Below are 71,317 nucleotides of genomic sequence, written 5' to 3'. Positions count from 1 at the left end.
AACCGGCTGCTGGAGGACGTGCGGTTCCAGGACTCGTTCCGTCGATTCTGGTCCGACTGGAGAAGGAAGCAGGGGGGCTTCCCCTCCTTGAGGCTATGGTGGGACGTGGGCAAGGCTCACGTCCGCGTCTTCTGTCAAGAGTACGCGAGGGGGTCGACCAAGAGGCGGGCGGCCAGAGTCGGGCGCCTAGAAAAAGAGGTGCTCGACCTGGAAGCCCGTCTCGGTCAAGTCGTCCAGGACCCGGCCCTGCGGACGGTGTACGAAGTGAAGAAGGCCGCGCTGAAGGACCTGCAGCTCGTCGGGTCCCGAGGCGCGTTCGTGAGGTCGCGGATCCGGTTCCTGCGGGATCTGGACCGCGGCTCCCCCTTCTTCTACTCGCTGGAAAAAAGGCAGAGTGTCCGTAAGCAGCTCTTGACGCTGCTGGCCGACGACGGCTCTCTCGTCTCGGATCCGGAGGGCGTCAACAACAGGGCCCGTGAATATTACGGGGCTCTGTTCTCTCCGGATCCGTCCAGCGAGGAAGCGCGTAGAGTTTTGTGGGAGGACCTGCCGAAGGTCAACCCGGAGGGCGCCGAAAATCTGGAAGCTCCGCTAAGCCTGGCGGAGCTGACCGGTGCCCTCGCCCGGCTATCGAGGGGAAAATCCCCGGGGCTGGACGGGCTGACCGTGGAGTTCCACAGGGCGTTCTGGGACGTCCTGGGGGGCGACTACGCGCGGGTCCTGGGGGAAAGTCTGGTGACCGGGGAGATGCCCCTCTCTTGGCGCAGGGCAGTCATCGTCCTGCTGCCTAAGAAGGGCGATCTCCGCCTCCTTAAGAACTGGCGCCCGGTCTCCCTCCTCAGCACGGACTACAAAATCTTCGCCAGGGCGATGTCTGCTCGCCTTGGTGCCGTGCTGGACCACATGATCCACCCCGACCAGTCCTACACGGTCCCGGGCCGGACAATCCACGATAACATCCATCTGGTCCGGGACCTCATCCATTGTTCCCAGGAGGCTGGTCTGTCGGTCGCCTTCCTATCCCTCGACCAAGAGAAGGCGTTCGACAGGGTGGATCACGACTATCTGCTCGGAACTCTGCGCGCTTTCGGGTTCGGGACGCATTTCGTCGCCCGGATCCGACTTTTGTACGCCGCCGCGGAGTGTCTGATTAAGGTTAACGGGTCCTTGACGGCGCCCCTTCGCTTTAGGAGAGGGGTGCGCCAGGGATGCCCCATGTCCGGCCAGTTATACGCCGTTTGCGTGGAGCCTTTCCTGCGCCTCTTGCGGACGAGGTTGACGGGACTGGCTCTGCAAGGGCCGGGCGTGGAGGTCGTCCTCTCGGCTTACGCCGATGACGTGCTCCTCGCGGTAGAGGATCCCGCTGACCTGCGGAGGATGCGTGAGTGCCAGGAGATTTACTCGGCCGCGTCCTCCGCCAGGATCAACTGGGAGAAATGTTCCGGACTCCTGGTGGGTCAGTGGCGGGTGGACTCCCTGCCGTAGGAGCTCAGGCCTTTTGCCTGGAGCACGACCCATCTCCTCTATCAGGGAGTCTACCTTAGCCCCGACGAGGGAGCCTGGCCGGCGAACTGGCAGGAGCTGGAGGCCAAGGTCGCCGCTCGTCTAGGGCGCTGGACAGGACTGCACCGAGTGCTGTCTACAGGGGTCGAGCGCTAGTCATAAACCAGCTGGTGGCCGCAATGTTGTGGTACCGACTAGTCACTTTGACCCCTCCCCCTGCGTTTGTCGCCAAGATACAGAAGAAGCTGGTGGACTTCTTCTGGAACAACAGGAAGCACTGGGTCTCTGCCACGGTCTTGAGTCTCCCGCTTGAGGAGGGCGGTCAGTCGTTGGTGTGCGTCAGCGCCCAGCTCGCGACTTTCCATCTTCAGACCCTGCAGAGATACCTTTACGTCGAGCCCCCTCCTAGGTGGTGTGCTCTGGCGAGGTATTTCTTCCGCCAGCAGCGCGACCTCAATTATGACACGCAGCTCCTGTTTGTGAACTTGGCGGGTGCCAGGACCGCCCACCGGGAGCTGCCTGTCTTTTACAGGGAACTCATCAGGGTCTGGAACAAAGTTTTTAGTGTCCCCCTTCCCTTTTATAGGGGACACTGGAGAAAATTGTGATTTTAGTGCCCAAAAAAAAAACCAAAAAAAGAAAAACACAAAAAAAAAGGGGGGAAAAAAAAAAAAAGGGCCTTGTAAATGTTTGGAGTGTCACCCAGGTCGGGTGGCACGGTTTAATGTTTTATGTTTTGCAGGTGAACTCCAAAAAGAGTTTCATGCACAAGGACCAATTGTGGAGCAGTGGAGGCGTGTCCTGCTCAGTAGGAGCTGTGAGCAGTGAGAGGAGCAGCTATCAACTTGAGCTCCTGCCTGGAGAGCCCTGAGAACAGCCCAGGAAGAGAAGGAAGGAAGGGGCTTCACCACCAACTTTCACCCAGAGGGAGAGGAGGAGAAAAGAAAACTTTTTTAACAACTTTTTTACCATTCTGCAAAGAGTTGGAGAGAGGGGGAAAAACCAACAAACATCCAGTGTGGAAGGAGGGAGACTCTACATTTCTACAGGTGGGTGTGGGTGCATTTCCCAAACAGACTTTGTTGTATTGGTGGGGGGAGGAAAGAAGACCACTGAGGGCCGGAACATCGCGGGGGGTGTGTGTGTGTGTGGTAGTGTGTGTGGGGGCCTTGCTTACAACTAGGCCCCACACACAATTGGAACCCCCCCCACCCCCCACATTTGCCTAGCCTGGGATAGCTGGAGCTACCAGGCTGAAGATTTTTTAATCACCCAATTAACATCGTTAGGAGTATGTGCCTGGTGGTTCTAGCAGACCCAGGTGAAGACGTCTTCGCCCCCCACCTGAAGACCAATCCAAAGACTGTGTTTTTTTGTGTTTTGCCATCTGGGGAGTGCACCCACCCACAGCTGCGAGGGGAGACCTGCCCTCGCAGTTCCCCCCCCCCTTCCCACCCCCCTCTCTCTTTCCCTGTTACTCCGTTTCTCCCCTCTCGCTCTGAGGCCCCTTTCTCCTAATTTTTTTTAAAAAAGGGAACAATTAAGACAACTGAGCAGATGGAGCAAGGCCCTTCCCCAATTGCCAACTAGGGGAGAGGTGTGCCTCATTAAGGGCTCCTCTGCTCAGTTAATATACGAGGCCAATTAAGATCATTAAGGCCGGTGACTTTGGGGTGGGTGTGGCCCTTAAAGGGACCCCGTGATGGCGACCCCATCCATGCCGGTGGCGGGGCCAGCAAGGACATATGCGCAGGCGGCATCCACATCCACGGTGCCTCCTGCGCCACCTGCTGCCCTGCCACCATTCAAACTAATAACCAAAAATCACGGGGTCAAGAACTACACTCACCCCACAATGAGCATTGAGGAGTGCGTGCGGGCGATGGCTGGGGTAGTCGGCCCCTCGGCCATTGTTGCAGCCTCCAAGATGTCTGGGAAGGCTGTGTTCTTCCTGGGGTCGGAGCGGGCGGTGTCCGTGGCCCTCGAAAAGGGGCTCACGGTGGGTGGGACGTTCCTGCCGGTGGATCCTCTCGAGGCCACCGCGCAGAGGGTCATCATATCAAACGTCCCGCCCTTTGTTCCCGCTGAGCTCCTCCTCCCTCACCTACACCAACTGGGGGAGGTAAGGTCGGGGATCAACCCCATACCGCTCGGCCTAAGGGAGAACAGCCTGCGCCACGTGTTCTCCTTCCGCCGCCAGCTCTTTGTCCGGCTGGCGCGGGAGGAGACGACAGAGGGGTATTTTAATGTGGTGCACGAGGGGACTGCCTACCACGTCTTCTGGACGTCGGACGGCGTGCGGTACCATGCCTGCAGGGAGGTGGGGCATGTTCGTAAGAACTGCCCCGCCTCCAAGGCCGCCAAACCACCGAAGGCGGCCAAGGCTGGCGCCGCCGCCACCCCTCCCCCTAGTTGCGTCCGCGTGCCGGGAGCCGTAGGTGCGCGGGCATCGTCGGAGGCCTTTGTTTTCAGGGCCTCCGGCGGGGGGGAGGGAGAGCGTCCGACCGGAAAGAAGGCGCGGAAGAAGGCAAAACATCAGGAGGCGGGTCCCCTCAGTGCGCCAGAAAATTTGACCACCGCGCTCAGCCCAACCCCGTCACCGGCGAGCGCGGGGTGCCCTGAGCCCGTGCCTGAGCCCTTGACCAATACCGCAGAGGGGCCCGGGCGCGGGCAAGAAAAGGAAAAGGGGGGAGCGGAGCGGGAGGCCTCGGCAGACATGGAGGTCTCCCTGCCTTCGCGCACCCCCAGGAACAAAAAGAGGCTCCGCCCCAATGAGGCGGAGGGGGAACAACATCCCTCCACGGAGGAGGCGGTGCCCGCCGCGTGTCCCGCGTCCCCCACCAGCGCCCCCAAATTGCGCTGCAGGCGCGAGGAGTCTTTCCCCGGGGAGGGTGAGGCAGTCGAGGCTGCCCAGCCGCTGCCTCCTGGGGAGGGCGTGGAAGATCTGCCTGTCGTGGGGGGCGTGGGGCCAGTGGAAGAATGCGTAGCCGCCGGGTCGAGCGTCCCGGGGACCGAGGCGGGCGGGGCCGAAAAGGCCGAACCTGAGCCCGCCCAGCCAATACCAAACTTCCCCCGGGATTTGCTCGACTCGGTAGAAACTGAAAATATGAACAAGTTTAATGAATCCGTACACGCTGGGCTGGGGGGAGGCGGCGGGGAGGGGGAAGAACAACAACCCTCGCCCCCTACTTTGGAGCTGAGGGACTTGGTGGACCTGGAGAATTTTCTAAACCAGGTCTCTCCGTGTTCCCCGGCTCCTGGGGCGGAGGAGGAACCCCTTCCGCTGTCGCTTCCTGACCCAGCACCAATTTTAAAAGAGCCCAGTGGGGACTCCTCTGCCGACGATCCTGGGGGTGGGATCGGGGCAGAGCCAGGGCCAGATGGAGCGGCCGGGCCGTTTGCCGTACCTCGTGCGGTCGACGGGCCGGCTGCTAGCGGCGACCTCCCGGGGGGGGACGGGGACTCGGTGGAGGACGCGGGTGAAGATCTCGAGTCCATCGCCAGTGAGGCGGTGGATCTGCTCGCGGCCGCCACTGAGACCCTCCTCATTCCCGCAGAGGAACTCCGGGACTTTTTGGTCCAGTGCCGGGGTCGCCGCGACCAAGCCCGTCTGGCCCTGGAAAGATGGTCCGAGCCGGGGCTGCTCGTCGCGTCCGTCCGCGCCGCCGCTAAAACCATGGCCGCGGGCGGGGCCTTATCAAAGGCTCAAGGCCTTGAGCTGCGCCGGCTCAAAAAGTTCCTCGCTGGGCTGCTGAAGGAGTGGAGGTCAACAAATGACTCCACTCCCCCCCCTCAATAGGTTAGGTAGAGGTTGCACTATGCTCTAGTCATGAAGATAACCATAGCCAGCCTCAACATCAACGGCGGCAGAGGGGCACGCCGTAGATTTGACAATTTTTCGCTCCTGCGGGAGGGGAAATATGCGGTGTGCTTCCTGCAAGAAACCCACACCGTTCCGGGAGACGAAGCCATGTGGCTCCTGGAATGGCAAGGAGAGGTCCGCATGAGCCACCTCACCGCCATTTCTAGTGGGGTGGCCATCTTGCTGGGCCCGCATTTTCAGCCGGAGATCTTGGGGGTCGAGGAGCCCGTGCCAGGCCGCTTGCTGCACGTAACGGTTCGCCTGGGGGACGTGCCGCTCCATCTCGTGAACGTGTACGCCCCTCAGCCCGGCCCGCAGCAGACGCGCTTCTTTGAAGAGGTGTCCGCTCTTCTTGGCTCCGTCGACGTCGGCGACTGCATTGTCCTCGGGGGGGATTTTAACTGCACCCTCGAGGCGAGGGATCGCTCCGGTGCCCTGCAGTGCATTACAGCGATGGAGAAGTTGAGGGACCTGGTCGGGTCCTTCGACTTGGTGGACGTCTGGCGAAATCTCCACCCCGACTCCAGCGCCTTTACTTGGGTGAGGCCTGGAGTAGGATGGTCCAGAGTCGACCGCCTTTACGTGTCTCGGGCGTACGTTTCCTGCGTCCCGGCGGCCTCCATGCGGCCGGTGCCGTGTTCGGACCACCACCTGGTGTGGGCGGAGCTCGCTTCGCTCCGCGCGAGGACGGGGTCCGCGTACTGGCACTTTAACAACCAGCTGCTGGAGGACGTGCGGTTCCAGGACTCGTTCCGTCGATTCTTGGCCGACTGGAGAAGGAAGCAGGGGGGCTTCCCCTCCTTGAGGCTATGGTGGGACGTGGGCAAGGCTCACGTCCGCGTCTTCTGTCAAGAGTACGCGAGGGGGTCGACCAAGAGGCGGGCGGCCAGGGTCGGGCGCCTAGAAAAAGAGGTGCTCGACCTGGAATCCCGTCTCGGTCAAGTCGTCCAGGACCCGGCCCTGCGGACGGTGTACGAAGCGAAGAAGGACGCGCTGAAGGTCCTGCAGCTCGTCGTGTCCCGAGGCGCGTTCGTGAGGTCGCGGATCCGGTTCCTGCGGGATCTGGACCGCGGCTCCCCCTTCTTCTACTCGCTGGAAAAAAGGCAGAGTGTCCGTAAGCAGCTCTTGACGCTGCTGGCCGACGACGGCTCTCTCGTCTCGGATCCGGAGGGCGCCAACAACAGGGCCCGTGAATATTACGGGGCCCTGTTCTCTCCGGATCCGTCCAGCGAGGAAGCGCGTAGAGTTTTGTGGGAGGACCTGCCGAAGGTCAGCCCGGAGGGCGCCGAAAATCTGGAAGCTCCGCTAAGCCTGGCGGAGCTGACCGGTGCCCTCGCCCGGCTCTCGAGGGGAAAATCCCCGGGGCTGGACGGGCTGACCGTGGAGTTCCACAGGGCGTTCTGGGACGTTCTGGGGAGCGACTACGCGCGGGTCCTGGGGGAAAGTCTGGCGACCGGGGAGATGCCCCTCTCTTGGCGCAGGGCAGTCATCGTCCTGCTGCCTAAGAAAGGCGATCTCCGCCTCCTTAAGAACTGGCGCCCGGTCTCCCTCCTCAGCACGGACTACAAAATTTTCGCCAGGGCGATGTCTGCTCGCCTTGGTGCCGTGCTGGACCACATGATCCACCCCGACCAGTCCTACACGGTCCCGGGCCGGACAATCCACGATAACATCCATCTGGTCCGGGACCTCATCCATTGTTCCCAGGAGGCTGGTCTGTCGGTCGCCTTCCTATCCCTCGACCAAGAGAAGGCGTTCGACAGGGTGGATCACGACTATCTGCTCGGAACTCTGCGCGCTTTCGGGTTCGGGACGCATTTCGTCGCCCGGATCCGACTTTTGTACGCCGCCGCGGAGTGTCTGATTAAGGTTAACGGGTCCTTGACGGCGCCCCTTCGCTTTAGGAGAGGGGTGCGCCAGGGATGCCCCATGTCCGGCCAGTTATACGCCGTTTGCGTGGAGCCTTTCCTGCGCCTCTTGCGGACGAGGTTGACGGGACTGGCTCTGCAAGGGCCGGGCGTGCAGGTCGTCCTCTCGGCTTACGCCGATGACGTGCTCCTCGCGGTAGAGGATCCCGCTGACCTGCGGAGGATGCGTGAGTGCCAGGAGATTTACTCGGCCGCGTCCTCCGCCAGGATCAACTGGGAGAAATGTTCCGGACTCCTGGTGGGTCAGTGGCGGGTGGACTCCCTGCCGGAGGAGCTCAGGCCTTTTGCCTGGAGCACGACCCATCTCCTCTATCTGGGAGTCTACCTTAGCCCCGACGAGGGAGCCTGGCCGGCGAACTGGCAGGAGGTGGAGGCCAAGGTCGCCGCTCGCCTAGAGCGCTGGACAGGACTGCTCCGAGTGCTGTCCTACAGGGGTCGAGCGCTAGTCATAAACCAGCTGGTGGCCGCAATGTTGTGGTACCGACTAGTCACTTTGACCCCTCCCCCTGCGTTTGTCGCCAAGATACAGAAGAAGCTGGTGGACTTCTTCTGGAACAACAGGAAGCACTGGGTCTCTGTCGCGGTCTTGAGTCTCCCGCTTGAGGAGGGCGGTCAGTCGTTGGTGTGCGTCAGCGCCCAGCTTGCGACTTTCCGTCTTCACACCTAGGTGGTGTGCTCTGGCGAGGTATTTCTTCCTCAATTATGACACGCAGCTCCTGTTTGTGAACTTGGGGGGTGCTAGGACCGCCCTCCGGGAGCTGCCTGTCTTTTACAGGGAACTCATCAGGGTCTGGAACAAAGTCTCCACCAAGCGCAGCTCTCCGCCGGCTGGAGTGGCGGCCGTCCTGCAGGAACCGCTGCTCGGGAATCCGTACCTCCACGACCGATGTTTTATGTGGCGGTCGGAAGAGAGGGCTGTGGCTGGTGAGGTGACCAGGGTCAGGGACCTGCTCGATGGCGGAGGAGCGGGCTGGATGGCGCCAGAAACGCTGGCGCGGCGCCTAAATTCTGCCAATGTCCGCCACGCGGCCGATGCCATCGAGTCGCTAAAAACAGCTCTGGGCCCTGACTCCGTTAGGTGCATCGAGGAGGCTCAAGCACGTGGGGAGATCCCGTCCGAACTGACCCCCGTCCGGACGGAATTCCTCATCGGCGCCAAACCCCGGAACCTCCCTCGGGGGCCGGCGCCTCACAACTTGAGCCGCCTCGGGGAAATCCCCTCCGTGCCTTTCAGTTCCGCGCGGAGGGGTTTCATGTACGGGCTGCTCCTGCACACTCTCAACTTTGCCATCCTCGCCTGCCGTCCGGACACGCCATGGCGTACCATCTTGCCGTCCGGAGGAGGCGGGGGTCCCCGATGGAGGGCACTCTACGCAGGGGTCCTCCCACTATTCGTCGGGGACTTGGCCTGGAGGGTGGTGCATGGAGCAGTGCCGTGCAACAAATTTTTAAGCCGGTTCACGGACTCCCAGGCCGCCTGCAATTTCTGCGGTCTGGAGGAGTCCGTGTTCCATGTTTTTATTGAGTGCACGAGGTTGCAGCCCCTGTTCCATTATTTGAAGGGGCTGCTCCTGAAATTCTGGCTGCACTTCAGTCCCACTCTCCTGATCTTTGGGCACCCTGTGCGGAGGGGAGCGGGTAGGTCCGAAGGCCTCCTCGTAGGACTGCTCCTGGGCACGGCCAAGGGTGCCATCAGCCGGTCCAGGCAGCGGGCGGTCGAGGGGGTCGTTCAACCTGACTGCCTGCCTCTCTTCCGCTCTTACATCCGGTCCAGGGTGTCCTTGGAGATGGAGCACGCGGTGTCCACCGGTACGCTCGCGGCCTTCCGCGAGAGGTGCGCACCGGAGAGACTGGAGTGCATCATCACGCCCGGCAACCAAATTTTAATTTGATTTTACGTTTTAAAGTTTAATTTGTTTTAATTGCTGGTGTTTTTAGTGTCCCCTTCCCTTTTCTAGGGGGCAATGGGGAAAAATTGTGATTTTAGTGCCCAAAAAAAAACAAAAAAAAAACAAAAAAAAAGAAAAAAAGGGCCTTGTAAATGTCTGGTGTGTCACCCAGGTCGGGTGGCACAGTTTAATGTGTTTTGTTTTGCAGATAAACTCCAAAAAGAGTTTCATGCACAAGGACCAATTGTGGAGCAGTGGAGGCGTGTCCTGCTCAGTAGGAGCTGTGAGCAGTGAGAGGAGCAGCTATCAACTTGAGCTCCTGCCTGGAGAGCCCTGAGAACAGCCCAGGAAGAGAAGGAAGGAAGGGGCTTCACCACCAACTTTCACCCAGAGGGAGAGGAGGAGAAAAGAAAACTTTTTTAACAACTTTTTTACCATTCTGCAAAGAGTTGGAGAGAGGGGGAAAAACCAACAACAAACATCCAGTGTGGAAGGAGGGAGACTCTACATTTCTACAGGTGGGTGTGGGTGCATTTCCCAAAAAGACTTTGTTATATCGGTGGGGGGAGGAAAGAAGACCACTGAGGGCCGGAACATCGCGGGGGGTGTGTGTGTGTGGAAAGTGTGTGTGGGGGCCTTGCTTAAAACTAGGCCCCCCCCACAATTGGAACCCCCCCCCCCCGCCAATTGCCTAGCCTGGGATAGCTGGAGCTACCAGGCTGAAGATTTCTTTTCCTTAAATACCCTATTAAACATCATTAGGAGTGTGTGCCTGGTGGCTCGAGCTGCCCCAGGTGAAGACATCTTCTCCCCTCACCTGAAGACCACCCCAAAGACTTTGTGTTTTGCCATCTGGGGATTGCACCCACCCACAGCTGCGAGGGGAGACCTGCCCTCGCAGTTCCCCCCCCCTTCCCACCCCCCTCTCTCTTTCTCTGTTACTCTGTTTCTCCCCTCTCTCTCTGAGGCCCCTTTCTCCTAATTTAAAAAAAACAATTAAGACACAGAGCAGAGGGAACAAGGCCCCTCCCCAATCATTAACTAGGGGAGAGGTGTGCCTCTTTCAGAGCTCCCTCTGTTCAAACACCAACGAGGCTAATAAAGACCATTAAGGCCTGTGACTTTGGGGTGGGTGTGGCCCTTAAAGGGACCCCGTGATGGCGACCCCATCCACGCCGGTGGCAGGGCCAGCGAAGACATATGCGCAGGTGGCAACCGCTTCCACGGCACCTCCTGCGCCACCTGCTGCCCTGCCACCATTCAGACTAATTACAAAAAAACACGGGGTCAAGAGCTACACTCACCCCACAATGAGCATTGAGGAGTGCGTGCGGGCGATGGCTGGGGTAGTCGGCCCCTCGGCCATTGTCGCAGCCTCCAAGATGTCTGGGAAGGCAGTGTTCTTCCTGGGGTCGGAGCGGGCGGTGTCCCTGGCCATCGAAAAGGGGCTCACGGTGGGAGGGACGTTCCTGCCGGTGGATCCTCTCGAGGCCACCGCGCAGAGGTTCATCGTATCGAGCGTCCCGCCCTTTGTTCCCGCTGAGCTCCTCCTCCCTCACCTACACCAACTGGGGGAGGTAAGGTCGGGGATCAACCCCATACCGCTTGGCCTCCGGGAGAACAGCCTGCGCCACATGTTCTCCTTCCGCCGCCAGCTCTTTGTCCGGCTGGCGCGGGAGGAGACGACCGAGGGGAACTTTAATGTGGTGCACGAGGGGACTGCCTACCGCGTCTTCTGGACGTCGGACGGCGTGCGGTGCCATGCCTGTAGGGAGGTGGGGCACGTTCGCAAGAACTGCCCCGCCTCCAAGGCCGCCAAACCACCGAAGGCGGCCAAGGCTGGCGCCGCCGCCACCCCTCCCCCTAGTTGCGTCCGCGTGCCGGGAGCCATGGGTGCGCGGGCATCGTCGGGGGCCTTTGTTTTCACGGCCTCTGGCGGGGGGGAGGGAGAGCGTCCGACCGGTAAGAAGGCGCGGAAGAAGGCAAAACACCCAGAGGCGGATCCCCTCAGTGCGCCAGAAAATTTGACCACCGCGCTCAGCCCAACCCCGTCACCGGCGAGCGCGGGGTGCCCTGAGCCCGTGCCTGAGCCCTTGACCAATACCGCAGAGGGGCCCGGGCGCGGGCAAGAAAAGGAAAAGGGGGGGGCGGAGCGGGAGGCTTCGGCAGACATGGAGGTCTCCCTGCCTTCGTGCGCCCCCAGGAACAAAAAGAGGCACCGCCCCTATGAGGCGGAGGGGGAACAACATCCCTCCGCGGAGGAGGCGGTGCCCGCCGCGTGTCCCGCGTCCCCCACCAGCGCTCCCAAATTGCGCTGCAGGCGCGAGGAGTCTGTCCCCGGGGAGGGTGAGGCAGTCGAGGCTGCCCAGCCGCTGCCTCCTGGGGATGGAGTGGAAGATCTGCCTGTCGTGGGGGGCGTGGGGCCAGCGGAAGAATGCATTGCCGCCGGGCCGGGCGTCCCGGGGACTGAGGCGGGCGGGGCCGAAAAGGCCGAACCTGAGCCCGCCCAGCTATTAATCAACTTCCCCCGGGAGTCGCTCGACCCGGCAGAAACACAAATGAGTGATTTTAATGAAACTGTAGATGCTGGGCCGGGGGGTGGCAGCGGGGAGGGGGAGGAACATCCACCCTCGCCTCTTGCTGTGGAGCTGGAGCACTTGGAGAGCCTGGGGATTTCCTATGGCCGGGTCTCTCCTTGTTCCCCGGTTCCTGGGACGGAGGGGGAACCCCTTCCGCTGTCATTTCCCGACCCAGCACCATTTTTAAAAGAGCCCAGTGGGGACTCCTCTGCCGACGATCCTGGGGGTGGGATCGGGGCAGAGCCAGGGCCGGTTGGAGCGGCCGGGTCATTTGCCGTACCTTGTGCGGTCGATGGGCCGGCTGCTGGCGGCCACCTCCCGGAGGAGGACGGGGACTCGGTGGGGGACGCGGGTGAAGACCTAGAGACCACCGCCAGCGAGGAGGTGGATCTGCTCACGGCCGCCGCCGAGACCATCCTCATTCCTGCAAAGGAACTCCGGGACTTTTTGGCCCAGAGCCGGGGTCGCTGCAACCAAGCCCGACTGGCCCTGGAAAAATGGTCCGAGCCAGAGCTGATCAAGGGGTCCTTCCGCGCCGCCGTTAAAACCTTGGCCGCGGGCGGGCCCTTGACAAAGGCGCAACACCTTGAGCTGCGCGAGCTCGAGGGACTCCTCGCTGGGCTGCGGAGGGAGCGGAGTTCAACAAAAGACTCCGCTCCCTCCCCCACAATAGGTTAAGGTAGAGGTCGCACTATGCTTTTGCCATGAAGATAACCATAGCCAGCCTCAACATCAACGGCGGCAGAGGGGCACGCCGTAGATTTGACAATTTTTCGCTCCTGCGGGAGGGGAAATATGCGGTGTGCTTCCTGCAAGAAACCCACACCGTTCCGGGAGACGAAGCCACGTGGCTCCTGGAATGGCAAGGAGAGGTCCGCATGAGCCACCTCACCGCCATTTCTAGTGGGGTGGCCATCTTGCTGGGCCCGCATTTTCAGCCGGAGATCTTGGGGGTCGAGGAGCCCGTGCCAGGCCACTTGCTGCACGTAACGGTTCGCCTGGGGGACGTGCCGCTCCATCTCGTGAACGTGTACGCCCCTCAGCCCGGCCCACAGCAAACGTGCTTCTTTGAAGAGGTGTCCGCTCTTCTTGGCTCCGTCGACGTCGGCGACTGCATTGTCCTCGGCGGGGATTTTAACTGCACCCTCGAGGCGAGGGACCGCTCCGGTGCCCCGCAGTGCATGACGGCGATGGAGAAGTTGAGGGACCTGGTCGGGTCCTTCGACTTGGTGGACGTCTGGCGAAATCTCCACCCCGACTCCAGCGCCTTTACTTGGGTGAGGCCTGGAGTAGGATGGTCTAGAGTCGACCGCCTTTACGTGTCTCGGGCGTACGTTTCCTGCGTCCCGGCGGCCTCCATGCGGCCGGTGCCATGTTCGGACCACCACCTGGTGTGGGCGGAGCTCGCTTCGCTCCGCGCGAGGACGGGGTCCGCGTACTGGCACTTTAACAACCGGCTGCTGGAGGACGTGCGGTTCCAGGACTCGTTCCGTCGATTCTGGTCCGACTGGAGAAGGAAGCAGGGGGGCTTCCCCTCCTTGAGGCTATGGTGGGACGTGGGCAAGGCTCACGTCCGCGTCTTCTGTCAAGAGTACGCGAGGGGGTCGACCAAGAGGCGGGCGGCCAGAGTCGGGCGCCTAGAAAAAGAGGTGCTCGACCTGGAATCCCGTCTCGGTCAAATCGTCCAGGACCCGGCCCTGCGGACGGTGTACGAAGCGAAGAAGGCCGCGCTGAAGGACCTGCAGCTCGTCGGGTCCCGAGGCGCGTTCGTGAGGTCGCGGATCCGGTTCCTGCGGGATCTGGATCGCGGCTCCCCCTTCTTCTACTCGCTGGAAAAAAGGCAGAGTGTCCGTAAGCAGCTCTTGACGCTGCTGGCCGACGACGGCTCTCTCGTCTCGGATCCGGAGGGCGTCAACAACAGGGCCCGTGAATATTACGGGGCTCTGTTCTCTCCGGATCCATCCAGCGAGGAAGCGCGTAGAGTTTTGTGGGAGGACCTGTCGAAGGTCAGCCCGGAGGGCGCCGAAAATCTGGAATCTCCGCTAAGCCTGGCGGAGCTGACCGGTGCCCTCGACCGCCTCTCGAGGGGAAAATCCCCGGGGCTGGACGGGCTGACCGTGGAGTTCCACAGGGCGTTCTGGGATGTCCTGGGGAGCGACTACGCGCGGGTCCTGGGGGAAAGTCTGGCGACCGGAGAGATGCCCCTCTCTTGGCGCAGGGCAGTCATCGTCCTGCTGCCTAAGAAGGGCGATCTCCGCCTCCTTAAGAACTGGCGCCCGGTCTCCCTCCTCAGCACGGACTACAAAATCTTCGCCAGGGCGATGTCTGCTCGCCTTGGTGCCGTGCTGGACCACATGATCCACCCCGACCAGTCCTACACGGTCCCGGGCCGGACAATCCACGATAACATCCACCTGGTCCGGGACCTCATCCATTGTTCCCAGGAGGCTGGTCTGTCGGTCGCCTTCCTATCCCTCGACCAAGAGAAGGCGTTCGACAGGGTGGATCACGACTATCTGCTCGGAACTCTGCGCGCTTTCGGGTTCGGGACGCATTTCGTCGCCCGGATCCGACTTTTGTACGCCGCCGCGGAGTGTCTGATTAAGGTTAACGGGTCCTTGACGGCGCCCCTTCGCTTTAGGAGAGGGGTGCGCCAGGGATGCCCCATGTCCGGCCAGTTATACGCCGTTTGCGTGGAGCCTTTCCTGCGCCTCTTGCGGACGAGGTTGACAGGACTGTCTCTGCAAGGGCCGGGCGTGGAGGTCGTCCTCTCGGCTTACGCCGATGACGTGCTCCTCGCGGTAGAGGATCCCGCTGACCTGCGGAGGATGCGTGAGTGCCAGGAGATTTACTCGGCCGCGTCCTCCGCCAGGATCAACTGGGAGAAATGTTCCGGACTCCTGGTGGGTCAGTGGCGGGTGGACTCCCTGCCGGAGGAGCTCAGGCCTTTTGCCTGGAGCACGACCCATCTCCTCTATCTGGGAGTCTACCTTAGCCCCGACGAGGGAGCCTGGCCGGCGAACTGGCAGGAGCTGGAGGCCAAGGTCGCCGCTCGCCTAGGGCGCTGGACAGGACTGCTCCGAGTGCTGTCCTACAGGGGTCGAGCGCTAGTCATAAACCAGCTGGTGGCCGCAATGCTGTGGTACCGGCTGGTCACTTTGACCCCTCCCCCTGCGTTTGTCGCCAAGATACAGAAGAAGCTGGTGGACTTCTTCTGGAACAACAGGAAGCACTGGGTCTCTGCCGCGGTCTTGAGTCTCCCGCTTGAGGAGGGCGGTCAGTCGTTGGTGTGCGTCAGCGCCCAGCTCGCGACTTTCCATCTTCAGACCCTGCAGAGATACCTTTACGTCGAGCCCCCTCCTAGGTGGTGCGCTCTGGCAAGGTATTTCTTCCGCCAGCAGCGCGACCTCAATTATGACACGCAGCTCCTGTTTGTGAACATGGGGGGTGCCAGGACCGCCCTCCGGGAGCTGCCTGTCTTTTACAGGGAACTCATCAGGGTCTGGAACAAAGTCTCCACCAAGCGCAGCTCTCCGCCGGCTGGAGTGGCGGCCGTCCTGCAGGAACCGCTGCTCGGGAATCCGTACCTCCACGACCGAGGTTTTATGTGGCAGTCGGAAGAGAGGGCTGTGGCTGGTGAGGTGACCAGGGTCAGGGACCTGCTCGATGGCGGAGGAGCGGGCTGGATGGCGCCAGACACGCTGGCGCGGCGCCTAAATTCTGCCAACGTCCGCCACGCGGCCGATGCCATCGAGTCGCTAAAAACAGCTCTGGGCCCTGACTCCGTTAGGTGCATCGAGGAGGCTCAAGCACGTGGGGAGATCCCGTTCGAACTGACCCCCGTCCGGACGGAATTCCTCATCGGCGCCAAACCCCGGAACCTCCCTCGGGGGCCGGCGCCTCACAACTTGAGCCGCCTCGGGGAAATCCCCTCCGTGCCTTTCAGTTCCGCGCGGAGGGGTTTCCTGTACGGGCTGCTCCTGCACTCCCTCAACTTTGCCATCCTCGCCAGCCGTCCGGACACGCCATGGCGTACCATCTTGCCGTCTGGAGGAGGCGGGGGTCCCCGATGGAGGGCACTCTACGCAGGGGTCCTCCCACTATTCATCGTGGACTTGGCCTGGAGGGTGGTGCACGGAGCAGTGCCGTGCAACAAATTTTTAAGCCGGTTCACGGACTCCCAGGCCGCCTGCAATTTCTGCGGTCTGGAGGAGTCCGTGTTCCATGTTTTTATGGAATGCACAAGGTTGCAGCCCCTGTTTTATTATTTGAAGGGGCTGCTCCTGAAATTCTGGCTGCACTTCAGTCCCACTCTCCTGATCTTTGGGCACCCTGTGCGGAGGGGAGCGGGTAGGTCCGAGGGCCTCCTCGTAGGACTGCTCCTGGGCACGGCCAAGGGTGCCATCAGCCGGTCCAGGCAGCGGGCGGTCGAGGGAGTCGTTCAACCTGACTGCCTGCCTCTCTTCCGCTCTTACATCCAGTCCAGGGTGTCCTTGGAGATGGAGCATGCGGTGTCCACCGGTACGCTCGCGGCCTTCCGCGAGAGGTGGGCACCGGAGGGACTGGAGTGCATCATCACGCCCGGCAACCAAATTTTAATTTGATTTTACGTTTTAAAGTTTAATTTGTTTTAATTGCCGGTGCTTTTAGTGTCCCCCTTTCCTTTTATAGGGGGCACTGGAAAATTGTGATTTTAGTGCCCAAAAAAAAAAACCAAAAAATAGAAAAACACAAAAAAAAAAGGGGGAAAAAAAAAAAGGCCTTGTAAATGTCTGGAGTGTCACCCAGGTCGGGTGGCACCGTTTAATGTTTAATGTTTTTGCAGGTGAACTCCAAAAAGAGTTTCATGCACAAGGACCAATTGTGGAGCAGTGGAGGCGTGTCCTGCTCAGTAGGAGCTGTGAGCAGTGAGAGGAGCAGCTATCAACTTGAGCTCCTGCCTGGAGAGCCCTGAGAACAGCCCAGGAAGAGAAGGAAGGAAGGGGCTTCACCACCAACTTTCACCTAGAGGGAGAGGAGGAGAAAAGAAAACTTTTTTAACAACTTTTTTACCATTCTGCAAAGAGTTGGAGAGAGGGGGAAAAACCAACAACAAACATCCAGTGTGGAAGGAGGGAGACTCTACATTTCTACAGGTGGGTGTGGGTGCATTTCCCAAAAAGACTTTGTTATATCGGTGGGGGGAGGAAAGAAGACCACTGAGGGCCGGAACATCGCGGGGGGTGTGTGTGTGTGGAAAGTGTGTGTGGGGGCCTTGCTTAAAACTAGGCCCCCCCCCACAATTGGAACCCCCCCCCCCCCAATTGCCTAGCCTGGGATAGCTGGAGCTACCAGGCTGAAGATTTCTTTTCCTTAAATACCCTATTAAACATCATTAGGAGTGTGTGCCTGGTGGCTCGAGCTGCCCCAGGTGAAGACATCTTCTCCCCTCACCTGAAGACCACCCCAAAGACTTTGTGTTTTGCCATCTGGGGATTGCACCCACCCACAGCTGCGAGGGGAGACCTGCCCTCGCAGTTCCCCCCCTCCCCTTCCCACCCCTCTCTCTCTTTCTTTGTTACTCTGTTTCTCCCCTCTCTCTCTGAGGCCCCTTTCTCCTAATTTAAAAAAAAACAATTAAGACACTGAGCAGAGGGAACAAGGCCCCTCCCCAATCATTAACTAGGGGAGAGGTGTGCCTCTTTCAGAGCTCCCTCTGTTCAAACACCAACGAGGCTAATAAAGACCATTAAGGCCTGTGACTTTGGGGTGGGTGTGGCCCTTAAAGGGACCCCGTGATGGCGACCCCATCCACGCCGGTGGCAGGGCCAGCGAAGACATATGCGCAGGTGGCAACCGCTTCCACGGCACCTCCTGCGCCACCCGCTGCCCTGCCACCATTCAGACTAATTACAAAAAAACACGGGGTCAAGAGCTACACTCACCCCACAATGAGCATTGAGGAGTGCGTGCGGGCGATGGCTGGGGTAGTCGGCCCCTCGGCCATTGTCGCAGCCTCCAAGATGTCTGGGAAGGCCGTGTTCTTCCTGGGGTCGGAGCGGGCGGTGTCCCTGGCCCTAGAAAAGGGGCTCACGGTGGGCGGGACGTTCCTGCCGGTGGACCCTCTCGAGGCCACCGCGCAGAGGGTCATCGTATCGAGCGTCCCGCCCTTTGTTCCCGCTGAGCTCCTCCTCCCTCACCTACACCAACTGGGGGAGGTAAGGTCGGGGATCAACCCCATACCGCTCGGCCTCAGGGAGAACAGCCTGCGCCACGTGTTCTCCTTCCGCCGCCAGCTCTTTGTCCGGCTGGCGCGGGAGGAGACGACCGAGGGGAACTTTAATGTGGTGCACGAGGGGACTGCCTACCGCGTCTTCTGGACGTCGGACGGCGTGCGGTGCCATGCCTGCAGGGAGGTGGGGCACGTTCGCAAGAACTGCCCCGCCTCCAAGGCCGCCAAACCACCGAAGGCGGCCAAGGCTGGCGCCGCCGCCACCCCTCCCCCTAGTTGCGTCCGCGTGCCGGGAGCCATTGGTGCGCGGGCATCGTCGGGGGCCTTTGTTTTCACGGCCTCTGGCAGGGGGGAGGGAGAGCGTCCGACCGGTAAGAAGGCGCGGAAGAAGGCAAAACACCCAGAGGCGGATCCCCTCAGTGCGCCAGAAAATTTGACCACCGCGCTCAGCCCAAGCCCGTCACCGGCGAGCGCGGGGTGCCCTGAGCCCGTGCCTGAGCCCTTGACCAATACCGCAGAGGGGCCCGGGCGCGGGCAAGAAAAGGAAAAGGGGGGGGGCGGAGCGGGAGGCTTCGACAGACATGGAGGTCTCCCTGCCTTCGCGCGCCCCCAGGAACAAAAAGAGGCACCGCCCCAATGAGGCGGAGGGGGAACAACATCCCTCCGCGGAGGAGGCGGTGCCCGCCGTGTGTCCCGCGTCCCCCACCAGCGCTCCCAAATTGCGCTGCAGGCGCGAGGAGTCTGTCCCCGGGGAGGGTGAGGCAGTCGAGGCTGCCCAGCCGCTGCCTCCTGGGGATGGAGTGGAAGATCTGCCTGTCGTGGGGGGCGTGGGGCCAGCGGAAGAATGCATTGCCGCCGGGCCGGGCGTCCCGGGGACTGAGGCGGGCGGGGCCGAAAAGGCCGAACCTGAGCCCGCCCAGCTATTAATCAACTGCCACCGGGAGTCGCTCGACCCGGCAGAAACACAAATGAGTGATTTTAATGAAACTGTAGATGCTGGGCCGGGGGGTGGCAGCGGGGAGGGGGAGGAACACCCACCCTCGCCTCTTGCTGTGGAGCTGGAGCACTTGGAGAGCCTGGGGATTTCCTATGGCCGGGTCTCTCCTTGTTCCCCAGTTCCTGGGGCGGAGGGGGAACCCCTTCCGCTGTCATTTCCCGACCCAGCACCATTTTTAAAAGAGCCCAGTGGGGACTCCTCTGCCGACGATCCTGGGGGTGGGATCGGGGCAGAGCCAGGGCCGGTTGGAGCGGCCGGGTCATTTGCCGTACCTTGTGCGGTCGATAGGCCGGCTGCTGGCGGCCACCTCCCGGAGGAGGACGGGGACTCGGTGGGGGACGCGGGTGAAGACCTAGAGACCACCGCCAGCGAGGAGGTGGATCTGCTCGCGGCCGCCGCCGAGACCATCCTCATTCCTGCAAAGGAACTCCGGGACTTTTTGGCCCAGAGCCGGGGTCGCTGCAACCAAGCCCGACTGGCCCTGGAAAAATGGTCCGAGCCAGAGCTGATCAAGGGGTCCGTCCGCGCCACCGTCAAAACCTTGGCCGCGGGCGGGCCCTTGACAAAGGTGCAACACCTTGAGCTGCGCGAGCTCGAGGGACTCCTCGCTGGGCTGCGGAGGGAGCGGAGTTCAACAAAAGACTCCGCTCCCCCCCCCACAATAGGTTAAGGTAGAGGTTGCACTATGCTTTTGCCATGAAGATAACCATAGCCAGCCTCAACATCAACGGCGGCAGAGGGGCACGCCGTAGATTTGACAATTTTTCGCTCCTGCGGGAGGGGAAATATGCGGTGTGCTTCCTGCAAGAAACCCACACCGTTCCGGGAGACGAAGCCACGTGGCTCCTGGAATGGCAAGGAGAGGTCCGCATGAGCCACCTCACCGCCATTTCTAATGGGGTGGCCATCTTGCTGGGCCCGCATTTTCAGCCGGAGATCTTGGGGGTCGAGGAGCCCGTGCCAGGCCGCTTGCTGCACGTAACGGTTCGCCTGGGGGACGTGCCGCTCCATCTCGTGAACGTGTACGCCCCTCAGCCCGGCCCGCAGCAAACGCGCTTCTTTGAAGAGGTGTCCGCTCTTCTTGGCTCCGTCGACGTCGGCGACTGCATTGTCCTCGGGGGGGATTTTAACTGCACCCTCGAGGCGAGGGACCGCTCCGGTGCCCCGCAGTGCATGACGGCGATGGAGAAGTTGAGGGACCTGGTCGGGTCCTTCGACTTGGTGGACGTCTGGCGAAATCTCCACCCCGACTCCAGCGCCTTTACTTGGGTGAGGCCTGGAGTAGGATGGTCTAGAGTCGACCGCCTTTACGTGTCTCGGGCGTACGTTTCCTGCGTCCCGGCGGCCTCCATGCGGCCGGTGCCGTGTTCGGACCACCACCTGGTGTGGGCGGAGCTCGCTTCGCTCCGCGCGAGGACGGGGTCCGCGTACTGGCACTTTAACAACCGGCTGCTGGAGGACGTGCGGTTCCAGGACTCGTTCCGTCGATTCTGGTCCGAATGGAGAAGGAAGCAGGGGGGCTTCCCCTCCTTGAGGCTATGGTGGGACGTGGGCAAGGCTCACGTCCGCGTCTTCTGTCAAGAGTACGCGAGGGGGTCGACCAAGAGGCGGGCGGCCAGAGTCGGGCGCCTAGAAAAAGAGGTGCTCGACCTGGAAGCCCGTCTCGGTCAAGTCGTCCAGGACCCGGCCCTGCGGATGGTGTACGAAGCGAAGAAGGCCGCGCTGAAGGACCTGCAGCTCGTCGGGTCCCGAGGCGCGTTCGTGAGGTCGCGGATCCGGTTCCTGCGGGATCTGGACCGCGGCTCCCCCTTCTTCTACTCGCTGGAAAAAAGGCAGAGTGTCCGTAAGCAGCTCTTGACGCTGCTGGCCGATGACGGCTCTCTCGTCTCGGATCTGGAGGGCGTCAACAACAGGGCCCGTGAATATTACGGGGCTCTGTTCTCTCCGGATCCGTCCAGCGAGGAAGCGCGTAGAGTTTTGTGGGAGGACCTGCCGAAGGTCAGCCCGAAGGGCGCCGAAAATCTGGAAGCTCCGCTAAGCCTGGCGGAGCTGACCGGTGCCCTCGACCGGCTCTTGAGGGGAAAATCCCCGGGGCTGGACGGGCTGACCGTGGAGTTCCACAGGGCGTTCTGGGACGTCCTGGGGGGCGACTACGCGCGGTCCTGGGGGAAAGTCTGGCGACCGGGGAGATGCCCCTCTCTTGGCGCAGGGCAGTCATCGTCCTGCTGCCTAAGAAGGGCGATCTCCGCCTCCTTAAGAACTGGCGCCCGGTCTCCCTCCTCAGCACGGACTACAAAATCTTCGCCAGGGCGATGTCTGCTCGCCTTGGTGCCGTGCTGGACCACATGATCCACCCCGACCAGTCCTACACGGTCCCGGGCCGGACAATCCACGATAACATCCATCTGGTCCGGGACCTCATCCATTGTTCCCAGGAGGCTGGTCTGTCGGTCGCCTTCCTATCCCTCGACCAAGAGAAGGCGTTCGACAGGGTGGATCACGACTATCTGCTCGGAACTCTGCGCGCTTTCGGGTTCGGGACGCATTTCGTCGCCCGGATCCGACTTTTGTACGCCGCCGCAGAGTGTCTGATTAAGGTTAACGGGTCCTTGACGGCGCCCCTTCGCTTTAGGAGGGGGGTGCGCCAGGGATGCCCCATGTCCGGCCAGTTATACGCCGTTTGCGTGGAGCCTTTCCTGCGCCTCTTGCGGACGAGGTTGACGGGACTGTCTCTGCAAGGGCCGGGCGTGGAGGTCGTCCTCTCGGCTTACGCCGATGACGTGCTCCTCGCGGTAGAGGATCCCGCTGATCTGCGGAGGATGCGTGAGTGCCAGGAGATTTACTCGGCCGCGTCCTCCGCCAGGATCAACTGGGAGAAATGTTCCGGACTCCTGGTGGGTCAGTGGCAGGTGGACTCCCTGCCGAAGGAGCTCAGGCCTTTTGCCTGGAGCACGACCCATCTCCTCTATCTGGGAGTCTACCTTAGCCCCGACGAGGGAGCCTGGCCGGCGAACTGGCAGGAGCTGGAGGCCAAGGTCACCGCTCGCCTAGGGCGCTGGACAGGACTGCTCCGAGTGCTGTCCTACAGGGGTCGAGCGCTAGTCATAAACCAGCTGGTGGCCGCAATGTTGTGGTACCGGCTGGTCACTTTGACCCCTCCCCCTGCGTTTGTCGCCAAGATACAGAAGAAGCTGGTGGACTTCTTCTGGAACAACAGGAAGCACTGGGTCTCTGCCGCGGTCTTGAGTCTCCCGCTTGAGGAGGGCGGTCAGTCGTTGGTGTGCGTCAGCGCCCAGCTCGCGACTTTCCGTCTTCAGACCCTGCAGAGATACCTTTACGTCGAGCCCCCTCCTAGGTGGTGCGCTCTGGCGAGGTATTTCTTCCGCCAGCAGCGCGACCTCAATTATGACACGCAGCTCCTGTTTGTGAACTTGGGGGGTGCCAGGACCGCCCTCCGGGAGTTGCCTGTCTTTTACAGGGAACTCATCAGGGTCTGGAACAAAGTCTCCACCAAGCGCAGCTCTCCGCCGGCTGGAGTGGCGGCCGTCCTGCAGGAACCGCTGCTCGGGAATCCGTACCTCCACGGCCGAGGTTTTATGTGGCGGTCGGAAGAGAGGGCTGTGGCTGGTGAGGTGACCAGGGTCAGGGACCTGCTCGATGGCGGAGGAGCGGGCTGGATGGCGCCAGACACGCTGGCGCGGCGTCTAAATTCTGCCAACGTCCGCCACGCGGCCGATGCCATCGAGTCGCTAAAAACAGCTCTGGGCCCTGACTCCGTTAGGTGCATCGAGGAGGCTCAAGCACGTGGGGAGATCCCGTTCGAACTGACCCCCGTCCGGACGGAATTCCTCATCGGCGCCAAACCCCGGAACCTCCCTCGGGGGCCGGCGCCTCACAACTTGAGCCGCCTCGGGGAAATCCCCTCCGTGCCTTTCAGTTCCGCGCGGAGGGGTTTCCTGTACGGGCTGCTCCTGCACACTCTCAACTTTGCCATCCTCGCCGGATGTCCGGACACGCCATGGCGTACCATCTTGCCGTCCGGAGGAGGCGGGGGTCCCCGATGGAGGGCACTCTACGCAGGGGTCCTCTCACTATTCATCGGGGACTTGGCCTGGAGGGTGGTGCATGGAGCAGTGCCATGCAATAAATTTTTAAGCCGGTTCACGGACTCCCAGGCCGCCTGCAATTTCTGCGGTCTGGAAGAGTCCGTGTTCCATGTTTTTATGGAATGCACAAGGTTGCAGCCCCTGTTTTATTATTTGAAGGGGCTGCTCCTGAAATTCTGGCTGCACTTCAGTCCCACTCTCCTGATCTTTGGGCACCCTGTGCGGAGGGGAGTGGGTAGGTCCGAGGGCCTCCTCGTAGGACTGCTCCTGGGCACGGCCAAGGGTGCCATCAGCCGGTCCAGGCAGCGGGCGGTCGAGGGGGTCGTTCAACCTGACTGCCTGCCTCTCTTCCGCTCTTACATCCGGTCCAGGGTGTCCTTGGAGATGGAGCACGCGGTGTCCACCGGTACGCTCGCGGCCTTCCGCGAGAGGTGGGCACCGGAGGGACTGGAGTGCATCATCACGCCCGGCAACCAAATTTTAATTTGATTTTACGTTTTAAAGTTTAATTTGTTTTAATTGCCGGTGCTTTTAGTGTCCCCTTCCCTTTTATAGGGGGCACTGGAAAAATGTGATTTTAGCGCCCAATAAAAAAAATGAAAAACACAAAAAAAAAAACCAAAAAAAGGAAAAAAGGGCCTTGTAAATGTCTGGTGTGTCACCCAGGTCGGGTGGCACGGTTTAATGTTTTATATTTTTGCAGGTGAACTCCAAAAAGAGTTTCATGCACAAGGACCCCCAGGTCCCTCTGCACCTCAGCATGTTGTAATTTCTCCCCATTCAAATAATATTCCCTTTTACTGTTTTTTTTCCCAAGGTGGATGACCTCACACTTTCCGACATTGTATTCCATCTGTCAAACCTTAGCCCATTCGCTTAACCTATCTAAATCTCTTTGCAGCCTCTCTGTGTCCTCTAGCCAACCCGCTTTCCCACTAATCTTTGTGTCATTTGCAAATGTTGTTACACTACACTCTGTCCCCTCTTCCAGGTCATCTATGTATAGTGTAAACAGTTGTGGTCCCAGCACTGATCCCTGTGGCACACCACTAACCACCGATTTCCAACCCGAAAAGGACCCATTTATCCCGACTCTCTGCTTTCTGTTCGCCAGCCAATTCTCTATCCATGCTAATACATTTCCTCTTGACTCCTCTATCTTCTGCAGTAACCTTTTGTGTGGCACCTTATCGAATGCCTTTTGGAAATCTGAATACACCACATCCATCGGTACACCTCTATCCTCAAAGAATTCCAGTAAATTAGTTAAACATGATTTCCCCTTCATGAATCCATGCTGCATCTGCTTGATTGCACTATTCCAATCTAGATGTCCCGCTATTTCTTCCTTAATGATAGTTTCAAGCATTTTCCCCACTACAGATGTTAAACTAACCGGCCTATAGTTACCTGCCTTTTGTCTGCCCCCTTTTTTAAACAGAGGCGTTACATTAGCTGCTTTCCAATCCGCTGGTACCTCCCCAGAGTCCAGAGAATTTTGGTAGATTATAACGAATGCATCTGCTATAACTTCCGCCATCTCTTTTAATACCCTGGGATGCATTTCATCAGGACCAGGGGACTTGTCTACCTTGAGTCCCATTAGCTTGTCCAGCACTACCCCCCTAGTGATAGTGATTGTCTCAAGGTCCTCCCTTCCCACATTCCTGTGACCAGCAATTTTTGGCATGGTTTTTATGTCTTCCACTGTGAAGACCGAAGCAAAATAATTGTTTAAAGTCTCAGCCATTTCCACATTTCCCATTATTAAATCCCCCTTCTCATCTTCTAAGTGACCAACATTTACTTTAGTCACTCTTTTCCGTTTTATATATCTGTACGTTTTATATATCTGTAAAAGCATTTACTAGCTGTTTTTATGTTTTGCGCAAGTTTACCTTCTTCATCTATCATTCTTTTCTTTATTGCTTTCTTAGTCATTCTTTGCTGTTGTTTAAAATTTTCCCAATCTTCTAGTTTCCCACTAACCTTGGCCACCTTATACGCATTGGTCTTTGATTTGATACTCTCCTTTATTTCCTTGGTTATCCACGGCTGGTTATCCCTTCTCTTCCCACTCTTCTTTTTTACTGGAATATATTTTTGTTGCGCACTATGAAAGAGCTCCTTAAAAGTCCTCCACTGTTCCTCAATTGTGCCACCGTTTAGTCTGTGTTTCCAGTCTAATCTCACCAACTCTGCCCTCATCCCACTGTAGTCCCCTTTGTTTGAGCATAGTACGCTCGTTTCTGACACAACTTCCTCGCCCTCAATCTGTATTACAAATTCAACCATACTGTGATCACTCATTCCGAGAGGATCTTTTACTAGGAGATCATTTATTTTTCCTGTCTCATTACACAGGACCAGATCGAAGATAGCTTGCTCCCTTGTAGGTTCTGTAACATAATGTTCGAAGAAACAATCCCGTATGCATTCTATGAATTCCTCCTCCAGGCGACCCCGTGCGATTTGAGTTGACCAATCGATATGTAGGTTAAAATCCCCCATGACTACTGCCGTTCCTTTTTCACATGCCTCCATTATTCCCTTGATTATTGCCCGCCCCACCGTGAAGTTATTATTTGGGGGCCCATAAACTACGCCCACCAGTGACTTTTTCCCCTTACTATCTCTAATCTCCACCCACAATGATTCAACATTTTGTTCATTAGAGCCAATATCGTCTCTCACAACTGCCCTGATATCATCCTTTATTAACAGAGCTACCCCACCTCCTTTCCCTGCTTGTCTATATTTCCGAATCGTCAGATATCCCTGTATGTTTAATTCCCAGTCTTTGGCCATCCTGCAACCATGTTTCTGTAATGGCCACCAAATCATACCCATTTGTAATGATTTGAAACAAAATGGAGACAGAAGCAAAAGACAGAAAGGAGAAGAGTAAAAGTGGAGGGCAGAGAAACCCAAGGCAAAAAACAAAAAGGGCCACTTTACAGCAAAATTCTAAAGGGTGAAAGTGTGTTAAAAAAGCAAGCCTGAAGGCTCCATTCTCAATGTGAGGAGTATTCGGAATAAAGTGGACGAATTAACTGTGCAGATAGCAGTTAACGGATACGATGTGGTTGGCATCACGGAGACATGGCTCCAGGGTGACCAATGCTGGGAACTCAATATCTAAGGGTATTCAACATTTAGGAAGGATAGACAGAAAGGAAAAGGAGACGGGGTGGCGTTGCTGGTTAAAGAGGAAATTAATGCAATTGTAAGGAATGACATTAGCTTGGATGATGTGGAATCGGTATGGGTGGAGCTACGGAATACCAAAGGGCAGAAAACGCTAGTGGGAGTTGTGTACAGACCTCCAAACAGTAGTAGTGATGTTGGGGAGGGCATCAAACAGGAAATTAGGGGTGCATGCAATGAAGATGCAGCAGTTATTATGAGTGACTTAAATATGCATATAGATTGGACTAACCAAACTGTAAACAATACAGTGGAGGAGGATTTCCTGGAGTGCATAAGGGATGGTCTTCTAGACCAATATGTCGAGGAACCAACTAGGGGGGGAGGCCATCTTAGACTGGGTGTTGTGTAATGTGAGAGGATTAATTAGCAATCGCATTGTGCGAGGCCCCTTGGGGAAGAATGACCATAATATGGTGGAATTCTACATTAGGATGGAGAATGAAACAGTTAATTCAGAGACCATGGTCCAGAACTTAAAGAAGGGTAACTTTGAAGGTATGAGGCGTGAATTAGCTAGGATAGATTGGCGAATGATACTTAAGGGGTTGACAGTGGATAGGCAATGGCAGACATTTAGAGACCGCATAGATGAACTACAACAATTGTACATCCCTGTCTGGCGTAAAAATAAAAATGGGAAGATGGCTCAACCGTGGCTATCAAGGGAAATCAGGGATAGTATTGAAGCCAAGGAAGTGGCATACAAATTGGCCAGAAATAGCAGCGAACCCGGGGACTGGGAGAAATGTAGAACTCAGCAGAGGAGGACAAAGGGTTTGATTAGGGCAGGGAAAATAGAGTACGAGAGGAAGCTTGCAGGGAACATTAAAATGTACTGCAAAAGCTTCTATAGATATGTAAAGAGAAAAAGGTTAGTAAAGACAAACGTAGGTCCCCTGCAGTCAGAATCAGGGGAAGTCATAATGGGGAACAAAGAAATGGCAGACCAAGTGATCAAGTACTTTGGTTCGGTATTCACTAAGGAGGACACAAACAACCTTCCGGTTATAAAAGGGGTCAGAGGGTCTAGTAAGAAGGAGGAACTAAGGGAAATCCTTATTAGTCGGGAAATTGTGTTGGGGAAATTGATGGGATTGAAGGCCGATAAATCCCCAGGGTCTGATGGTCTGCATCCCAGAGTACTTCAGGAGGTGGCCTTGGAAATAGCGAACGCATTGACAGTCATTTTCCAACATTCCATAGACTCTGGATCAGTTCCTATGGAGTGGAGGGTAGCCAATGTAACCCCACTTTTTAAAAAAGGAGGGAGAGAGAAAACAGGGAATTATAGACCGGTCAGCCTGACATCGGTAGTGGGTAAAATGATGGAATCAATTATTAAGGATGTCATAGCAGTGCATTTGGAAAAAGGTGACATGATAGGTCCAAGTCAGCATGGATTTGTGAAAGGGAAATCATGCTTGACAAATCTTCTGGAATTTTTTGAGGATGTTTCCAGTAGAGTGGACAAGGGAGAACCAGTTGATGTGGTGTATTTGGACTTTCAGAAGGCTTTCGACAAGGTCCCACACAAGAGATTAATGTGCAAAGTTAAAGCACATGGGATTGGGGGTAGTGTGCTGTCGTGGATTGAGAACTGGTTGGCAGACAGGAAGCAAAGAGTAGGAGTAAATGGGTACTTTTCAGAATGGCAGGCAGTGACTAGTGGGGTACCGCAAGGTTCTGTGCTGGGGCCCCAGCTGTTTACATTGTACATTAATGATTTAGACAAGGGGATTAAATGTAGTATCTCCAAATTTGCGGATGACACTAAGTTGGGTGGCAGTGTGAGCTGCGAGGAGGATGCTATGAGGCTGCAGAGTGATTTGGATAGGTTAGATGATTGGGCAAATGCATGGCAGATGAAGTATAATCTGGATAAATGTGAGGTTATCCACTTTGGTGGTAAAAACAGATGGACAGACTATTATCTGAATGGTGACAGATTAGGAAAAGGAGAGGTGTAACGAGACCTGGGTGTCATGGTACATCAGTCATTGAAGGTTGGCATGCAGGTACAGCAGGCGGTTAAGAAAGCAAATGGCATGTTGGCCTTCATAGCGAGGGGATTTGAGTACAGGGGCAGGGAGGTGTTACTACAGGTGTACAGGGCCTTGGTGAGGCCACATCTGGAGTATTGTGTGCAGTTTTGGTCTCCTAACTTGAGGAAGGACATTCTTGCTATTGAGGGCGTGCAGCGAAGGTTCACCAGACTGATTCCCAGGATGGCAGGACTGACATATCAAGAAAGACTGGATCGACTGGGCTTGTATTCACTGGAGTTCAGAAGAATGAGAGGGGATCTCATAGAAACGTTTAAAATTCTGACAGGTTTAGACAGGTTAGATGCAGGAAGAATGTTCCCAATGTTGGGGAAGTCCAGAACCAGGGGTCACGGTCTGAGGATATGGGGTAAGCCATTTTGGACCGAGATGAGGAGAAACTTCTTCACCCGGAGAGTGGTGAACCTGTGGAATTCTCTACCACAGAAAGTTGTTGAGGCCAATTCACTAAATATATTCAAAAAGGAGTTAGATATAGTCCTTACTACTAGGGGGATCAAGGGGTATAGCGAGAAAGCAGGAACTCATGAACTCATTGAATGGTGGTGCAGGCTCGAAGGGCCAAATGGCCTACTCCTGCACCTATTTTCTATGTTTCTATGTTGACGAGGACCGCACCATGAATCTTGATGACTGGGAGGCAGTGCTGTGCGGTGAGGACAGGCTGGTGGAGGACCTTTGCCTTACGGATGTTAAGCATAAGGCCCATGCTTTCATATGCCTCGGTGAATACATGAACTATATTCTTGAGTTCAGCCTCAGAATGTGTGCAGATGCATGCGTTGTCCGCATACTGTAGCTCAACGACAGAGATTGGGGTGATCTTGGATGTGGCCTGGAGGCGGCGTAGGTTAAATAAGTTCCTACTGGTTCTGTAGTTTAGTTCCACTCCAGCGGGAAGCTTGGTGACTGTAAGGTGGAGCATGGCAGCGAGGAAGATTGAGAAGAGAGTTGGAGCGATGACACAGCCCTGTTTGACCCCAGTCCGGACGCACCCACAGGAAGCCTCAAAACAACAACAAACTTTATTTGGCCTGAAAAGGCAAACGAACTAGGGGTATAAAAGAGGCTGTGTGGCCACAGCATCGCGCTCTTGCTCTCGCTGCTTCGTCTCTACGAGAACCGTGTGGGACGGCGAGAAGAAACCAGAAGAGACACATTTTCATCAGGAGAAGCAGCGAGTAAGCCAACGAATTGGTGAGCATCATCTCTGCACACACATCTTTTAAGATCACAGCCACGGTGTGAGGGATTATCGTGTGTTATCCAAAAGAATTCTTAGGGATTTTCAGGGGAAGTTTTAGACGTGGGTACTTCGCGATAGGGGCCTGTTTAGATGGGCTAGACTGTGTGTTGTACTGTATTTGTTTGTTTTACACACCAGAGTGTGTGTGGTTTTACTGGGTGCGGAAGTTGGCGGCATGACGCGGGTTCCCGACGCGTTGTCAATTTATGCGCTTATAATTGCCAAACCCGCACGCTCTGCAATGTGAAAATTCCGCCTTTGTGTCCTCACAGCTTACTGTCCCAACTAGCTTTATATCATCAGCAAACCAGGATACATTACACTTATTCCTTATTCCCTTTATCTAAGTCATTAATATAGATTGTAAATAGCTGAGGCCCCAGTACTGAGCCTTGCGGCACCCCACTAGTTACATCCTGCAAACTTGAAAATGACCTGTTTATCCCTACTCTGTTTTCTGTCCATTCACCAATCCTCTATTCATGCTATTAAACTACCCCCAATCCCATGAGCCCTTATTTTGGGTAACAACCCTTTTATGTGGCACCTTTTGGAGATCCAAACATGCTGCATCCAGTTCCCCTTTATCTACCCAGCTGGTTACATCCTCAAAAATCTCTCATAAATTTGTCAAAATCTCTAATTTCATAAAACCATGTTGACTCTGCTTTATCATATTATGATTTTTTAAGTGCCCTGTTACCACTTCCTTAAGAATGGATTCCAGCATTTCCCCGATGTCAGGCTAACTGTTTTCTCTCTCCCTCCTTTCTTGAATCAGGGTGACAGCTGTGACTGAAAAGTTCCTTCCTTCTTGAATATCGGGGTTACACTTGCTACCTTCCAGTCAGTTGACTCTGTTCTAGAATCTAGTGAATTTTGGAAAATCACAACCAATGCATCCACCATCTCTGCAGCCACTTTTTTTTAGAAACCTAGGATGTAGGCCATCGGGTCCAGGGGATTTGTTGGCTTTTAGTCCCATTAGTTTCTCCAGTACTTTTTCTCTACTGATATTAATTACTTTAAGTTCCTCACTCTCATTAGCCCCTTAATTCCCCACTATTTCTATTATGCTTTTTGTGTCTTCTACTAGGAAGACACGCAAAATATTTGTTTAATGTCTCTGCCATTTCCTTATTCCCCAATATAGGGCCCAAGTTTCGAGCCGTGCCTAGAACGGCGCAGTCCCGACCTGGACGCCCGTTTTTTGCGCCACAAAGTGCGCTTAAAAAACCCCTCCGTATTCTCCACCTCCCTGCAGGTCCTCTGGCCCTCGGCACAGCGCAGCAGGAGCTGTAGGGGGCGGAGCCAGGTCCCTGTGCTGAAAACAGTGCCAGGAACTCTGCACATGCGCGCTACAGTGGGTACGCAAGTGCAGTAGTTCCAGGCGCCCGAAACTGTGTGGAGGGGCCCGAAGCACACAGCCCCTAGCCCTGGCCGAATGGCCTCACTGCGGCTGCGTGGATAAAGCTCCTCCCATGGCCAGCTCCTGCTTCCTCCCGACCCGACTCCCGCTTCCCGCCCCCGGACTGGACCCGACACCCGCTCCCGCCCCCGGACCGGACCCCCGCTCCCCCCCCTGCCCTCGGACCGGACCCGACACCCGCTTCCCCCCCCCCCGCCCGCCCCCGGACCAGACCCGACACCCGCTCCCTCCCCCCCACCCTCGGACCGGACCCGACACCCGCTTCCCCCCCCCCGCCTGCCCCCGGACCGGACCCGACACCCGCTCCCCCCCCCCCCCCGCCCCCGGACCCGACACCCGCTCCCCCTCCCCCCCCCCCCACTGCATCCGACCTGACCTCCCTCTCCCTCCCTCCCTCCCTCCCCCCGACCTGAACCGAACCGACTTCCCTCCCACCACCCCCCGACCCGACCCAACGCCACCTTCCTGTAAATCTGGTGCTGGAGACGGGCCCTGCCCGAAGTCTCGGGCCCGGCCCGTTCAGCCTCCCTCCCCCTTCTCCTTCCCCCCCACCCACCCCCCCCTTCTCCTTCCCCCCCACCCAACCCCCCTTCTCCTTCCCCCCACCCCCCCCAATCTCCTTTTCCCCCCCATCTCCTTTCCGTCCCCCCATCTCCCCCCCTCCCCCCATCTCCCCCCTCCCCCTAATTTGTAAACTGCGCCTGATTTTGCGTACAAAAATCTTCACTTACTCCATTCTAAGTTAGTTTGGAGTACGTTTTCACTGTGGAAACTTTGAAATCAGGCGTCAGTGGCCGGACACGCCCCCTTTTGGAAAAAAAAAATTCTGTTCCAAAGTGAAACTGTTCTACCTGACTAGAACTGCAGAAAACTAAATGTGGAGAATTCCGATTTCTAAGATACTCCGTTCTACACCAGTTGCTCCTAAAAATCAGGAGCAAATCATGTGGAAACTTGGGGCCATAATTTCTCCTGTCCCAGCCTTTAGGGGACCAACACTTACTTTTGCTACTTGCTTCCTTTTTATATATTTGTAGAAGCTCTTATAATTCTGTTTTTATATTTCAGGCTAATTTACTCCTATATTCTTAAAGCTTTCCCAATCCACAGGCTTACTACTATTCTTTGCAATATTAAAAGCCTCTTCTTTTAATCTAATACAATCCTTAACTTCTTTAGTTAGCCACAGATGGATCACTTTTCCCATGGAGTTTTTATTTCTCAGTGGAATGTATATTCGTTGAGAATGTTGAAAGATTTATTTAAATGTTTACCACTGCTTATTTACCATCATACGTTTTAAGCTATTTTCCCAATCTACCTTAGGCAACTTGCCCCTCATACCTATGTAATTTTTAATTTTATTTATTCATTCCTGGGATGAGTGCGTCGCTGGCAAGGCCAGCATTTATTGCCCATCCCTAATTGCCTTGAGAAGGTGGTAGTGAGCCGCCTTCTTGAACTGCTGCAGTCCGTGTGGTGATTGTTTTTCATAGAGGTTTGTTATAACTGAGTGGCTTGCTAAACCATCTCAGAGGGCAGTTAAGAGTCAACCACATTGCTGTGGGTCTGGAGTCACATATAGGTCAGTCTAGGTAAGGACGGCAGATTTCCTTCCCTAAAGGACATTAGGGAACCAGATAGGTTTTTACAACAATCTGATAGTTTCATGGTCACCATTACTGATACTAGCTTTTTTTCAGTCTAGCTACACCCCTAGTTATTTAATACACCAGGGTGCTGGGCCCAGCCCGGTTTAAGTGGAGCCCATCCCAATGGAACAGTTTACACTTTCCCCAGTGCTGGTGCCAGTGCCCCATGAATCGAAATCCCTTCCTCCCACACCACTCTTTGAGCCACACAATTAACTCTCTGATCTGCTTGACCCTATACCAATTTGCATGTAGCTCAGGTAGTAACCCAGAGATAGTTAGACTTGAGGCTCTGCTTATTCATTTAGACCTTAGCTCCTCAAACTCCCTCAGCAGAATCTTCTTAGTTCTATCCAAATCATCGGTTCCTATGTGGACCGCAGCTCAATCCTCCCCCTCATGCTCCAAGTTCTTTGCCAGCCATGAGGAGATGTCCTTAACCCTGACTTTAATCTATTCAATGGGTTTCTAATTCCATTAACTTGTTAGCTATCTAAGGAGTCTAATACTAATCCTGGTCTAACCTTTGCCACAGTGAGAAATGCTGTGGAACTTGTTTGTAGATCTGGCTGCAGGAACATCCGAGGTTTTCCCATATATCATGACTGAAGCACAACCTAAGATGCAACTCATGGGAAAGATCACGGAATGATCCCTGGTTCAATAGTTCCTGCTGCATTTGTAGTTGTATTTTTATATGCCTTTAAATTTTCATATAGTATTATAGGAACAGGAGTAAGCCATTCAGCACCACGAGCCTGTCCCACCATTCACTTAGATCGTGGCTCCATCTACCCACCTTGGTTCAGTAACCCTTAATATCCTTGCCTAACAAAAATCTATCAATCCTTATCTACCACTTTAGTTACCTCCTTAAAAAAAATTCTACTTATAGGAGCCAATAAATTATATTTCTTAAAAAGTGATAAATAACATTTGTCGGAATACCAACTGGCTACAGCTCAGAGTTGAGAGAAGATGAAGTTGATGTAAATTATTCACAATTACAGATTATAACCTAATTGCACAGGCATAGTCTGAAGTAAAAACTGCAAGCAGTACAAAATTATAAATGGTTTTTATTAATCCCCACCATTTCATCACCTCCAGCACCAAATTTTAAACCAAGGTTGCTTCATTCTAGTGATTTATCTGAGAAGCTACCAATTTGTTCCTTTTACGTTGTCCTTTGCTATAACTGAAAACGACATCTGTGAACCAGGTCGGAAAGTGAACACACATAAAAATAATGGCCCTTTCAACCAAGGTGGCCACAAGGTATCGTATCTTAGGACTGGGGGATATGAGAGCCTCTACGATGGTATCTGTAACATCCACAGGATTCCGGGAACTTGTGTTTATAGTTTCATGTAAACTATCAATGCAAAGCTGGATGTACTCTCTGCCATAGATACTTTTTAGAGAGTCTTTTAATTTGTTCCAGACTTCTTCAGTTGTCTTCACTTGTAGAATGTTTGTTGCAAATGTGTAGTTCCCTGGCTCAATGATGCTGACCTGGAGGAAACAATGTGCTTTTGTAAAACAGAACTAACCTTCATTTTGCTCTTTTTTGTTGTAAGACTTGCATATTTGATATTGGTGGCTCACCTTTATTCCAAATTTCTTCATTTCAATCCTCAAGCAGTCTGAAAATGTTTCTATACCACACTTAGTGATCGAATAGCTACTGCATCCCCCAGAATGAATATATGCACTGATGCTGGACATAAATATGAAGCGACCTAAAATATATTAAGAAAAATTGGAAGTTACTTTTTAGAACAAATAGTAAACAGTCTAGAAATTCCACTGTGCAATGAAGAAACCAATGGACTTGTAAGTCAGGGGGAAAATATTGGGGACAATCCATTTCTGTCAGGCTTCTGTTGTTTTCTCACTGCCCCAAGAACGTGCAGAGGAAGAGGGAACAAGCCTTTCTTCTGTCCGCCCCTCCATGTCCCAATGACACTTTTGTGGGAATCCTGGACTACCTGGAAAACTGGCTGATATGCCTCATACAGCTATTGGTAAGTATACCTATGAGAAGCAAGTATACCATAATGCCATATTGAAATAGCAATCTATCCTAGAGTAATTGATTGCCACCTGAATATAGGACCCATCAGTGCGGGAACTGCAGCTGAGAAGGTTGGGAACATCTTGCAAATAGTCATCATAATATGATTGAAAGTGATATTAGGTCTGAGAGGGAGAAGAGAGAGTCACAAACCAAGGTTTTATATTCAATTAAGATAAACCTTGAAGGGATAAGAAATGAATTGACCACAGTAAACTCGGCTGAACTGTTAATGGGTAAATATACAGAGAAATAGTGGGAAGTACTCAAAGAAGTAGTTGGTACGATGCCAAACCAGTGCATACCCTTGAAAGGCAGAGGTTCCACTTCTGTAGTTAAGCAGCCATGGTCAACGAATGAAGTGAGAATTAATATCGAGCTAAACGAAAACAATTGCAAAAACACAATAAACGTAGAAATCCAATGGACTGGGATAGCTATAAAAAGCACAAAGGGATGCAAAGAAAGTAATGAGAGAAAGATGGATGACGGCGAGAAGACAATGGGTAATAAGGAAATGGCAGACTTGTTAAATAGGATATACAGCACAGAAACAGGCCATCCAGCCCAGCCAGTCCATGCCGGCGTTTATGCTCCACTCGAGCCTCCTCCCATCCTTCCTCATCAACTCTGTCAGCATAACCCTCTATTCCCTTCTCCCTCGTATGTTATCTACCATCCTCTTAAATGCATCTATGCTATTCGCCTCAACCACTCCGAGGTTTCGAATTCCATTTTCTCACCACTGTCTGGGTAAAGATGTTTCTCTGCATTCCCAATTTCATTTCTTGGTGACTATCTTATATTAATTGACTCTAGTTCTGCTCTTGCCGAAATTGAACCCTCTCCTTAAGGCCTGTTACCACCACAAATCGGCGGCCACGTGGCAGAGTGGAGTGACCGCCGACTTTTCGTGGAATGGCCGCTGATAGCCCAATTGCCCTTGCGAGGTTTCCCGGTGGTGCCCCGATTTCCACCCCCCCCCCCCCCACCCCCACCGCTCCGCTGCTGGCGATCCATGATGTCATCTCCGTGCGCACCACCGATGGCGACATTCCCCTCTGAAAATCTTCGGCCCACCTGGCTGTGCCAAAACCTGTTTTCTCCCATGGTCCAGTGAGGCTGTGACCTTCTGCAATGGTGGTGTGACTTTCTTTAAAGGGGAGGACTCACTGCTGCTGCTGCCATGTTTTTTTTCGGCAGACTACGATGTCGGGCTGACAATTATGCCTCCGGGTTCAGCCGGCTGGCCCGGCCGAAACCCTCCCTGGTGGCCCAGTGGGCCGAAATTTTAAAATCGCAAAGGCTTTCCCCTTTAAGTGAAGGGGAGAGCCGTGGTGACGAGGCGCCATGATGATGTCATCGCGGCGGTCACTCTACCCCGTCCACAACAACCTCCCCTCAGGTGTAGCCACTGCCGCGTATCCGCCCCTCTCATGTAGTCACCGTCCCCATTAAGAGCAGCATCCGGATCAGACTAAAAAAAAAACAACAAAAAGTGGAATTTTGCTCAAGAGAAGACCTCAACCACAGCTGCGGTTAAAAACCATTGAAACGGGGTGCACCACATTTCGGGCGGAGTCTAATTTCAGCCCCTCTCTCTCTGTGTCTACGCTATCAAAAAGTTTCATATTATTAGGTCACCCCTCAGCCTTCTTTTTTTGAAAGAGCACTTTAAAGGGCTAGAAATTCGCTGACTTTGCGACTATTATCTTGCCGATATTTCACCATATTTGGCGAAAAACCGGTCGGCGGGAAATTCGGTGACATTTTGCTGCGACGGTTTTCAAGTGCCGCTGGGGAGAGGAGCGCCGCTGTGCAAGACCTGAAATAGCGTTTTCGCCAAAAATTTGTCTCTCTGCACACCCGTATTTTGCATGAAAAATATCGACAGGTTAAAAAGCTGCATTGCAGCTCTTGGGGCAGGGGTAAGTATGAAGACCTGCAAAAAAGGTAAGTTACATTTTTTATTTTTTTATTCTTTTTCAGCGATTCGATAGATAAGTGTAAATATTTTGTGAATTTTTTTTTGCTTTTTCCAAATTATTTTTTGTTGTTTTTCCGCCCTCTCAAGGCCCAACTCGCAGTGGTATCGGCCTCAGGCTAAAGTTGGCAAGGATTGGGGTTTGCACCGCGAATCCTCATGCAATGCCGATTTTTACCTTCTGGCATGATAGCGATAGCAAAGCGAAAACGGTAATTTTGCCAAAAAACATTTTTTCGCTGAGAAGCACATTTCTAGCCCTTTGTATCTGTTTTCACAGTAGAGGAAGAAGTCAGAATACCGGTAGTACTCAAGAACTTGGAAATGAGTCAAAAAGAGGAGTTTAGTGAATTTGATATAAGTAAAAAAATTATAATGAAGAAAATAATGGAACTTAAGATAAGCACATTTCCAAGATTTAGTTCCCACTGCAGAATATTAAAAGAAATAGGTGAGGACATTGCTGATACATTGTCATAATTTTTCAAAGCTCTTTAGATTGAGGAATTGTGCTTTTTGAATTGGAAAATTGCAAATATCAGTCCATTAGTTAAGAAGGGACAGAAGGAGAAAACAAGTAACTACAGACAGAGCAAGGAAGTCACAGGCCATTTCACAGAGTGAAATAGGAAGTGTGTGGTTGCTACCAGTTATTCGGCCATACAATAACGAGACTACATATATGGGCCAAATGCAACGATGCTGGCGGGCAATCTCGCTTGTTGACCATGCGGCACAGGATTTTCTGTCATCTTGAAATCAACAGACAGAAAATAGCAGGGGTTCCAATATGCACAGTTGATGGACAAGGCTCTCCACCAGTAGCGTGTGTTGAGATATGTTCTTGTCGTGTAGTTCTCAAAAGCAACTGAAACTGAACTACACTATATTCAGCTGAATCCAGCTAAACCTATGGGCTGGATTTTGCGTGGGTCAGTAGGCGCAATCGGTGGTGGGTCAGATGGGAAAGTATTTTATCCCCCAGTGGGTCAGGACCCCGCTGTGAACCCACCACCACGCACCTTTACCAAATGTCGGGTCTGTCAACGCTGAGCAGACCTGACACACAGTGGTGGGGGAAGCAATTAAAATCATTAGTGGCTTGTTCACATCCACTTATCAAAGGTTTCTTCCAAGCTTTTTGAACTTGACAGTTCGCCCACTGGTTTCCCGCTGTGCCTAGACCTCGTCTGTGAAGGTGAGGCAGGAGGTCAGTGGTCATTGGATCAGCTGATGAGTTGACAACTTCAAATGTCAAGTCAAAGCTCCTAGCTGATTGAAAAATGTTTCATTAACCTGTGCGTTGACTGTATGCACATCGCCCTGCAAGCACCTTTAGAGAATCCAGAGGTTTTCCGAAACCGAAAGGGATTCCATTCCCTGAACATACAGATCGTCTGCGACCATACTCAGTGCATCATGGCAGTCAATGCCCAATATCCAGGGAGCATCCATGATGCTTTCATCTTGCGTGAGAGCAGTGTCTCACACATGTTCCAGCGACAAGCACAAGGCCAGAGTTGGCTGATCGGGGACAAAGGTTACGGCCTCGCCACCTGGCTCATGACACCCCTCCAGAACCCTCAGACAGAAGCCGAGCATCGCTATAATGAGAGCCATGCAGCCACACGCAACATCGTCGGACAGACAATTGGAGTGCTCAAGCAGCGCTTCCGATGCCTGGACCACTCTGGAGGCTGCCTACAATACTCCCCTCAGCAGGTCTCTGAGTTTATTGTGGTGTGCTGCATGCTACACAACTTAGCCACCATGAGGGGAAGGATTTGCCAATGGAGATTGCAGGACCACCTCAGGAGAGGAGGAGGAGAAAGACGAGGAAGAGAAGCCAGGTGAGGAACCCATGCCACCACCAACACCATCCCTACCACAACCACAGGGGAGGCATCGTGGAGATTTCGTCGCTGCAGAAGCCTTACGTCGCAGCTCATAATTGAACGCTTTGCTTGAAGAATGAATGGCAGGTTTGAGCGTTGCCTGGCCACTCTATCCCACCATGTTGACTATTCCCCCTTTTATTCTACAAAAGAGACACTACACAGGAATGGTTAAGGTGAACAAAAAAAATTATTAAACATTGTAAACTTTGTAATCTTCATGGTGATACTAAAATAAAATAATGAGCTGCATCCAGCAGTGTGATAATTTAAGAACATTATCAGAACATAATCCAGCATCCAAGAACATAATCCAGCAGTGCAATAATTAAATCAAATCCTGACCCAGTATTTTTTCCCACCGTCTTTGGCCCCCCTTCCCTTTATCCCCCTCCCTTGCCTGCTGCTCCTAATCAAAGTGGCACCAGAGCGTGCAGTAAGGCTGCCAGACGCTGCTGTGTTGCGGGGGAAAGACAATGGAGACGGTGTCTGGGGACATACTGAACCAGCTCGTGGCGTGGAGGGCCCGGCTTCTGACTGGCTAGCCTCTTCATCGGCATCGCCAGTCACAGGTGGTTTGGGTGACAACCGTCGCTGATGCTTAGTTGGCGACTGAGTGGGGGGAGTTGGAATGCTGTCATCGGGAGGAATGACACCACCTCCCATATCCCTGGAGCCACTCAGTTGTCGATGGGGCTGGCCCCTAGCAACCGGAGCATGATGTAAACTAATACCTTGCTGGCCTGCTTCAGAGCTGTCACTTCCCCGTGTGACAATGGGGAATGCAGAGAGTATGGAGGCAGGCATGGGCTGCATCATCTGCCCAAGCTGAAGCAGAGCTTGTGCCTGTGGTGTGCCATATTCTGCTAGGGCTCACGCCACACTCTCGAGTCTCCAATGTCACTGCTGGAGGCCATCAGTCTCATGTGGGCATTGACGGCCTCGCTGGTATCATGGCTCGCACTGACAATCTGTGAACCTACCTCCGTAATTGTCACTTTCAGACTGTCAATGCTGGCGGGAATCCTTCCCAAGACATCAAGGAGCTGACAGCTGATTTGGATGTTCTTCCTGGGCATTCCCACCATGTCCAGTTCCAGGTCTGCCTGTCTGTCAGCAAACTGACTTTACCATCTGGAGAGATGGCATGCGGGATTCACCCCCAGCACTGCATTGCTGCACGCCACTGGTCCCAGGAGCCTCGGATTCCTTGAACCCTGAGGAGTTGAGTGCCGATGGTGAAGTAGGGGTCGTAGGATGCTGCTCTGGATTCAGTTCATCCGTATCCTACTCCTCCTCCTCCTCTGGCTCCTCCTCCAGACGATGGCCTGACATGGAGGGTTCCCTCGAGGGATGCGGCGCCTGTGTCTGGTCATCTGGAAGTAGAAAGCAACCGACGAGTGGTTAACAGCAGTGGACGGGGCAGGGTGACATGAGGAAGGTCACATAGCACAGGTTCATTTGAAGGACTGCCGCTACTCCATTATATCTAGTCCAGAGGCATTGCATGACATTGCTCCAACCCTAGTCCACAGACACTGCAGGACATTGCCCCAACCCTAGTCCACAGACACTGCATGGCATTGCTCCAACCCTAGTCCACAGACACTGCATCACATTGTCCCAACCCTAGTCCACAGACACTGCATCACATTGTCCCAACCCTAGTCCACAGACACTGCATGACATTGCCCCAACCTATCCCAGGGAGTGTGCAGGACATTGCCTCAACCTAGTCCCGAGACACTACAGGACATTGCCTCAACCTATCCCAGGAAGTGTGCAGGCCTTACCCTCAGTATCCGAGCAGGGGTCATGCCTCCAGTGGCTGCTGCCCAACTTGTGATGCCGATGAGGCCTGTCACTCTCTCCTTGATGTCAGTGAGGCGGACCGCCATCTGTCCGCACTTGCTCGTGGTGATTATGAGACTTCTTGGCCTGCAAAGATGAAAATGGGAATGGTTACAAGAGTATACACCTGCTCTTGTGGCACAGATAACCACCAAAACACTTATGCCTTACTGTCTGAATATAATGGAGTCCTTTGTTTAATGGCCTTGAAAGTTGCACGTGGTTCATCAGGAGGACATCGAAGTGGGGAGCCATCTTATGAGATCTCAGAAGGCAATCTTTATAATGTGTAAAGATAATTCATGCCAAATAAGGAGCTGAACTAAGCCTACCTATGTGTCATGCATTTTAGGAGGCAACCCACAGAGTGTTGAGAGGTACCAACAGCATGAGAACAAATAGCATGTCAGATTTATCATTGAAATAATGAAGGAGTGCATGAATGAAAATGGTACTCACTCTGACGACCCTGGTGAGATCGTTAAATTTCTTTCTGCACTGTGCGTCAGTCCTCATCACAGTGTCCGAGGCAGAGACCTCCTCTGCAATGTTTCTCCAAATTCTCTTGAAGATGGTGGGCAGTGGTCTAGAACCACACTGAAGATTCAACTCCTGCCATCTCCGTTCCACAGCCCCCAGTAAAGCATCATTAGCCTCATGGCTGAATTGCCTGGCATGCTGTTTCCGTCGTCCTCCTCCATCATCAAATTCAAAATCAGAAATGGCTGATTCTGCCCCGGTTGTACTGCGCATGCGCGCGCAGGGTGTGGTCGCGCCCTGCATTAGCGTTTGCGACAGGAAACCAGAAGGTGAAAGCGCGGGGGAAAAAAGCGCATGCGCAAAACGGCAGATTGTGCCAACATCAGAACTTTTGGATCCGGCGCACAGAGTCTGTGGTGTAACACCGGAGTGCACTTTCATTCAGCGAAAGTTGCTCACTGTGGCGCTAATGTTATCCTAGCACTAAATTTTTCATCCGTCGTGAATTGCGCCCAGAAACGGTCGAAAATGCAAAAAAATCTAAAAATTCAGCCCAGTGTATGGGGCTGCAGTGACACGTTGGTCAGCCCAGGTAGGAGTAGTAAGCTTCCTGAAGAATATTACTGAGCCTGTTGAATATTAACAACAATGTAGCAGCTTTCATGGCCATTCTTTTCCTGATGCCAATCCACAAATTACCAGATTAATTGGCGTTTTGAACGGTACCTTTGATTGCTGGTCCAGTATCATAACTCTGACGCCTATCTAAAGTAGCCACATAATGTCTGCCACTTCAACAGGAAGCCGATTGTAATTGCAAGCATATCCAAGTCATCAGAATAACAAGAACAGATGAAAACAAGAGGGCACCAGAAGAAGCAACCCTTCCAATACAAACTTGCACAAGAGTAACAAGGCATCGAAGAGCAAGCTAGGCCTGTGACTATTGGCAAGTCAAAATAAATTTATTGATGGAGGCTATATAAAATCATACAGCACAGAAGGAGACCACTCGGCCCATCTTGCTTATGCCGTCTCTTTGAAAGAATTATCCAATTAGTCCCATACCACTGCTCTTTCCTCATAGCCCTGCAAATGTTTCCTTTTCAAGTATATATGCAGTTCCTTTTTGAAGGCGTTGGATAGCTTTTTCTAGTTTTTTAGCTTTCTTGCATGTACCTCTCCTTCAACTCCTATTTCTCTACCTCCCACGCCCCCACCGCCCCCCCCACAGCCGCCCCCCCTCCCCACAATACACTCCATTATTATAATCATCCCTTCCACTTTGCTAGATTTTCCAGTTTTATTTGAATACAGCTCTTCTGGACAATCATTATCATGTTTGCCTGGCAGACGCAGCAGCACGCAAGCAGAAGATATTTCCCTTTATATAAAACAAGGTTCTTCAAAGAGCTATGAGGTGGTGGGGTGGGGGTGGTTCAAACAGTTGGCAAAGCATTGGCCATTCCTGCCTTAATGGTTCTGTACCACTGTGCATTCTGCATTTTAGCAGGAATTTGAATGTGAGTTTTTGATCGAAATTGAGACGGCTACAATACTTGAACTAACCTTTAGATTGTTGAAGAAGTGCAATGAAAGCTATGGCTATCCGGATGCTGCCCCACAGGTTAACGTCAGCTTCTCTTTGATAGTCCTGAATGTTTTTCCATTCCACCTCTCCCCATGATGAAATTCCAGCGTTGCTAACTAATCCCCACAGACCTGAAATACAAATTCAGCTCGTCAGTACAGTTCAACAACAGTGTATATGGCTGTAAATAAAGAGCTCATTCAGTGCTTGTGTGAGTTTGTTTAGAAGGGCCACAGTGATATAGTAGGTCAAGCTATGAAGCAATTAAAATTATCCACCAGATTTTGTTGCAGTATGGCAAGATTAGAATTTATAATGTTTCCCAGAAAACATACAAATGGACGAATACTTTGCTGAGAAGAGCAATTAAAAAAAGTTAACAGACATGGGAATTTATTCAGGAAAAAAAAACGGAAAAGAGATGTGGCCCTAAAAAAGCTTGGAGACATAAACTAAAGAAAATTTAAAAAGACTATCGCACGGCTTGGATAAGTGGCTCAGACTGCAAATGAATATTACAAACTAGAGAGATACATTTTCCAAGTTCTCGAGACACTGACCGAGCCTCGCACATAGTGGAGGACTTAAGCCAGAAAAATATTACGAAATGGTAGCAATCACATTCAACAACAACAGAAACAACAACTTGTATTAATATAGAGCCTTTAACGTAGTAAAACGTCCCAAGGCGCTTCAGGAGTATTATAAGACAAAAAATGTAACACCGAGCCATACAAGGAGCAATTAGGGCAGGTGACCAAAAGCTTGGTCAAAGAGGTATGTTTTAAAGAGCGTCTTAAAGGAGGAAAGAGAGGTAGAGAGGCGGAGAGGTTTAGGCTGGGAATTCCAGAGCTTGGGGCCTAGGCAACAGAAGGCTTGGCCACCAATGGTTGAACAATTATAATCAGGAATGCTGAAGAGAGCAGAATTAAAGGAGCGCAGATATCTCGGGGTGTTGTGGGGTAGGAGGCGATTACAGAGCTAGGGAGGAACGAGGCCGTGGAGGGATTTGAAAACAAGAATGAGAGTTTTGAAATCAAGGCATTGCTTAACCGAGAGCCAATGTAGGTCAGCGAGCACAGGGGTTTTGGATCACCTCAAGTTTACTTGGATAGACTGTGGGAGGTCAGCCAGGAGTGTATTGGAATAGTCACGTCTAGAGGTAACAAAGGCATGGATGAGCGTTTCAGCAGTGGATGAGCTGAGACAAGGGGCGGAAACGGGCAATGTTACGGAGATGGAAATAGGCAGACTTAATTATGCCACGGATATGTGGTCGGAAGCTTATTTTAGTGGCAAATATGACACCAAGGTTGCGAACAGTCTGGTTCAGCCTCAGACAGATGTTAGGAAGAGGGATGGAGTCAATGGCTTGGGAATGGAATTTGTGGCGGGGACCAAAGTCAATGGCTTCGGTCTTCCCAATATTTAATTGTAGAACATTTCTGCTCATCCAGTACTGGGTGTCAGACAAGCAGTCTGACATTCGGTTAATTGAATAAGCATGTGTGGCATCCCTGGAATATAGAAGGTTAATGGGTGTTTTAATTGAAGTTTTTAGGAGTTTGAAAGGAATTCATCGGGTAGATAGAGAGAAATCTTTTCTGTTGGTGAGAAGTCTAGGCCAAGGGATTATGACCTTAAAATCAGAGCCACACTATTCAGGAGAGAAATTAGGAAACAATTTTTCACACAAAGGTTGCTGGAAGTGTGGAACTCTCTCCCACTAAAGGCAATCGACGCAAGCTCAATTAATAATTTTAAATCGGAAGAAGATAGATTTTTGTTAGCCAAGGATATAGGAGATATGGTGCCAAGTTGGGTGAATGGAGTCAGGAGATCAGCCATGTTCTCATTGAATGGTGGAACAGGATCGAGGGGCTGAATGGCCTCCTCCTGTTCCTATGGGGTCAAGTTTCGGCCTGAGTTGCTCCTATTTTTTTTGAGCAACGAGTTTAGAATGGAGTATCTTAGAAATTGCAATTCTTGGCATTTAGTTTGCTCGAGTTCTAGTGAGTTAGAACAGTTCCATTTTAGAATAGATTTTTTTTTCAAAAGGGGGCGTGTCCGGCCACTTATGCCCATTTTGAAAGTTTAGGCAGTGAAAACTTACTCCAAACTAACTTAGAATGGAGCAAGTGTAGATTTTTGTACGCTCAGAAAAACCTTGCCTACACTTAGAAAATCAGGCGTAAGGAACGAGAGATGGGGAGGGGGGAGAAGGGAAGTTTACAAACATGAATACATGTCACTTTTACAAATAAAGAGCCATCATCAATAATAAATGATAAATAAATCAACCAATAAATCAATCAAAAAATATCAAAAAAATAATAAATAAAAAATTAAGTTTCTACTCACCGACTGCAGCACCGGGAGCCCTCCAACAGCGTGCTGGGATGGGGCCCCCCCACTATGTCTCTCTCTCTCTGTCAGTGTCTCTCTGTCTATCAGTGTGTCTCTCTGTGTTTCTGACATCGAGGAGTGGGGGGAAGAAGGGGGGAGGAAGGTGGTAGGGGGGAGAGGAGAGGAGGGAGGGAGGGGAGGGAGGGAGGGAGGAGGCGGGGGGGAGGAGAGGGGGAGGGGAGGAAAGGGAGGGAGGGAGGGGGGAGAGGGAAGGGAGGGAGGGTGGGTGTGGGGAGGGGGGGGGAGAGGAGAGGGAGGGAGGGTGGGAGTGGGGAGGGGGAGAGGGGGAGAGGAGAGGGAGGGAGGGGGGAAAGGGGATGGAGGGAGGGGGGGAAAGGGGAGGGAGGGAGGGTGGGAGTGGGGAGGGGGAGAGAGGAGAGGGGGAGAGAGGGGAAAGGAGGGAGGGGAAGAGAGGGAGGGAGGGAGGAGAGGAGAGGGAGGGGAAGAGAGGAGGGGGGAGGAGAGGAGAAAGCAGAGGAAGGGGGGTGGTGGGGAGGCTGAACGGGCCCCGCCGACGAGACGAAGCCGGGCCAAAGACGTCGGGCAGGGTCCGCCCCCAGCAAGATGCTGGGCGGGCAGTCCCCGCCAAGAACGTGAAGGGAGAGGTTACAGCTGAACGGGAGGCGGGGGGGTGGGGGAGCTGACCGGACCGGACCTAAAGGGGTGGGGGGGCGGTAGGGGGGGCGGGGGAGAGCCGGAGTGGAGCAGGAGCTGAACTAGGGGCCGGGGGGGAGAGCCGGAGCTGAACTGGGGTGGGGGGAGGGAGGGAGAGCTGACCATGGTGGGGGGGAGCGGCAGGCAGTGGGCCTGAACAGGGAGGGGGAGGGGGAGGGGGGGGGGAGCTGAAGCTTAAGAGGTGGGAGGCCCGAGTCCGATCTTCGCCACCCCAGTGAGCCCATTCAGCCAGGGCTAGGGGCGGCATGCTTCGGGCCCCTCCCACACAGCCTCGGGGGCCTGGAGCTACTGCACATGCGCGCACACTCTAGCGCGCATGTGCAGACAACCCGGCACTGTTTTCAGCGACGGTAACTGGCTCCGCCCCCCTCAGCTTGTGCTGCGCTGCGCCAAGGGTCTGGAACATTCCAGCAGCAGGGAGAATACCGAGGTAAGTTTTAGGTGCGGTTTTGAGCGCGGAAATCAGGCGTAGCTCGCGAGGCTGCGCCGTTCTAGGCGTGGCCCGAAACTTGACCCCTATGTTCCTAACTTAGGACACTAACATTGTTCCTCTGAGAATGCTGCTGTGTGGAAGCAGGCGTGAGAGAAGACTAAACCCTTTCCCCATCTGCGGTCTCCGCCCTATTCTAAATATCAAGTGCAAAGACAAAGTTCCTGCCACAAAGTGCTTGAGGAAGCTAAGTTGCCAAGTCTGTTAACTTTTCTCAAACTCAGACACCTCCGGTGGCTTGGTCAGCTCTATGGGATGGAAGATGGGTCTATTCCAAAGGACCTTTGTAGATGCTTCAAGGCTGCTGGGCCAGCTTAGACTCAGGTTTAAAAGACGTTTGCAACAGGGACTTGAAAACTTTTCGACATTGATACCACAAGCTGCGAAGATGTGACTAACAACAGGCCACACTGGAGGACTGCAGGTCACACTGGAGGACTGCAGGTCACACTGGAGGACTGCAGGTCACACGAGGGGGCTGTGCTACATATGGGATTTCGTCCCCTACGGGGCACAACGGACATGATTTTTGCAGCATGACAGCTGGAGGAAAAATACAGGGAACAGCGCCAGCCCTGATACATGGCCTTCTTCGACCTTACAAAGGCCTTTGACACTGTCAACCGTGAGGGTCTATGGAGCGTCCTCCTCCGTTTCGGATGCCCCCAAAAGTTCGTCACCATTCTCCGCCTGCTTCACGACGACACGCAGGCCGTGATCCTTACCAATGGATCCATCACAGACCCAATCCACGTCTGGACCGGGGTCAAACTGGACTGCGTCATCGCCCCAACCTTCTTCTCAATCTTCCTCGCCGCCATGCTCCACCTCACAATCAACAAGCTCCCTGGTGGAGTGGAACTAAAGTACAGAACCAATGGGAAACTGTTCAACCTGCGCCATCTTTGGGCCAGATCCAAGAATACCCCAACCTCTGTCGTCGAGCCACTGTACGTGGACGATGCCTGCGTCTGCGCACATACAGAGGCTGAACAGGACATAGTCGACGCATTTACTGAGGCGTATGAAAGCATGAGCCTTACGCTAAGCATCCGTAAGACAAAGGTCCTCCAGCAGCCTGTCCTCGCCACACAGCACTGCCCCCAAGTCATCAAGATCCTCGGCACGGCCCTGGACACCGTGGACCACTTCTCACATCTCGGGAGCCTCCTATCAACAAGAACAGGCATCGACGACGAGATCCAACACCGCCTCCAGTGCGCCAGTGCAGCCTTCGGCCGCCTAAGGAAAAGAGTGTTTGAAGACCAGGCCCTCAAAACTGCCACCAAGCTCATGGTCTACAGGGCTGTAGTAATACCTGCCCTCCTATATGGCTCAAAGACATGGACCATGTACTGTAGACACCTCAAGTTGCTGGAGAAATATCACCAACGATGTCTCCGCAAGATCCTACAAATCCCCTGGGAGGACAGGCGCACCAACATCAGCGTCCTCATTCAGGCTAACATCCCCAGCATTGAAGCGCTGACCACACTCGATCAGCTCCGCTGGGCAGGCCACCTAATTCACATGCCAGACACGAGACTCCCAAAGCAAGTGCTCTACTTGGAGTTCCTTCACGGCAAACGAGCCAAAGGTGGCCAGCGGAAACGCTACAAGGACACGCTCAAAGCCTCCCTGATAAAGTGCGACATCCCCACTGACACCTGGGAATCCCTGGCCAAGACCGCCCTTAGTGGAGGAAGTGCATCCGAGAGAGGGCTGAGCACCTCGAGTCTCAACGCTGAGAGCATGCAGAAATCAAGCGCAGGCAGCGGAAAGAGCGTGCGGCAAACCAGTCCCACCCACCCCTTCCCTCAACGACTATCTATCCCACCTGTGACAGAGTCTGTGGCTCTCGTATTGGACTGTTCAGCCACCAAGAAAGAATGCAAAAGGCAGGAGGCAACAGAGCAGAGTAGCACTGGGGTAAGTGTAAACCACAAGGTGATAGGAAGGGACAATATGTATGAATATAAAGGGGCTGCAGGAGGGTCAAAACTAAAAATCATGGTTTGAAAACTAGTATTAAAACACTCTACCTAAACGCACGCAGCATTCGAAATAAAGTAAATGAGTTGACGGCACAAATCATTACAAATGGGCATGATTTGGTGGCCATTACAGAAACGTGGTTGCAGGGTGGCCAAGACTTGGAATTAAACATACAGGGGTATCTGACAATTCGGAAAGATAGATAAGAAGGGAAAGGAGGTGGGGTAGCTCTGTTAATAAAGGATGATATCAGGGCAGTTATGAGAGACGATATTGGCTCGAATGAACAAAATGTTGAATCATTGTGGGTGGAGATTAGAGATAGTAAGGGGAAAAAGTCACTGGTGGGCATAGTTTACAGGCCCCCAAATAATAACTTCATGGTGGGGCGGGCAATAATCAAGGGAATAATGGAGGCATGTGAAAAAGGAACGGCAGTAATCATGGGGGATTTTAACCTACATATCGATTGGTCAAATCAAATCGTACGGGGTAGCCTGGAGGAGGAATTCATAGAATGCATACGGGATTGTTTCTTAGAACAGTATGTTACAGAACCTACAAGGGAGCAAGCTATCTTCGATCTGGTCCTGTGTAATGAGACAGGAAAAATAAACGATCTCCTAGTAAAAGATCCTCTCGGAATGAGTGATCACAGTATGGTTGAATTTGTAATACAGATTGAGGGTGAGGAAGTAGTGTCTCAAACGAGCGTACTGTGCTTAAACAAAGGGGACTACAGTGGGATGAGGGCATGTGAATGTTTAAAATGTATAGAGACATTGAAGTTGAGAACGTGGGAATTGTATAGGGACAGTATAAGCTAACAAAGAATTCATGGAGGAATAGCCATGACATCTCGGACTCGAGACTGCGAAATGTTACAACACTAACACATATTGAAACAAAACCCACAGCTTGCAGAAAAACCTCATGGTCTTATTAAATCATGTTATTAACCTGAAACATTAACAGAAGGTCTTTGTTTAAAATCAGACCATACTTAGGTCGGCTTATGAGTGGACAAAGGGAAAGAGGGACCAAAAGAGATAGGTTGAACTAGGATGTCACTCTAGCCCTATCTTGTTATCTTTTGCTGAGAATGTATAACTGTTGTCGCTTTACGATGTAACTTCACTTATCCGTAGGGAGTGTGTACGCTCGATCGAGAATGTATATCCTCTTTCTGATAAGTCTTGCCGGCCGGTAAAATAAAGACTGCTTTGTTCAAAGCACAAGAGGTATTCGACTCAGTAATTTTACTGAACCAGATTGAGGTAAAAGAATCCAGGAATCAACATTTGGTGTCAGAAGTGGGATCTCAACGGACGACTGCCGAAAACTTGCGAATTAAGAGCCAGACTAGCCTTGGACGAGACGAGGGGAAAGTGGCCACTGGAGTGAGTATGATTTCAATACTGCTCCAGTTTCTCCCGGTTTCAAAAGTCTGAGGAAAGTTTAGCCACTCGCTGGTTCTCAGGTAGTGTCTGAATGAGATCCAGGACAATCTGGTGAATACCTTTCAAACTTAGAATAGGGATAGAGATAGGGAAATTGCGCGATGACGCAAACCAAGCGGCGACTTGGAAAGATAGGTTATAGTTAGAGCTAGATAGGGATAGATGATCAATCATGATCCAAAAATTAATAGGAAAGAAAAGAGACTCTTGTGAATGTCTGTTTAAATGAGAAATGCTTCTGTGATTTTTACTGTAAAAAAAAAGCCGGTGAGTTGTGGTTTGTTTTATCTCAAACAGAATGAAAGTTTGTTTTAACCCTTCGTAGTGTTGTCCTGTATGTGGGAAGTTTAAGAGTGTGAACCTTATTGAATTACGTATATTCGGATGATAAGTTACGGAGCCAGGAAATGCACAAAGGATAGGTTTGTTGAAAAAAAAAAGAAAAAAATTACATGGTCCCGGTGGTTAAAAAAAAAGAAAAACTTGTTGAAAGAAAACATTCAGAGAAGGCACAGCAAAACAACTGAGATGGATTCAAAAGGATTCAAAAAAAAATATTATATTAAATAACACGACCTTGAGGCTGGAACAATTGAGATAACGAAAAGGAGTCCACAGCCTACGTGCCAGACTTCTCTCTAGTTATGGAAAATACAAAAAAAAAGTAACGTACTAAATAGGTGCTGAAAACAAAATGTTCTGAGATTTGAAATTATGAGAAAAATTCCACTGCAGTCTAAAAAAAATAAATCACTCCTGTCCAGTTGGCAGAAAAACTCCATTAAATTAGGGCTTTCATTGACTGATTGAATTTAAACTGCGCAGTGACGCGAAAAGATAGGGAAATTTGGAGACTAAAAGAAATTAAATAAGGCTCATAAGAAATCAAATTTAGAAAATTAGGCTCACAGGGAATAAAATGGGGAATTAAATAGAGGATAGGTGTTCAATTCAGGTACGACGTCGACCTTGTATATCACTTGGCCCGTCTAGGCACTGATTGAATTTAAATCCCGCAGCAACTCGGAAGGTAGGGCCGACGCGAACGCGCAGTGGCGCTAACGCGCAGCGATGCGAGACGTGCAGCGGCGCGAGCGTGCGGCCGAGTGGAGGGCTGATGCAGACGCGCAGCGACGCTAACACGTGGTGGCGCAGACGCGCAGCAACGCTAACACGTAGTGACGCAGACGCGCAGCGACGCTAACACGTGGTGGCGCAGACGCGCAGCAACGCTAACACGTAGTGACGCAGACGCGCAGCGATGCGAGACGCGCAGCGGCGCGAGCGTGCGGCCAAGTAAAGGAGGGCTGACGCAGACGCACGGCAGCGTGAACACGTGGTGACATGGGACGTGCAGCAGCACGCGCCCGAGTAAACGTGGGCCGATGCGAACGCGCAGCAACGCGAACCGCGAAAGTCAGTGCTAGTGTCAGTAAGTCTTTGTCAGTGTTAAAGTCTTTGTTTATCTTAAGTATTCTAATCGCGCGGCGACGCGAACCGCGGGACGACGCGGGAGTCTTAAGTATCGTGCGGCGACGCGAACCACGGGGCGACGCGGATCAGTGTTAGAGTCTTTGTTTATCTTAAGTATTCTAATCGCGCGGCGACGCGAGAGTCTTAAGTGTTCTAAATCGCGGGGCGATGCGGATCAGTGTTAGCATTAGTAAAGTCTGTTTATTTGGAGTTGGTTAAAAGTCAGTGTTAGTTTCCGTAAAGTCTGTGTTTATTTTAAGTTTGTTTAAATTGCACGACGACACGAACGCGTAACGACACGGTAATATGAGGGGCAGCGTGAAAATGGGTAATCAGTTGGATAAAACAACGGATGCGGATAGTCCGCTACAAAAGTTATGTGAAGAATTCCCTGAAAGAGCTGAAGACTTTAGAAAATTATCAGAAGCCCTGAACAAATTATTAGGAGATGATCAATGGCCTCTAGGTGGCACTAGCAGCGTAGAGGTAGCAAAAAAGCACAGGGATTGTCAAAAAAAAAATTTAAAGATGCATCACTTCTGTCAAGTTGGCAAACAAATGCTATTAAAATTAGGACTTTCATTGACAGAGGGAACACATGTTAAAACTGTAGACGTCTTAAAAAAAGAGAATGTGCGCACGAGAAACTTACTAAGAGATCCTCTGGGACCTCTGAGAAAGGTATTGACCGACTACGTAGTAAAATGGCTGGCTTTGTGTTAACCGAGGCTGATGATGAAATTGATGAGTGGTCACTGACTCACCGCCCAACGGCACCTCCCGCACCCCCTGGCCCCTTGCTCCAGTCCTCTTCCCAACACCCTCCACCTTACACTCCGGCGAGAGGAGTTAAAAATAACCCCATACCACCAAAGCAACAAACCCAAACTGACTCCTCATCCTCTGATAGCGATTCGGATCCCCAGTTCACAAGCAATATAGCCGAAAGAACCAGATCTCACACTCGAAAGGGCAGAACTATATCTTGACATCACAGACAGTCCCGTAAATCTTCTAGTCAATCTACCAGTCCAAGTTGTGAAAGATATAGCAAACACCCCCGCCGATCGAAACGCAGAACTGTCAAGCAGTCAGACAGCTCCGAAACATCCTCCGACTTAGAAATGATTTCCAAGATCCCAAAGTCCCGACACCAATTTCCTGTCAGACCAATGCCAAACCCTGATGCACAACAAGCTGCAGACCACCCCACTATAGATGTCTATGTGATCTTCGAAGAACTATTTGATTGCTCACGCTATCCGGATAAATGGAAAGGGCAGTTAGATATTATTGGCAGGAAAAGAAAGGGGAGGGGGGAGGTGCGCCCCCAACCCGGGTCAAGACTGAATACGTGACTAGAAAGGAAGAGCCATCTCGGGAGGAAGGATCAATAGAACCGCAGTGTTGCATACAGGATTGGATGGATAAGCAAGGATACGGTTATACTAAACAACCAAACGGCCCGAGCCCTGCTAATAAACCTCCCTATTGTCCCCGGCATGGTATGGGAAGAGGCCGGGACTGGGTAAGAGGAATTGACTGTTTTAATTGTGGGCAGGAAGGACATTGGAATAAAAATTGCCCCTACCGTCAGCATGGAAAAGGAAGAAGAGGAAGAGGAGGGGGGCAAGGGGGGAGAGGAGGATCTTACACTAACTTCTCCCAGAACAACCCCTTTGGTCAATTGTCCCCCGATTGACTACGCAGCTTGATTGTGCAGGGATCCTCCCCGGACGACGAACCCATTCTGAATGAGTGGCAACCCTTTTTGATAGATACGGGAGCCTTCATGTCTTCTGTACAATCAAAGCTTACAAATCTCGACATTCCCAGTGTCAGAACCGGTTAAAATGGGTTACCAGGAAGAATCGGTGGAACATCGAGTTGTTATCACAACCAATCTGGACTGTAACTTGATGGCTAGAGACCTCCTCTGCAAATTCCAGTTGCATTTGAAGTGTGGAGATGATGGGATTATTGTAAAACAGGAAACCCTTAAGCGGCAGTATTATACCACTAGAACCCCTCAGTGGTGGTCTCTGGACCTGCCGCAGGCACCCTATCACGTGACCCTAGCATATGATCCCAGTGGAAAGAATCAGGACCTGCAGAACTTTTATCAGGATCACGAAGGGGAAGTAAAGGGAATTCTATTAAGGGCTAGAGTGACTGGACTGGAAAGAGAGGCAGATTTTGTGGAAGTGGATAAGAATCTGTGGAAACAGCCCCTAACAATGGCACCGCATATTGCTCGTGAAGTATTAGCCCCTCACCATGCTAAAGATTTGGGAGTTATGGTACGCAAGGCCATAGATGAGGCTGACCCTACCAGCCGGGATGTGCAAATCGTAAAACATGGCCGAACAGTCCAATTTCATGGGGACCCCGAGAAGGTCTTAACAACTCTACAGCATCATACTGGCTCGGACATACCTGACTATGTGGATCCTCATGTGTGGGCAGAGGACCCCTCCCAAGTGGGTTATACTCCCATTGATCCGATTGAGATCCCAGTGCAGGGCAATGTGAACTGGCCCTCTATCCGACAGAACCCACTGAAATCACAGGCAATCCTAAACTGACCTTTCGGCACTGTACTGCAATTAATCCGGCCTGTTTTCTTACTGAGCCACCCCAAGATGAGGAAGAACCCAGTCATGATTGCTTATCTTTAATTTAAGAGGCCACATCAGTCAGGGAAGATTTAGTTGATGTACCAATGGAAGATCCAGACTGTATTCTTACTGAGCCACCCCAAGATGAGGAAGAACCCAGTCATGATTGTTTATGTATGTTGACGGAAGTACTTCTATTAATCCAGAAGATACATGAATCTCAGGATACGCCATAGCAAACCAGGAGAATCAGGTCTTGGAATCTGCCGCTTTTGAAACCGCCTATTCTGCTCAACAAGCTGAACTATTCTCCCTCACCCGAGCCTGTATCTTGGCCAAAGATCTCAAAGTCAATATCTATACCGACTCTAGGTATGCCTTTGGGGTGGCCCATGATTTCGGACAATTATGGAAAAATAGGGGATTCCTAACCTCACAGGGGAATGAGATATCTCATAAACAGCTAGTATCTGATTTGTTGCAAGCCTCAGGTTCCCCAAACGCATTGCCATTGTCAAATGTACCGCCCACACTAACGGAAATTCTCTGGTTGGTATAGGGAATCGTTGTCCTGACCAAGAGGCCAAACAGGCCTCTCGTGACCAACAGATGATAGTGCCCAAAATTATGAGTCAGACTTAAAATCCTGCGAAGGATAAGTTAGCCTCGGAAAAACCAATGCCAACCATCCAAGATGTTATAAAAGCACAGGAGGACGCTCCTGAAAAAGATAAACTGTTGTGGAAATATTATGCATGTACTTATGACAATGTTTCTAAACTCTGGACCACTCCCGCGGAACAGACTTGCATGTCTGACAAGTTGGCTCTATGGGTTATTGAATGTATGCATTTTACTACTCATTGTGGAGTAAGGACCACGAGTGACACACTTTTGGCTACTTGGTGGCACCCTAGACTCCAGGCGCTCACCCAGAACATCAGTAGTCGTTGCCTGGTTGGCCAGCAACATAATCCAGGGAAGGGAGTCCCCTGTGATTGGGTTAAAACGCCCCTACCTGAAGGTCCCTTTGAGACATTTCAGTTGGATTACATTGAGTTGCAAAAAGTTCAGTGTTACAAATATGTGTTAGTAATAGTAGATGTGTTTAGCAGATGGATTGAACCCTACCCTAACCTGGACAATAAGGCTCAAACTGTTGTTAAGGTGTTAATGAGGGAAATTGTTCCTAGATATGAGATCTCAGCTAGACTGATGACCACCTATGTTCTTTCTCTGACTCAGGCTCTGCGACTAGTTCACAACCAGGTTCCAGATGCTCACCTCGACCTCCCAGTTTTACCCGAATTGTCCCTCGTGGCACCAGGGAAGTATGGATTCGGAAGGGATTAGAGCCACAATGGGAGGGGCCTTTTCAGGTGTTACTCACTACCCCCACTGCAGCCAAGGTTGAGGGGAAAAGTGCCTGGGTTCACCTGCAGCACTGCAAGCTCACCACCCTCTAACGAACCTATTTTACTGGTTATTCTAACTCCTGTTTCTGTTCCAGACTTCCTCTTCTCCATAGCTGAACAAGGCCGTTGGCATCCTAATTGGAACGTGGACCAGTTTGAACTTTTACCCGTAGTGATAGACAGCCAGCTACACCGACGGTGACCTGAGAAGAGAGACGGGAAAACTGAACTCTTTTAATCAGCAAAATAATTGGACTATTTATCTGAATCCTGAGCCATAAGATGAAGCTGTCTGTATGCCACAGTCTGTATAATAGTGTTGATATATGACAGTTTCGGCGCATGGGAGGGGAGACAGAGACGAGAGCTACATGTCTTATGTTTATGCGCAAAATGGGAACTTTTCTGGATATTAGGTGTGTTCACAGTCCCTATACATTTTACTCCTAGAATGATCCTAAGTGTTATCATGGAATGATAAAAGGGGGGAATGTGAATGTTTAAAATGTATAGAGACATTGAAGTTGAGAACGTGGGAATTGTATAGGGACAGTATAAGCTAACAAAGAATTCATGGAGGAATAGCCATGACATCTCGGACTCGAGACTGCGAAATGTTACAACACTAACACATATTGAAACAAAACTCACAGCTTGCAGAAAAACCTCAAGGTCTTATTAAATCATGTTATTAACCTGAAACATTAACAGAAGGTCTTTGTTTAAAATCAGACCACACTTAGGTCGGCTTATGAGTGGACAAAGGGAAAGAGAGACCAAAAGAGATAGGTTGAACTAGGATGTCACTCTAGCCCTATCTTGTTATCTTTTGCCGAGAATGTATAACTGTTGTCGCTTTACGATGTAACTTCACTTATCCGTAGGGAGTGTGTACGCTCAATCGAGAATGTATATCCTCTTTCTGATAAGTCTTGCCGGCCGGTAAAATAAAGACTGCTTTGTTCAAAGCACGAGGTATTCGACTCAGTAATTTTACTGAACCACATTGAGGTAAAAGAATCCAGGAATCAACAAGCAGAGTTGGCTAAAGTAGACTGGGAACATAGACTAAATGGTGGCACAATTGAGGAACAGTGGAGGACTTTTAAGGAGCTCTTTCATAGTGCTCAACAAAAATATATTCCAGTGAAAAAGAAGGCCGGTAAGAGAAGGGATAACCAGCCGTGGATAACCAAGGAAATAAAGGAGAGTATCAAATTAAAAACCAATGCGTATAAGGTGGCCAAGGTTAGTGGGAAACTAGAAGATTGGGAAAATTTTAAACGACAGCAAAGAATGACTAAGAAAGCAATAAAGAAAGGAAAGATAGATTACGAAAGTAAACTTGCGCAAAACATAAAAACAGATAGTAAAAGCTTTTACAGATATATAAAACGGAAAAGAGTGACGAAAGTAAATGTTGGTCCCTTAGAAGATGAGAAGGGGGATTTAATAATGGGAAATGTGGAAATGGCTGAGACCTCAAACAATTATTTTGCTTCGGTCTTTACAGTGGAAGACACAAAAACCATGCCAAAAATTGCTGGTCACAGGAATGTGGGAAGGGAGGACCTTGAGACAATCACTATCACTAGGGGGGTACTGCTGGACAGGCTAATGGGACTCGAGGTAGACAAGTCCCCTGGTCCTGATGAAATGCATCCCAGTGTATTAAAAGAGATGGCAGAAGTTATAGCAGATGCATTCGTTATAATCTACCAAAATTCTCTGGACTCTGGGGAGGTACCAGCGGATTGGAAAGCAGCTAATGTAACACCTCTGTTTAAAAAAGGGGGCAGACAAAAGGCAGGTAACTATAGGCCGGTTACTTTAAGCCCATCTGTAGTGGGGAAAATGCTTGAAACTATCATTAAGGAAGAAATAGCGGGACATCTCGATAGGAATAGTGCAATCAAGCAGACGCAGCATGGATTCATGAAGGGGAAATCATGTTTAACTAATTTACTGGAATTCTTTGAGGATATAATGAGCATGGTGGATAGAGGTGTACCGATGGATGTAGTGTATTTAGATTTCCAAAAGGCATTCAATAATGTGCCACACAAAAGGTTACTGCAGAAGATAAAGGTATGCGGAGTCAGAGGAAATGTATTAGCATGGATAGAGAATTGGCTGGCTAACAGAAAGCAGAGAGTCGGGATAAATGGGTCCTTTTCGGGTTGGAAATCGGTGGTTAATGGTGTGCCACAGGGATCGGTGCTGGGACCATAACTGTTTACAATATACATAGATGACCTGGAAGAGGGGACAGAGTGTAGTGTAACAAAATTTGCAGATAACACAAAGATTAGTGGGAAAGCGGGTTGTGTAGAGGACACAGAGAGGCTGCAAAGAGATTTAGATAGGTTAAGCGAATGGGCTAAGTTTTGGCAAATGGAATACAATGCCGGTAAGTGTGAGGTCATCCACCTTGGCGAAAAAAAAAGTAAAAGGGAATATTATTTGAATGGGGAGAAATTACAACATGCTGTGGTGCAGAGGGACCTGGGGGTCCTTGTGCATGAATCCCAAAAAGTTAGTTTGCAGGTGCAGCAGGTAATCAGGAAGGCGAATGGAATGTTGGCCTTCATTGCGAGAGGGATGGAGTACAAAAGCAGGAAGGTCCTTCTGCAACTGTATAGGATATTGGTGAGGCTGCACCTGGAGTACTGCGTGCGGTTTTGGTCACCTTACTTAAGGAAGGATATACTAGGTTTGAAGGGGGTACAGAGATGATTCACTAGGCTGATTCCGGAGATGAGGGGGTTACCTTATGATGATAGATTGAGTAGACTGGGTTTTACTTGTTGGAGTTCAGAAGGATGAGGGGTGATCTTATAGAAACATTTAAAATAATGAAAGGGATAGACAAGATAGAGGCAGAGAGGTTGTTTCCACTGGTCGGAGAGACTAGAACTAGGGGGCACAGCCTCAAAATATGGGGGAGCCAATTTAAAACTGAGTTGAGAAGGAATTTCTTCTCCCAGAGGGTTGTGAATCTGTGGAATTCTCTGCCCAAGGAAGCAGTTGAGGCTAGCTCATTGAATGTATTCAAATCACAGATAGATAGATTTTTAACCAATAAGGGAATTAAGGGTTACGGGGAGCGGGCGGGTAAGTGGAGCTGAGTCCACGGCCAGATCAGCCATGATCTTGTTGAATGGCGGAGCAGGCTCGAGGGGCTTGATTGCCTACTCCTGTTCCTAATTCTTATGTTCTTATGTTCTTATGTAGATGTACAGGAAGTTGTGGTCTGAGATTGCGGGCATCATCTCCTCGGTGTCCCAGGAGGCTAGGGGGCCCAACCAGTGCCAGAAGCACTGGGAACTGCCTTGTGGCGTCAGCTAGAGTAAGTACAGATTTTATAATATATTAATGAAGATTGTAATTAAAACTGTAATAGTAAATCTCCTGGATTGAATTAAATTTTGTAAATTCTTACATACATACATACATTCGGATATATTCATATATAGATCCAAAACACGCTGATCTTTGTTATAACCGTGCATCAATTGTGGATCCCATTTGCATATAACGTTTGAAGCTGTTGTCTTTCCATGAAACTACCTGGTCAATTAGCTTATGCCATGCTGCTTTCACGTTTGCAGAAGAAGATATCTAACAAAATGGGAACAGCGGAGATGCACCGGAGGGGCCCTGCTTACATGCAGACTTTAAATGAGCTGGAGGAGTGTGCAGCAGCGCTGGTCATTCGGTCACCACCAGTGGTGTTCCGGGACCCTCCCATGCATCACGTGAGTAATGTATGAAACAGTTTTAAAGTAATGTAACATCATTTAATTAAAATGCAATGTCCGGATGATGTCATGTCATGTCATAAATGCAGCCTTTGTGTTACCCTCACGTTGACAACATAAGAACAAGAACAGGGGAAGGTCATCTGGCCAACTGTCCCCTTCTCTATGAGCTTCCCATAAACCCCTGTGTCCATCTGCGACTGATACAGCCACGGCAGGTTTTCTGGGACAGTTAAACCCACATGACACATCAATATGTAAAGTCTTGTCGGTAATGTGTACCTTTCTGTTTTAATAAGCTCAATTGTGCTTTGAAGGTCAACCAGAGGCGCAAGTGGAGGCCGCACAGGAGGAGGAGGAGGAGGAGGAGGATACGACCGAGCCAGAGGAGGAGGAGGATGAAGAAATGGAGGAAGCCACAGAGGGGGATGAACCTGCGGCCACCGTGGAAGTTGCTGCTGCGACTGAAGAGGCACCGGGACCAAGCGGCATGCAGCCGGCAACGCCAAGGCGTGTTATAGAACGCATGCCGACCCCACAGAGGTCGGGTCAGCGAGCTCAGTACTCGTCTGCAGTGGACGATCGGATAGAGGGCTTGATCTCCCTGTGCGAGGAGACGGTCGCGATAAATCGCGAGCATCTTCAGCGGTTTGCGCGGGAATTTTCCCGGGTGTCTGCTGATCAATCGGGGGCAATGCAGCAGACGCTGGAGGAGATGCGTGCACAGACCGCTGCCACCAATGCCTTGCGGTATGCGTTGCTGGCTGAGCTCGGCGCTGCACCCCAAGGTGTCATGATCGATCGCAGCACAACCCCCAGCACACAAGCGAGTCAGGAGGAAGCACTTCCTTCTGACTTGGCAGACAATGCTCCTGTCCGTGTTTCATCATCCCCCCAACACCCCCCCCCCCCCCCAACAGCCGATCGTGCCACCATCACCCCACCACAACAGGAAGTCTTGCCATTGCCCACTGCACGCCCGTGTCGTCTCGGTACCAGGAAACCAAAACGGGCGGGTGGAGCTAGGACACGGGGGGTCCAGGATCTGGAGGGAAACGTGGCCGCATGTATGGAGGGGGGCTGTTATTATTGTTCAAGTTTTTCTTGTTGTTCTTCTTGTTACTGTTGTTGTTGGGGGGGTGGGGACAGGGTGGGGCTGGATGGTGGGGGGGTTGGTGTTTAAAATTGAAATTGTTAATAATAACTTTTTGTTGAATCTTACAATTGTTGTGCATTGTCTTTTAATAATGTAAGTAAAGTTAAGTTAAAATATTAATGCAACTGTTGTACATTTAATTATAAGTATAAATGTGAATGGATCTATCAGTAAAAGGATGTTAAAAGCCCCTTGTTTGAGCAGCCTTCTCCCTTCCTCCGACGTTCAAAATGGCGTCCGTAGTGCCGCGTTCTGTGAGGAAGGCCAGGAAAAAGCAACTATTCTCCAGAGATGTTCTCGGCGAGCGATCAGCCGGCAATGTGCCGGCGATGTGCCGAAAGTTGGGCTGGGCGATGTGCGGGCGATCACCTCAATGATCAGCTCGGCGATGTGAGCCGAAAATCAGGGGGATAATTTTTCGGCGATGATCCAGCCTGAATTTCCACTTTTTTGTCAAAATGGGCGTTAAAAGGCCATTTTGGGTGATATGTGGGCGATATATGGGCGATGTGAAATGGAAAGTCTAGCCCACATGTATCTTTTTCAACAGCACTTCCTCACCACCCATTGCTATTTTCACGCCCTATTTTTTTACTAATGCCTTTCTATTGCTTCACTGAGATGATCTTTCTCAATCATCCTTCAGTTTTCACCCCTTTCCATCTTTTCAAAAACCCTATTTGCCAAGCATTGAACTAACTAACTTTTCTCTGATTCCTTCCTGTTCTCATCTCAACCTCACTCAGTCCCACAATTTTCCAGTTCTGACAAAGGACATACACACAAACTTGTATTTTCTGTTTACAAAGATTCAAGGACCTCTGCTGGGAATTTACTGTGATTTTTTTCCTGGTCAGCTGCCATAACTTAGGTGGAAGGTCAGCGGAACCTCTCATTGCCACATAAATAGGATTTACACCAATCAACTGTTGAGATTATGATGGCCAATCAGGTGATCATCATCATAGGCGGTCCCTCGAACGAGGATGACTTGCTTCCACAAGAGTTCACAGATGTTTCAATGAAGAACCCGATGTTCCAGTCCTGAACTCCAATTGAAGGGTGGAAGATGCCTGCGCGTGGATTTTTTTAACGCGTGGTGACCGTTGCACATCAGCCACCACACTTGCTCGACAGAGCTAGGCCTTTATCCAATGGCAAGGGTTGAACCAGGATGACTGGAGACCTGCTCTGCTGCACGGACCTAGTGCGCACAGTGTGAGCAGGTCCGTGCTGCCCCTGGGCCCTTGGCTCTTCTGGACCCCGTACCCTCATTCACCGCACCTTCGCCCATGATGTTCCAGGTGAATCTCTAAGGAAATTCCCAGCACTCTTGCATATTTTTTTAACTTACTGGTTGATAAGAGTTTTCAAACTTAACATCTTTTATGCAAGGATTATGCAAATGTAGATGCACTATAAAGTTCTTTTTTTAAATGCTATGCTCAATTTTGTTCTTTTTCTCCCCTGTCCCTAGCTTTGACATAGTATTTACAGCACGGAAACAGGCCATTCGACCCAACTGGTCTATGCTCCTCACAAGCATCCAGCCACCTTACTTCATCTAACCTCATCAATATATCCTTCCATTCCTTTCTCCCTTATGTGTTTATCTAGCTTCCCCTTGAATGCATCTATGCTATTTGCCTCAGCTACTCCATGTGGTAGCAAGTTCCACATTTCAACGATTCTCCAGAGTAAAGAAGTTTCTCCTGAGTTCCTTATTCGATTGATTAATGATTATCTTATATTTATGGCCCTGAGGTTTGGACTCCTCAAAAGTGGAAATGTCAAGCTGAGCAAAAAGTAGAATAATATTACCAGATGTATGGGTGTCATTCTGTAAAGAGCAGACTGAGTAGCCTGTTGTTAATAGCCAAAAAAGAGTGCATATAGGCTGACAGAAATATTTTCCTTGCTTTCCACTTGCCAAGAATTTCATATCAAAATCAACACAATATTTAAACTTTCTGAACTGTGTCAAGGTTGCACCATAATATCCATGCTAAAGCTCTTCTGGTATTGCACACGCACATCAGGGGTTTGCACACTACACATAAACATGTTACTACAAAGTAATCACAGCACAGAAACAGGCCATTCGGCACAACAGGTCTAGAAATATAAGAACATAAGAAATAGGAGCAGGATAAATCCCCTGAACCTGATGGCTTGCATCCTAGGAATTAGTGGCAGGGATTGTGGATGCATTGGTTGTAATTTCCCAAAATTTCCTGGATTCTGGGGAGGTCCCAGCAGATTGGAAAACTGCAAATGTAATGTCCCTATTTAAAAAAGGTAGCAGACAAAAAGCAGGAGACTATAGACTAGTTAGCCTAACATCTGTGATTGGGAAAATGTTGGAGTCCATTATTAAAGAAGCAATAGCAGGACATTTGGAGAAGCAAAATTCGGTCAGGCAGAGTCAGCATGGATTTATGAAGGGGAAGTCATGTTTGACTTGAAGGGACTGAGTGTAACATAGCCAAGTTTGCACGCGAGCTTCCTCTCACCCCTCTTCATCTAACGCCATCAGCATATCCTTCTATTCCTTTCTCTCTCATGTGCTTATCTAGCTTCCCCTTAAATGAATCTATGCTATTCACCTCAAGTGCTCCTTGCAGTCGCGAGTTTCACATTCTAAGCACTCTCTGGGTAAAGACGTTTCTCCTGTATTCCCCATTGAGGATCTGCGCCAGATGGGTTAAGGTCCACTTCATCACTCTCATTAGGGTAGGTTTTAGTGGAGTGTGCCGATCACACTGTCCGTTCCTGGCAGCTGAAGGCCTGGGCCTTGAGGGCCGGGCCTCGTTTCCATGGGCAACCTGCTGCAGTTTGACCTGGCATTTGGCTGGTGCAACGTTGGGTGACTCAGGTGCTGCACTCACTTGCGTGTAGGCCTGGGGGGGAGGTGCGGAGGGAGGGGGATGGGTCATGAGCCGAGCCGAGCCTTGCAGAAACCCTGAGTATTTTTGTGCAGCCAGGATGAGAACTCCTGCTCACCCTGGCTCCACAAAAATATAAAACCGCAAAAGGTTTAGGAGCACAATGCATGCTCCACCAATATATCCCTGATGATTATGCAAATCGGAGGTTTTATTTGCATAATCAAGAGGACTATTATTAGAAACAGGCACACGGTCCAGCCACGCAAGAGAAAGTTCCTTGAAAAATGGACAGAATAATTGTGTTAATGAGATGTAAGTTTAGCCTTTTCCGCAGCAATTGAGCAAAGTTCAAATCTGCCCCAATACATCTATGCAAAAAATCGTCTTCATCCCCTAAATAAGCAGAACGTTGTGCTTCAGTTAGATGGGTTTTAAGGTATTCGTCATCTACAGACCTTATCAAGTTCTCCCGGACAGGCAGTTGGAATTTAAAGGCACTGTTACTTTATTTTTTATCACTGAGAAGGGCCAAAAGCTATTGGCCAGGACACCAGCAAGGTTAGACTGACATATTTTTTTTCGATCAATATGCAAAGTGATGAAATCTTACATGGACTGTGGTATGCGGCTTCCTGTTACTAAAACCATAACTAACACCACTTTATAAATTCAAACAGAGCAGGAAACAGTTAACGAAATCAGTGACTTTACACTTCTCCTTTCTCTAGAATTATCTTTACTCCCTACATTTAGTTTAGTTTTTCATTATTGTTTCTTGTTCTGATTCTTTTGTTTTAATTCTTAAAACTCATTGTTTCTCGCCAGCACCTAACATTGATTCCAATACCCTGTCCGGGTGCCACCCCAAACTGACTCAGGGTGTGTGGAACTTTGGCACACTACTTGACCCTGCAGGACTTCATCTCGTACATCTATTCCATTACTAATTTCCCTGCATAACATCACTCACTTCCATTCCTACCTCAATGCCTCTGCCACCAAATATTGAGGCTGGACTTCTCTTTTCACTTGCCTCATCCCTTCCCAAGCTTCAATTTATCCAAAATGCTACAGCCCACATCCTCACCCACACAAAACCCGACACTCCCGCCCTCTCCGAGTTTCATTTTCTCCCCACACCCGCAGGAAATTGATTTCAAAACGACCATTTTCACGTTCAATCCCCTCCACGGCCTGGCTCTGCCTTTAATTCCGAAATACCTTTCTGCCTTAAGTCCCCCATACAAATCTCCACTCCTCTAATCCTTGATATCTCCTTGTTCTACAATCCCGCCACTCCACTAGTCAGCAGCTAACTTCCTGCCCCCTGGAACTGCTTGCCTAGATGCCCCTCCCTTGCCAACCCTGTTTTCAAAACCTTCCTCAAAATATTTCTCTTCCACCATGATTTTGTATTTCTCTACCCTAACTTTCTCTGTTTCTCCATTATAATTTCTTCTCATCAATTGCCAGCAGTTAGGATATAAAGGCACCGGCGGGGTTCTTACACATTCGCTGTTTTCAGTAAATACCTTTAGCTGGTAAATTTGCCTCCACAAATGCCTTTGCTTTTTCCACATCTTCATCCAGGGTAACGTCAAGTTTCAGAATATTCAGCTCACTGGAGCATTCCTTCTTCAGACTCTGCGCCCCTTGTCCGTCTGGGAACAAGCACCCAGCAAACACCCGGAATCCCAGCTGATCTAGCTGCTTGGCCAAGAGATGTCCAAAGCCCATGTCACAGCCTGTGATCAGCACGGCCCTGCCTTTTGGGTCAATGGGCCCAGCCGACTGCTTCTGTGACACAATCCAGATTATCGGAGGGATCAGGCATGCCGCAAAAGCAACAACCCCGAATGAGTGCAGAACACCGGCCAGCAGTAAAACTCCACACATCTGTACAGCTGCAGACATTCTCCTTGTCACAAAAGTTTCTGTGCAGTTGCTCTTCAGACTGGCTCGTCGGGTCTGAAGCAATCTTTTAGCTCTGCCTCGAAAGTGGGAGGGGCAGAGTGGACAATATCTCAGTTTTTCTTTCCGTTTATACAATACTAGATTTTATCAGCAAAGCCTGAACAAAAACAAATAGGACTGACTAGCCAGTTAAATGTATTTGTTTTCTCTTAAAACACTCCTGTGAAGGACCTTGGGTTGTCTTACTATGTTAATGGTGCTATATAAATACAAGTTGTTGTTTTTGTTGTCTGGAGTTTGATCCTGACCTCACACCAACTCGTTCAAAGAGTGAGCAGTCACAACAGGAAGCTAAGTATGTATAGGGTAGTGAGTACAAACCACAATATCAAAGACGAAACCAACACCCAGCTACAAGGAGTGGGGCTTGGGTTGCAGAAAAAACAAAATGCGACAAAAGAAAATAATTTACAAATTTAAAAAATATACTTTTTAATTTATACTTTCAAAGATATTACTTCCAATTTAAAAGAGATGAAGAAAAACTATGGACCTGGGCAGCTTGTGCTATTAGAGGTCTGCAATAACTGGCTGAAGACTAAAGTCGTTTTTCAAAATGTCTTATGTTGTTAAGAGGATTGTTTTATTGATTATTAGATATTGTATCTATTCCTCAAAGTCAATAAGATTCTTGAAAGGTTGGGGTTAAGCATTCATAGATTTCTTAAGCATGCAGTGCATGCAGTAGTACTTAAACTTGAAGGGCTTTATTTTTGGCTTTTTGGATTTCGGGGTGTTAGTCACTGCAGGGCGTAAAAGTTTGCACCTGAAAATAGTTCGCGCCTTCGACTGGAAGTTTCGGCGAAAAAGTCATTTGAAGGAGCATTGGCGGTAAGTCAGGCATTGCGCAACCCACTTTGTGCGCCGAGCCGAAACTTTTGGCGTTAAAGGAGGTGGCCATTTTGCGCATGCGCAGTGAATTATTATTTTATTCTTTCCGGTCGCAAACGCTAATGCAGGGTGTGACAGCGTCCTGCGTGCATGTGCATATAAACCGCCCCACTTCAGTCACTTCTGCTGAGGTGGAGGAGCAGGAGGGAAGGCAACGTGCCAGGCACTTCAGTAATGAGGCAAGTGAGGCCTTAGTCCAAGCAGGGGAGAGGAGTTGGGCCTCACTCCATCTTGCTGGGCGAGCCAGACCACTCCCTCCTGTGTTTAAGCGACAATGGAGGTAGATAGCGCAGGAGATGTCTGCTGAAGACACTGTGCCCAGGACTGGCACACAGTGTCGAAAAAAGTTCAACAACTTTACGAGCATTGTCAGAGATTTGCATCTATGTATGTCTCCATGACTTCTAACATTAATCTCACACACTTTGTGAAGTTTGCCATGCATATGGTCCCTCTCAGCACTCTGTGGGGTGGCTTTCACGGTGCATAAGAAAGATCAAGGCTTTTAATGATCCATGCACATTAACTCTATCATTTACATCATTCCTCGCAATACACTCCAACTGCTGCTATGCCTTTCTGAAAGATGACTTACAGCCCCCATGTTAGATCCCTCTAACCTGCAAACAAATACTAACGAAGCACAGGCAACATCCAAACAGATTGAACAGAAGCAGCAATAACAGTCACACAGTATCACCTGGTAGGCATATGTGCTACAACAGCAGAGAAACCCTTTCCAAATCCTTTCTATTTTTCTCTTTACAGTCCAAACATTCCCATAATAGGAGCGAGCAGCTGCGGACAGGCGGGGGTCCGCCTCACCAATCCACTTGATGGATGTCGAGGAAAGGGTCTCGGCCCTGATCGGCTCCCAGCTCGGGCAGTTGCCTTTGGGTAGTGAGGTTATGTAAATGGGTCGTGCGACTCAAGAGACTGCATTGAGAGATATTATGGAGTTGCGGTGGGCCTTCAAATGAACATGTGCAATGCCACGTTCCTCATGTCCCTCCCCTGCTGCTAACCACTTGTCTGTTGTTTTCTACTTCCAGATAACCAACCAGAGGGAATGGAGGTGAGGCAATGGAGGAGGATGCTGTGGTCAGCCGTGCCAAAGGCTGCAGACAGGTCGAGAAGGAGATGTACAAAATTACAAAGAATTTACAGCAAAGAAACAGGCCATTTGGCCCAACAGGTCTGTGCAGGTCCACATGAGCCTCCTCCCATCTTTATCTAATTCCATCAACATATCCTTCTATTCCCATCTCCCCTGTGTTTTTATCTAGCTTCCCCTTAAATGCCTGTGGAAGAAAGAATCTATGAACACCTGGCTTAATTTAGAGGGAAGGGTTAAATTCTGTTTTTTGCTATGCTTAAAGAAATAATAAGACGAGAAAAATAGCCACGCTTTTTAGCCTTGAAACTTAGAGATGCAATTAGGTGACCATCTGGTATTAAAAGGGAGTCTCCTTTTGCCTTTGCTTATCAGACTGTGAACAGAGAGAAACTATGCAAGGACAGATAGAGTGTGTACCTCCCGAGACGACCTTTGTACTCGCGGGACTAATGAATAAGATTCTTTTTCTATTTCTGTATTCAATTTCTGTATAAAGATAAGTGCAATTTGCTTGTACGACAGAGTTTTGCTTTGGTACGGTCCAAGCAGGCTCTCCGAGATATATCTTGCTTTTTAAAATAAATTCTCTCGAAGTGCAGTTCTGAAAGTCTCCGCCTGAGTTAATTTAAGCTAAATATTTCCTCGACAATGCCTCAGCTACTATTTGCCTCAACTACTCCTTGTGGTAGTGAGTTTCACATTCCAACAACTCTCTGGGTAAAGAAGTTTGTCCTGTCTGTTAGTGATTGTCTTTTATTTATGGCCCCTAGTTCTGGTCTCGTCCGCAAGTGGAAACATCTACTCTCCGTCTAACTTATCGAACCCTTTCATAATCTTAAAGACCTCTATGAGGTCACCCCTCAGTCTTCGCTTTTCTTTTAACGGTTTACCTTTAAAGAAATCTTCCCATAACAGAGGACCACCTCACCCTGACTGACACCTCCTCCAAGACAGAGTTAGCAACACACCATCAAACGCAAAATGGCAGACACGACAAGGCAGTGCCCAATGCTATAGCCACACTGCCTCCCAGTAAAATGACCAGGCACTCCACGTCATCTGATGTCGCCCTGCCAGGCAATACCCTTCCAGCTACAAGGATCTGCTCACTGAGATCAGAAGACTGCAACACATACACAAACTTCCTCCACACATTGACAACAGATCGACGACCACCATATCATAATCACCCAAACTGCTTGGACATGCCTGAGTGTTGGCCATAGAGAACTCATGGAAATCAGAACTCAAGTGACCTACCTACAGAACAGAGATATGGAGCTGGCTGCAAAAATAGACCAACTTGACAACAGGAGACATCACAACAGCATGTGCATCTTCAGCAATCAGAGAAAGTGGAAAATAACAGGGCCTATCCCCTTCATCCAGGACTCTCTGCGATCCATATTGGATCTCAACAACTGCCTGGATCTAACCCTGGACAGAGCATAAAGAATGCTCACCTCAAACTTTCAGATTCAAAATGCCCCGGAACATTTGTTCACAATTTCCCCCCAAAAATGCCATCCTGCGGGAGCCAAGAAGCAAAGCGTAGCTACATGTTCATGGCCACTGGATTTAAATTTTTGCCCCAAAACTCTTACTGAGGTGGAAGGCCTTCAATGGCATCAAATAATTCTCTGAAATAAGAGCCTGGATTACAGGATGCACCGAGCTTAATATTTTGATGGGAAAGTCCCCTTCCCCTTTCAGTACCATTGATGCTTCCAGCTCCTTTTTACAGAACCTGGATGTAGAGACAGTAATTCACAGAGCACCATCCCCTGCCCCCCATGCACTCCCAAAAACTAACAACCACCCCATGTAATTGGAAGCCCAAATGAAACCATTGGTACAGGCCTAAGGAAATTCCTTCACATTTCCACACCAGTATTCCTAAAACTGATCCCCACATAGAAACATAGAAACATAGAAAATAGGTGCAGGAGCAGGCCATTCAGCCCTTCTAGCCTGCACCGCCATTCAATGAGTTCATGGCTGAACATGAAACTTCAGTACCCCCTTCCTGCTTTCTCGCCATAACCCTTGATCCCCCGAGTAGTAAGGACTTCATCTAACTCCCTTTTGAATATATTTAGTGAATTGGCCTCAACTACTTTCTGTGGTAGAGAATTCCACAGGTTCACCACTCTCTGGGTGAAGAAGTTTCTCCTCATCTCGGTCCTAAATGGCTTACCCCTTATCCTCAGACTGTGACCCCTGGTTCTGGACTTCCCCAACATTGGGAACATTCTTTCTGCATCTAACCTGTCTAAACCCGTCAGAATTTTAAACGTTTCTATGAGGTCCCCTCTCATTCTTCTGAACTCCAGTGAATACAATCCCAATTGATCCAATCTTTCTTGATAGGTCAGTCCCGCCATCCCGGGAATCAGTCTGGTGAACCTTCGCTGCACTCCCTCAATAGCAAGAATGTCCTTCCTCAAGTTAGGAGACCAAAACTGTACACAATACTCCAGGTGTGGCCTCACCAAGGCCCTGTACAACTGTAGCAACACCTCCCTGCCCCTGTATTCAAATCCCCTCGCTATGAAGGCCAACATGCCATTTTCTTTCTTAACCGCCTGCTGTACCTGCATGCCAACCTTCAATGACTGATGTACCATGACACCCAGGTCTCGTTGCACCTTCCCTTTTCCTAATCTGTCACCATTCAGATAATAGTCTGTCTCTCTGTTTTTACCACCAAAGTGGATAACCTCACATTTATCCACATTATACTTCATCTGCCATGCATTTGCCCACTCACCTAACCTATCCAAGTCACTCTGCAGCCGAATAGCATCCTCCTCGCAGCTCACACTGCCACCCAACTTAGTATCATCCGCAAATTTGGAGATACTGCATTTAATCCCCTCGTCTAAATCATTAATGTACAATGTAAACAGCTGGGGCCCCAGCACAGAACCTTGCGGCACTCCACTAGTCACTGCCTGCCATTCTGAAAAGTACCCGTTTACTCCTACTCTTTGCTTCCTGTCTGACAACCAGTTCTCAATCCACGTCAGCACACTACCCCCAATCCCATGTGCTTTAACTTTGCACATTAATCTCTTGTGTGGGACCTTGTCGAAAGCCTTCTGAAAGTCCAAATATACCACATCAACTGGTTCTCCCTTGTCCACTTTACTGGAAACATCCTCAAAAAATTCCAGAAGATTTGTCAAGCATGATTTCCCTTTCACAAATCCATGCTGACTTGGACCTATCATGTCACCATTTTCCAGATGCACTGCTATGACATCCTTAATAATTGATTCCATCACTTTACCCACTACTGAGGTCAGGCTGACCGGTCTATAATTCCCTGTTTTCTCTCTCCCTCCTTTTTTAAAAAGTGGGGTTACATTGGCTACCCTCCACTCCATAGGAACTGATCCAGAGTCAATGGAATGTTGGAAAATGACTGTCAATGCATCCGCTATTTCCAAGGCCACCTCCTTAAGTACTCTAGGATGCAGTCCATCAGGCCCTGGGGATTTATCGGCCTTCAATCCCATCAATTTCCCCAACACAATTTCCCGACTAATAAAGATTTCCCTCAGTTCCTCTTCCTTACTAGACCCTCTGACCCCTTTTATATCCGGAAGGTTGTTTGTATCCTCCTTAGTGAATACCGAACCAAAGTACTTGTTCAATTGATCCGCCATTTCTTTGCTCCCCGTTATGACTTCCCCTGATTCTGACTGCAGGGGACCTACGTTTGTCTTCACCAACCTTTTTCTCTTTACATACCTATAGAAACTTTTGCAATCCGCCTTAATGTTCCCTGCAAGCTTCTTCTCGTACTCCATTTTCCCTGTCCTAATCAAACCCTTTGTCCTCCTCTGCTGAGTTCTAAATTTCTCCCAGTCCCCAGGTTCGCTGCTATTTCTGGCCAATTTGTATGCCACTTCCTTGGCTTTAATACTATCCCTGATTTCCCTAGATAGCCACGGTTGAGCCACCTTCCCCTTTTTATTTTTACGCCAGACAGGAATGTACAATTGTTGTACTTCATCCATGCGGTCTCTAAATGTCTGCCATTGCCCATCCACAGTCAACCCCCTAAGTATCATTCGCCAATCTATCCTAGCCAATTCACGCCTCATACCTTCAAAGTTACCCTTCTTTAAGTTCTGGACCATGGTCTCTGAAATTACTGTTTCATTCTCCATCCTAATGCAGAATTCCACCATATTATGGTCACTCTTCCCCAAGGGGCCTCGCACAATGAGATTGCTAATTAATCCTCTCTCATTACACAACACCCAGTCTAAGATGGCCTCCCCCCTAGTTGGTTCCTCAACATATTGGTCTAGAAAACCATCCCTTATGCACTCCAGGAAATCCTCCTCCACCGTATTGCTTCCAGTTTGGCTAGCCCAATCTATGTGCATATTAAAGTCACCCATTATAACTGCTGCACCTTTATTGCATGCACC

The 71,317-nt window shown here is 51.1% G+C and overlaps 1 protein-coding gene across 1 annotated transcript; it reads right to left on the bottom strand.

Moving 5' to 3' along the window:
- Positions 1-33,769: 33,769 nt before the first annotated feature.
- Positions 33,770-64,846, bottom strand: LOC139273232 (D-beta-hydroxybutyrate dehydrogenase, mitochondrial). The gene is made up of 4 exons (XM_070889857.1): positions 64,423-64,846; positions 42,532-42,684; positions 34,284-34,417; positions 33,770-34,190 (listed from the first exon to the last, which is right to left on the bottom strand). The coding sequence occupies exons 1-4, from the start codon at positions 64,802-64,804 to the stop codon at positions 33,816-33,818; spliced, it is 1,044 nt and encodes a 347-aa protein (XP_070745958.1). The 5' UTR covers positions 64,805-64,846; the 3' UTR covers positions 33,770-33,815.
- Between the last annotated feature and the right edge of the window lie 6,471 nt (positions 64,847-71,317).

Source organism: Pristiophorus japonicus, chromosome 9 (assembly GCF_044704955.1).
Source record: "Pristiophorus japonicus isolate sPriJap1 chromosome 9, sPriJap1.hap1, whole genome shotgun sequence".
Taxonomy (NCBI): Eukaryota; Metazoa; Chordata; class Chondrichthyes; family Pristiophoridae; genus Pristiophorus; species Pristiophorus japonicus.
Note: the sequence above shows the minus strand (reverse complement) of the source record. Positions and strands in the feature narration are given on the sequence as shown.

What these genes read in the sequence shown, in the direction of transcription:
- LOC139273232 (XM_070889857.1), bottom strand. Translation starts at nt 64,804, where the DNA reads ATGTCTGCAGCTGTACAGATGTGTGGAGTTTTACTGCTGGCCGGTGTT. An exon ending in GGCAAATTTACCAGCTAAAG is followed by an intron (nt 42,685 to 64,422) that starts GTATTTACTGAA and finishes TTTGTATTTCAG; the next exon opens with GTCTGTGGGGATTAGTTAGC. An exon ending in TGAAGAAATTTGGAATAAAG is followed by an intron (nt 34,191 to 34,283) that starts GTGAGCCACCAA and finishes TGTTTCCTCCAG; the next exon opens with GTCAGCATCATTGAGCCAGG.